This window comes from Crocodylus siamensis, chromosome 6 (assembly GCF_052110815.1).
Source record: "Crocodylus siamensis isolate JL-2025a chromosome 6, ASM5211081v1, whole genome shotgun sequence".
NCBI lineage: Eukaryota > Metazoa > Chordata > Crocodylia > Crocodylidae > Crocodylus > Crocodylus siamensis.
Window position 1 is genome coordinate 63558701 of NC_143400.1, and position 72089 is coordinate 63630789.

Genomic DNA, 72089 nt, shown 5'->3' on the forward strand with positions numbered 1-72089 from the left:
AGGTAAGCGGGCTCGTGGTGGGAAGGGGTTAACTCCTCGCTTGCTCGGAGGAGGCCGCTCCCTGGTGCCGGGCTGGGTCAAGCCCCCACCCGGGCCCCTACTTGGCCCAGCCCCCCAGGGAGCCCCGCAACCGGAGCCGCGCGAACAGGCTGCGTAAACAGGTGCTTGAGTTAGTGCGGAGTTCACGCAGGGGAGGGTGTGGGAGGGCACGAGACCCTGCCTGTGACCCCCCCACAGTAGTCAGCCCCAGCCGTAGCCAGCCTACGAGAGGCAGGACACGGATGGGCATGCGCCGCACCCCTCGGGTCCCCTCGAGCTCTGCGGCCCCTCCACTGGGCACCTCAGAGACGGCCACCCAGACGGAGTCCGTGGTTCCGGGCTCCACGCAGACGGAGCCCCTGGCTCTTGGCTGCGGGGGCTGCCTGTCCCTTTTTCAGGTTCTGGGGCCCGGAAGCATGGCCCCCTCCCCTTGCGGGGTCTGCTCCCTGCTGGGGTCTGTGGCGCGCCAGCTGGAGGAGCTCCAGGCCACAGTCCAGAGACTGCATGCCATCAGGGACTGCGAGCAGGAGATAGACTCCTACTGCCAGGCCCTTCTCCCCCAGGAGCTGCAGGGGAGAGCTCCGTCTCCCTCCGTGACTAAGGAGGACTCTGGGACCTCCCGCTCTGCCCAGTCAGGGGCATGGACCAAGGTGGTCAAGGGCCCCAAGGCCCGCTGCACCAAGGCCCCTGCCCCGCCGGAGCTTAGCAACAGGTTCGCACCTCTTGCAGCCCCAGCAGAGCCCACGCAGTTGCCGGCTCCCGCAGGCAACCCAGGCTCGACCGCAGCTACTGGCCCCGCTCTCTCCAAGACAAAGCATAAGGTGTTTGTTGTGGGAGAGTCCATCCTGCGGGGCACTGAGGGGGCAATCTGCCACCCCGACCCCTTAGCCCGGGAAGTCTGCTGCTTCCCAGGGGCCCGCATCCGAGACATTGCGGAGAGGATCCCGCAGCTCCTCCGGCCTACAGACCACTACCCCATGCTCCTGATTCATGTGGGCACCAATGACACGGCTCGGAGCACCCCCAGCCAGGTCATGAGGCACTACAGGGAGTTGGGAGCGGGGCTTAGGGGTCTGGGAGCTCAGGTGGTGTTTTCATCGATCCTCCCAGTCTCAGGCTATGGGCTGAGGAGGGAGAGGAGGATCCATGTGGTGAACCAAAGACTGCGGCGCTGGTGTTATCGGGAAGGCTTTGGCTTCCATGACCACAGCCCGCTCTTTGGCAAGAGAGGCAGCGAGCTGCTGGGAAGAGATGGCCTCCACCTCTCTCCCCTGGGGAGGAGGCTCTTCTCAGCCAGGCTGGCTGACCTGCTCCACCGGGCTTTAAACTAAGCCCACTGGGGGATGGGGGGACTACTGCCACTGCTGGCCTGCTGAGCGACCCTTGCAAAGCCAGCAGACCAAGGCACTTAAAGGGGCACTTAAGGGAGCCCACCCCTGCCCCAGCCCTGGCACAATCTGTGGGCAAGGCAAGAGCCCCCAAGGGCACACTTGCCTGCCTGTACACTAATGCCAGGAGCCTGGGCAACAAGCAGGATGAGCTCGTCCTCCTGCTCAGTGCAAAGAAATATGATGTCATTGGGATAACGGAGACCTGGTGGGACTCCACACATGACTGGACCACGGGGATAGAGGGCTATACCCTGTACAGGAGGGATCGTGTTGACAAAAGGGGCGGGGGTGTAGCTCTCTATGTGAAGGAAAGCTACATGTCCCTGCAAGCTGATGTTGGTGACCGGCATGGACAGCTAGAGACCCTCTGGGTAAAAATTCGTGGGGAATTCGGCACAGGGGACACAACAGTGGGAGTCTACTACAGACCTCCCACTCAAAGTCCTGAGCTTGACCAGGAGTTCGCCCGGGAACTGACTGAGGCCGCTTGCTCCAGGACCTTGGTTGTCATGGGTGACTTCAATTACCCGGACATCTCGTGGGAAGATCACTCAGCTAAATCTGAGCGGGCGCAAAGCTTTCTCTCGTGCATGGATGACCTCTACCTGACTCAAGAAGTCTATGGGCCAACGAGAGGCAAAGCGCTGCTTGACCTGGTACTGGCTACGGGGGACGACCTAATCGGCGACCTAGTGATTGATGGGAAGTTGGGTGACAGCGACCACGAGCTGATCACCTTCACCATCTGCCATAAAGCTGGCAAGTCAGTCAGCAACACAGAAGTCCTTGACTTCAGAAAAGCCGACTTTGACAAGCTCAAGAGGCTAGTCAGTCAGGCCCTCAGGGACCATGACCACAGGGAGTTGGGAGTTCAAGAAGAGTGGTTGCTTCTCAAGGAAGCGATCCTCAGTGCACAAGCTAAATCTATTCCAATATGGAGGAAAGGCAGCAAGAAGGCACAGCAGGCCCCCTGGCTCTCTAGAGACCTAGTGGACCTACTGTGGCTAAAAAGGAAAGCCTATAAAGGATGGAGGACGGGATTCACCTCCAAGCAGGATTACTCCACGCTGGTCCGGTCCTGCAGGGACCAAACCAGGAAAGCGAAGGCTGCAACTGAACTCCAACTAGCTTCAGGCATCAAGGACAACAAAAAATCCTTTTTCAGATACGTGGGGAGCCGGAGGAAAAGCAAGGGCAATGTTGGACCCCTGCTAAACCAGATGGGGAAACTGACAACTGACGCCCAGGAAAAAGCCAACCTATTAAATAGGTACTTTGCGTCAGTCTTTCATCAGTCACATGGGATGACCATGCCTGCTATGGGACAGGGAAATCTGGGTGAGGGGGATCCCCTACCCTCCATCAATGCTGACCTCGTGAAGGAACACCTTGAGAAGCTGGATACCTTCAAGTCAGCTGGCCCTGACAACCTGCACCCCAGGGTACTCAAGGAGCTGGCGAGTGTCATAGCCCAGCCCCTGGCACGGATCTTTGAAAACTCCTGGCGCTCTGGTGTAGTGCCCGAAGACTGGAAGAAGGCCAATGTGGTGCCGATCTTCAAGAAAGGGAGGAGAGTGGATCCGGCTAACTACAGGCCCATTAGCCTGACTTCTATCCTGGGGAAGATCTTAGAAAAGTTTATTAAGGAGGCCATCCTTGAGGGACTGGCCCAGGCTAACATTCTAAGGGATAGTCAGCACGGGTTTGTTGCGGGTAGGTCTTGTTTGACCAATCTCATTTCCTTCTATGACCAGGTGACCAATCACCTGGACAAGGGAGAAGAGATTGATGTCATATATCTTGACTTCAAAAAAGCTTTTGATCTGGTATCCCATGATCACCTCTTGGCCAAACTGCCCAGTTGTGGCTTTGGCTCCACCACGATCCGCTGGCTGGGAAATTGGCTTTGTGGTGGGACCCAGAGGGTTGTGATTGATGGCAGTCACTCAACGTGGTGCCCTGTGACCAGTGGGGTCCCTCAAGGCTCTGTCCTGGGACCCATACTGTTCAACATATTCATTAACGATGTGGACATTGGAGTCAGGAGTGGACTGGCCAAGTTCGCCGATGACACCAAACTTTGGGGCAAAGCATCCACGCCAGAAGATAGGCGGGTGATCCAGGCTGACCTGGACAAGCTCAGCAAATGGGCAGATGAGAACCTCATGGTGTTTAACACCGAAAAATGCAAGGTTCTCCACCTTGGGAGGAAAAACCTGCAGCATCCTTATAGGCTTGGCAGTGCTACGTTGGATAGCACTACAGAAGAAAAAGACTTGGGGGTCATCATTGACCACAAGATGAACATGAGCCTGCAATGCGATGCTGCGGCTAGTAAAGCGACCAAAATGCTGGCGTGCATCCATAGATGCTTCTCGAGCAAATCCCGGGACGTCATTCTCCCCTTGTACTCGGCCTTGGTGAGGCCGCAGCTGGAGTACTGCGTCCAGTTTTGGGCTCCACAATTCCAAAAGGATGTGGAGAAGCTTGAGAGAGTCCAGAGGAGAGCCACGCGCATGATCAGAGGTCAGGAAAACAGATCTTACGATGACAGGCTGAGAGCCATGGGACTCTTTAGCCTGGAAAAGCGCAGGCTCAGGGGTGATCTGATGGCCACCTACAAGTTTAGCAGGGGTGACCACCAGGATCTGGGGGAACATCTGTTCACCAGAGAGCCCCATGGGATGACGAGGTCGAACGGTCACAAACTCCTGCAAGACCGTTTCAGGCTGGACATAAGGAAGAATTTCTTTACTGTCCGAGCCCCCAAGGTCTGGAACAGTCTGCCATTGGAGGTGGTTCAAGCGCCTACATTGAACACCTTCAATAGTAAATTGGATGCTTATCTTGCTGGGATTGTATGACCCCAGCTGACTTCCTGCCCTTCGGGCAGGGGGCTGGACTCGATCTCCCGAGGTCCCTTCCAGCCCTAATGTCTATGAAATATCTATGAAATATGTAGAACAGGGTGGAGACAATGTCGAAGGCCTTCCGGAAGTCCAGGAAGACTATGTCCACTGCCAGCCCTGCATCTAAGGCTTTGCTGACCTAGCCTTAGAAGGCCACCAGGTTGGTCTGACAGGACCTGCCTCTAATGAACCCATGTTGGTTGCCCCTAAGCATCTCCCCTGCTGACCCCTCGTGGACATGTGCCAGAATAATTTTCTCAAAAAGCTTACCCAGGATCGAAGTAGGACTAACTGGCCTATAATTACCTGGGTCCTCCTTCCTCCCTTTTTTGAAGATGGGAACCAATTGGCCTTCTTCCAGTCCTCTGGCACCACACCAGAGCACCACGAGTGCTTGTAAAGCCATGCCCGGGGTCCCGCAATGACCTCAGCTAATTCCCTCAGCACTCTGGGGTGGAGATCGTCCAGACCAGCTGATTTAAATACATGGAGTCCCTCCAGAAGTTCTCTGACTAGATCCTTACTGACCCTTGGCCTAGGTGCGCCTCCCCTGGGGCCCGAGGGGGGCTTGGTGGGGGGGTTGATCTGGTCCCTGCTCAGGAAAATGGAGGCAAAGAAGTTGTTAAATAGGTTAGTTTTGTCATCTGGTGTGACGACCAAATTTCCTAGCGTGTTTTGCAGAGGCCCCACATTACCTGGTACCTTCTTTTTTCCCCTATGTATTTAAAAAAGGACTTCTTGTTGTCGTTGATCCGAGTAGCTAGTCCCACCCAGTTCCATCTCTGCCTTGGCCTTCCTGACTGCCCCCCTGCATCCCTGAGCAACCACAATATAATCCTCCCTGATTGTGGCTCCTCCCTTCCATTGGGTGTGTGCCTCCCTTTTAGCTAGGAGACATTCCTGGATGTTTTTGGTGAGCCATGGGGGCTTTTGTGCCCTCCTGCTCCCTTTGATACGTGTTTAGATTACCTCCCTTTGGGCTTGGAGGATCATCTCCTTAAGGAGCAACCACTCTTCTTGGACACCTGGCTCCCCTCCCCTCCCATCTGGGACCTCAGTGTTTTCCTGACTATTCTCCTTAGCTCATTGAAGTCTGCCCTCCTGAAATCTAGGGCTTCTGCCTTGCTGCAGGCTTTTGCCACCTTGCATTGGATGGTGAATTCCAGGAGGCGATGATCACTGTCACCCAGGTGGTCGAGCACCCGCAGCCCCCTCACCAGGTTGTCACCCGTGGCCAGCACCAGGTCCAACAAGGTGTCTCCCCTGGTGGGGCTGTGCACCTCCTGAGTTAGATGGAGGTCCTGCATTTGGGCTAGGAACCTACATGAGCGGTCAGACCTGGCTGACTGCTCTTCCTAACAGATGTCTGAAAAGTTCAGCTCACCCATGATGACCACGTCCTTTTACCTAACTACCTCCGTGAGCTGACTTAAGAATTCCTGGTCTAGCTCTTCCCCTTGGTTGGGTGGTATGTAGTAGACACCCACCGTTAAGTCTCTTTCCCCTTGACTGCCTTGCGTTCTAACCCAGAGCACTTCCGTGTGCCCCTCCTCTGACTCTGTGCTACCTGGTGAGAATATGTATTCCTCCTTAATGTAGAGCACCACACCTCCGCCTTTCCTCCCTGTCCTGTCTCTCCTGTACAGCCTGTAGCCCTTGATATTCACCACCCAGTTATGCATTGGGTCCCACCATGTTTCAGTGAGCCCCACTATGTCTGGGTTGGTGTCAGTTAGCAGGAGGGTAAGTTCCTCCTGCTTGCTTCCCATACTATGAGCGTTTGTGTAGAGGCATTTGAGGCCTCCTGTGGATGTGTGCACTGGCCCCTTAATCACAGCATTACCCTGGTCCCTGTTGCTTACCTGCGTATATGTTCCGCTTGTTGGTCTAGACTGGGCTGCACTTGTGAGTGCTTCCTCCTCCCTCGTCTTCCCCTTCCCCCTGATGAGCCTAGTTTAAAGCCCACCAGAAGAGATCCACCAACCTAGAAGAGAACACACACTTACCTTTACGGGAAAGGTGGAGCCCCTCCCACCCAAGCATGTCTTTCATTGTGATGTGCGGGTCATTGTCAAGGAAGCCAAAGCCCACCTCAAGACACCATTCCAAAATGTGTCAGTTGGTCTCTGTGATGCACGTCTCATGCCATCTTCCACATCTGCTCACTGGTAGAACAGAAGCAAATACCACCTGTGCACCTATCTCCTTCAGCATGCCCCCCAGAGCATGGGAGTCTGCCATTAGGTGATCAGGGCTTCTCCTGGCCGCATCATGAGTACCCACATGGATTAGGAAAATGGGGTAGAAATCGGTGGGCTGGATCATGGCCTTGATCATCTCCGTCATGTCATGAATCTTTGCTCCAGTTAGGCAGTAGACCTCGCATGTCAAGGCGTCCTGGCAAGAGATGGGGCCCTCTGTACCTCTCAGGACAGAGTTGCCTATGACGATCACTTGAAGCTTTCTCCTCCAGAACTGCTTAGCTCCTTCAGCCTGTTTCGAGTGTGGAGACTGTGGAGTTGCCTTCTCTCCGTTTGCTAAATGGGTACTTTGGGTAGGTTTTTCACCAGTCCCAAAGGACAACCCTGCCTATTACAGGGTGGGAAGGCCTGGGTGAGGAAGATTTCTTCCCTTCATCAATGCTGACCTTGTGAAGGAACACCTTGAGAGGCTGTACACCTTCAAGGGAGCTGGCCCTGACAGTTTACACCCCAGCATACTCAAGGAGCTGCCTAGCATCATAGTCCAGCCCCTGGCATGGATCTTTGAGAACTCCTGGCACTCTGGTGAAGTGCTTGAAGATTAGAATAAGGCCAATGTGGTGCCTATCTTCAAGAAAGGGAGGAAAGTGGATCTGGAAAACTACAGGCCCATCAGCCTGACCTCTATCCTGGGGAAGGTCTTAGAAAAGATTATCAAAGAGACCATTCTTAAGGGACTGCTGTTGGCAACATCCTGACGGATAGCCAGCATGGGTTTGTTACGGGTTGGTCTTGCTTGACCCATCTTATTTCCTTTTATGACCAGGTGACCTATCACCTGGACAAGGGAGAAGAGATTGATGTCATATATCTTGACTTTAAAAAAGCCTTCAATCTAGTATCCTATGATCACCTCTTAGCAAAACTGGCCAACTGTAGCCTCGGCTTCACCACAATCTGCTGGCTGGGGAATTGGCTCATGGTCAGGCCCAAAGGGTTGTGGTTGATGGAAGTTAATTATTTTGGTGTGCTGCCACCATTGGGGTCCCCCAAAGTTCTGTCCTTGGGCCAACACTATTCAACATCTTCTTTAATGATGTGGACATTGGTATCAGAAGCAGGCTGGACAAATTCACCAATAACAACCACATCTGAGGACAGGAGGGCAATCCAGGCTGACCTTGACAGGCTCAGGTAATGAGCAGATGAGAACCTGATGGTTTTTAACACTGAAAAATGCAACGTTCTCCACCTCGGGAAGAAAAACTGGCAGCATGCTTATAGGCTCAGCAGTGCTACGCTGGCTAGCACTATGGACGAAAGGGACTTGGGGGGTCATGATTGACCATAAGATGAAATGAGCCACCAATGTGATGCTCCAGATAGTAAAGACAGCAAAACGTTGGCTTGTATCCATAGATGCTGCTCAAACAAATCCCAGGACGCCAGTCTCCCATTGTACTTGGCCTTGGTGAGGCTGGAGCTGGAGTTCTGCATCCAGTTTTGGGCTCCACAATTCAAAAAGGATGTGGAGAAGCTTGAGAGAGTCCAGAGGAGAGAGACATGCATGATCAGAGGTCAGGAAAACAGACCTTATGATGAGAGGCTGAGAGCTATGGGACTCTTCAGCCTGGAAAAGCACAGGCTCGGGGGTTATCTGGTGGCTGCCTATAAGTTTATAAGGGGTGCTTACCACTATCTGAGGGAACATCTGTTCACCAGAGCCCCCCAAGGGATGAAAAAAAGGGAAAAAAAGAGGACCCGGGAAATTACAGGCCAGTTAGTCTGACCTCAATCCCGGGTAAGCTCTTTGAAAAAATTATCCTGGCACACATCCAGGAGGGCCTTGCGGGGGAATGCATGCTCAGGGGCAACCAACATGGGTTTATCAGTGGCAGGTCTTGTCAGACCAACCTGGTGGCCTTTTACGATCAGGTCACCAAATCATTAGACGCAGGGGTTGCTGTGGATGTAGTCTTTTTGGACTTCCGGAAGGCTTTCGACACTGTCTCTCACCCTGTCCTCATCAAAAAGCTGGGAGACTGTGGTGTCGATGCCCACACGGTCAAATGGGTCGCCAACTGGTTGGAGGGCCGCACCCAGAGGGTGGTAGTGGATGGGTTCTTCTCGACCTGGAAGGATGTGGGCAGTGGGGTTCCGCAGGGCTCGGTCCTCGGGCCTGCACTGTTCAACATCTTCATCAGTGACTTGGATGAGGGGGTAGAAAGCACCCTGTTCAAGTTTGCTGATGACACTAAGATGTGGGGGGATGTGGGTGCACTAGAAGGGTGCAATAGGCTACAAGCTGACCTTGACAGGTTGCAACGGTGGGCGGATGAGAATAGGATGGGTTTTAACACTGATAAGTGCAAGGTGTTGCACATGGGGAGGAAGAACCGGCACCACACTTACAGGTTGGGGAACTCCCCTCTTGCCAGCACGGAGACGGAAAAGGATCTTGGAGTCGTCATTGACTCCACGATGAACATGGGCCGGCAGTGTGGGGAGGCAGTCAAGAAGGCCAATCGTACCCTGTCATGCATCCACAGATGCATCTCGAGCAGGTCCAGGGAGGTGATCCTCCCCCTCTATGCGGCACTGGTCAGGCCGCAGCTGGAGTACTGCGTCCAGTTCTGGGCGCCACACTTCAAGAGGGACGTGGACAATATGGAAAGAGTTCAGAGGAGGGCCACTCGTATGATCAGGGGTCAGCAGGGCAGGCCTTATGAGGATAGGCTACGGGACCTGAACCTGTTTAGCCTCCACAAGAGAAGGCTAAGGGGGGACCTTGTGGCCTGCTACAAACTGGTCAGGGGGGATCAGCAGGTATTGGGGGAGTCCCTGTTCCCCCGTGCGCTGCCAGGAGTGACCAGGAATAACGGTCACAAACTGGCGGAGGGTAAGTTTAGATTAGATATTAGGAGGCGCTACTTCACAGTCAGGGTGGCTAGGGCCTGGAACCGGCTTCCAGGGGAAGTGGTGCAGGCTCCTAGCCTGGGGATTTTTAAAAGGAAGTTAGATGAGCACCTTGCCGGGGTCATCTGACCCCGGTGCTCTTTCCTGCTAAGGCAGGGGATCGGACTAGATGATCTACCTAGGTCCCTTCCGACTCTAGCTACTATGAAACTATGAAACTATGACAAGCTCAAAAGGTCACAAACTCCTCCATGACTGTTTCAGGCTGGACATAAGGAAGAACTTCTTTACTGTCTGAACCCCCAAGGTCTGGAATAGACTGCCACCGGAGTTGGTTCAAGCACCTACTTTGAACGCCTTCAAGAGAAATGTGGATGTTTATCTTGCAGGGATCCTATGACCCTTGATGACTCCGTGCCCTTGCAGCAGGGGGCTGGACTCAACGATCTTCCAAGGTCCCTTTCAGCCCTAATGTCTATGAAATCTATGAAAATAAAGTCTTACTCGTGTGTGTAGGGAGTGTGGGGTTTGCCGAAGCGGGGGTTGGAATGTGTGTGCATGTGATTTGTAGGGGTGTGTGGTTGGCTGTGGTGTTTGTAGGAGGTTAGGAAGGGATGTGGGGGGCTATGGATATGTAGGTGGGTGGGTGTGGGGGTATGTGGGATCTGTGGGAGGTCTGGGAGTGTGTGTGAGTGTGAGTTTTCTGGGGGTGTGGGGTTTGTAGGGGTATGAGTTTGTGTTTGGGTGGGGGTGACTTTGGGGGGACATGGGGATTGGGGGAATCTATGGGGGAGTGTGCATGAATGGGTTTGGGTTTTTGAGGGAGTGGGGTCTGTCAGGTGGGAGTGTGTTTGGGTGGGGGTAGGGTTTGTGGAGGGTGTGGTTGTGTGTGTGTAGGCTTTGTGGGGGGTTGTGGGGTTTGTGATGGGTGTGGATGTGGGAGTATGTGCAGGTAGCGTGTGGGGTTTGTAGGTGGATATGGGGGTGTGGGAGTGTGTTTTTGGGCAGGGTGTGGGGTTTGTTGGGAGTGTGTGGGGATCTGTATATTTGTGTGGGATTTGTGGGGGGATGGAGTCCCTCTGCCATATGCCCCCTCCCCCACATAGTCCACAGCCCCTACTACTGGCAGCAGCAGCACCAGCAGGTGATAGGCCCTCAGGGTTCTCATGGCTGACAGCAGGCCAACCCCCTGGTAGCATGTGGCTCCAACTGAGTCCTGGGGCTATATGTGGTGGCATGGTGTTGTCTTGGTCTGGCCCGGCCTGCCAGCATGAGCCTCAAAACCAGACTGAGCTGGTTCATGCCAACACGTGGGGCTTGTAGCACTGCAGGTGGGAGCCACATGCCAGTAGGCTGTACTAAGCCAGCTCCATGCTTTCACATGGGGCTTCCAGCACTCCAGTGGGAAGACACATGGTGTCACAGAGCTCATCAGGCCCAATGGTGTATGATTCCCTGCAGCTCTCAGTGTGTGTGCCATCAAGCTTGGTGGTCTCCATGCTGCCATGTGGGGCTCCCAGCACTGCAGCCAGGAGTGCATGCCTCCAGGATGGGGCAGGCTGGTTTCACGTGCAGGTCCCCTTTGGAGTTCTGAAAGCCCCACGTGGAAGCATGGAGCTGGCCTGATCTGGCCTGATGGTCCATGGCTCCTGTCTGCAGTGCCAGGCACCCCATGTGGTGGCATGTAGCCAACATGGTCTGGTGCAAAGATGCACACTAGTGAGCCAGGCCAGCCCCATGCCAGCACATGCAGCCCCTGGAGCTCAGTTGGAGTTTCACACTACTGGGGGGCTCTGTCTACCATGGACCTTGAGTGCTACAAGGGCCTGCCACCTGCTGCTGCTGCTGCCACTGGCACTGGGGGTTGTGCACCATGGCACGGGTGGGGGCCCACACTCCCGCAATAACTCTTCCCACCCAACATCCCCTTCCACACACACACACACACACCAGCAAACCCCCCCGACACACATGCACACCATCAGGCTGGGTGGGCTCCCTGCCACCTGTGAGCCATATTTTGCCCATTCCTGTTTACACATTAATACCTGAAACTAGTTTTAAGCATTTGTTATGCAGCTCAAAATTACATCACTTCAGGCAGGATTATCTCTGATCTTTTATCCAGTTCATGTTATACTAAGGTGTAGCCACTACAGGCTACAACTTAGTATAAACAGCCCTCCTGCTCCTCGTCCCCTGCTGGCCTGGATTGGGCCCACTGCCCCCCTCTCCTCCCACCCTTCTGAGCACCCCAGATTCCCGCTGCTCTCCCACCCCTGCTTACCTGTGGCTGCCTAAGCTGTCTGTCCCTGGGGACCAGGCTGGAAAGGGTTAACCTACTTGCCTGGCTGCCACCACTGCTGCTTTCTGGGCCAGCTCAGCCTGGTGAAGAGCAACAGTTGAGCTGCAGCTCTTCCCTGCCTGCTCCCCTGGAACAGACAACATGGGCAGCCACAATTAAGTGGTGGAAGGTAGGGCAAGGGGTGGGGAACCAGGGGCAAGGGGGTAGAGGGAACTCTGAGAGGAAAGCGTGTGGAGTGAGAAACCAAGGGAGTAGGAGGTAAGCCCAGAAGGGAGGGAGGAGATTCTTACCTTTCAGTCCTCTAGGCCCCTGCTGGCCTCAAGGGTGACTGCTCTAAACTCAAGCTAGCACTAATCAACATTTGTGTGACTCACAGCATAAGGTTTAACAAGGCCCTGAGATCACCATGGTCAGGTAGGATAGGCTGCAGTTTTCTGGCAAGACACTTAAAAAAACAAAATTTTTTTTGCCATTGTGCCCTTTTAGAATTCAAAATTACCTCATGGTTGCAGAACATTGACAGTGTAGGATAGATATCCTCAATAAAAGGAGAGATTTTACAAGGAGACATTTCTTCAAAGTACTTTTTACCAAACTTGCTTCACTATTGCTCTGGACCAGTGTTAGTCAGCTGCTTTTCAGCCAGCTAGTGGATCTATTTTACCATTAAGAAAGCTGGTTATAATCCAGCAACTACTTGTGATCCCACCAGTTCTTCCAATAGCCTCCTAGTGATACCCAGTGTTGCCCTCTGTTTGACATGACTGATCTGTATTCATACTTGAGTTGAAGGGAAGAGGTGAGATAGTGTCTCTAAACCTGGATGGTTGGTACCTCAGATGTGGGTTTGACAAAATAAATCCTCAATAGTGTCACCATAAACAGATCATGCTACACACACGCACATGCATACAGTTCTATCCCACATTCCTAGTACATCCAAGACCCTTTAAAGATGTGTCAGGGGTTCAGAATTGAGATCAAGATAAGGGAAATTTAGTAATAAGTATTCCTCCAGGCAAGATGTACACTGGTCCTGGGACTGCTTTAACAATTTGCATCCCATAGATACTAGAGGAAAACATCTCAATTATGTGACCACCTGGTATATGATGACTCTTCCTTTGAGAGAAAAAGTTGAACACCATTAGTTAAAATGACTGTAAGACACCACTAACCTTTGTTTGTGTTGGTTGTTGTAACAGAGTAAGACCCCTGGCTTAAATTAGACATTTTTTTCCCATAGAGTGGTATCAAGGCTTGCCATTCTCCATGAAAAATTCTTTTGGAGTGGAGTTAAATGTAATCAGATGTTTAAATCATGATCTCTCTAACAATTAATGGGGAACATATTTAATGAAGATATTCAGAAGTATTTCCAAGGGAAAATTCTCACTTTCACCCAAAGACTTACTAGCCATACATGGGACTGCAGAACCATGGTGATTTTGCAAATGTCTGTAAATGTAGATTACATATGATTTACTCCATTTCCTGAGATGTTTAGAATGACTCATGTTATTGTATTAGGCAGTGGCAGGACAAAAACAAACTTTGTTTGTTAGGAGAAATAAACATTGTGGTGAGGGAAAAAAATCTATCTTCAGTATGATAACAGCTAATAAATATTCAATAGTTGTAGAAATATACTTCTTACAGCATGGAAGTTTAAAAACCACACTCACAACTTGGACTTCCATGCTTCATTTTATGGTAACTATGTATCCTTCCGTACTGTACAGTTTAGAAAAATATCAGGCATATGCCTAAATTAGCCCCCATATGTGAATGTCCTCAGTATTCAGATCAGGAGCCAGGTCTCTGATGGACAGAATCCAAACCCTGGATTGGAAAACCGTTTAAATTTTAGGAAAATATGGATCTGGTTTCCATTATCTATAGAAGGGTAATAGATATCAATGTCCACCCAATCCTACTAAGTGTCTTCTGCTGGGTCACTTAATGCCTGGCCACACATTCAATTTAAGGCATGATGGGAACCAACCACAAAGTTATTACACAACCTGTGTAATTACATATTTTGTATGTAATAACTTTGTGTCTTACTCCTTGTTTTATTGCACCACTGATTGCATGAACATGTGTCCATGTTACTACTTGGGCCCCTCTAGGCATTCAGGTAAAATGTGATAGGATCTGATGGGCAATCTACAATCGTGCTTCCTGCCATGCCATACCTGCATGGTAGGAGGCATGACTGTGGGATCCAGCATCAGATCCTATCACGCCTTATTCCTGGTGCAGGGGGAGCCCAGGAACATGATTCCAGGCTCTCCCTGCACCAGCATACTGCCAGCAAGCTTCTGGGACTCCCATCATCTGACAAGACTCCCAGCTGCAACAGTGCCCCATGGCAACTGTGAGGCAGTGCCATGGCTGGAAGTCTTGTCAGCAGCTGGGACTCACATCCGTAACATCTCATGGGACAATGCCATGACTGAGAATCCCATCAGCTTTGGGAATCCCAGGCACCCCGGTGTATGATACAACCCTGCAGCTAGGAGCCCCATCAGCATAGCTATTCTGCATGTGCAAAATAAAGTTCGATAGAAACCAGATGTAAAGTTGCTACATATTTTCCATGTCTAACTTTATAACTAGATGGACCTTTTTATGGCATGATAGTTATTTTGCATGTGAAGATGATCTAAATTAATTACACAATTAATTTAACCTATCTAAATTAATTGCACAATAAGTCCGAGTGTGCTGAGGGAGTTGGCTGATGCAATTGCAGAGCTGCTGGCCATGATCTTTGAAAACTCATGATGATTAAGAGAGGTTCTAGACAAATAGCTGTATTCAGTGGCTGAGAGTCTTGGGTGACCTACAGAAAACCACCAGGTAGTGAGCCTGGTGGGATTCTTGGGGGTGTTCCTGCTTTGAGCTAGATGACCTTCTAAGATCCCTACCAGCCCTAAATTTTAATGATTGAAAAAGGGCAAGCAGTGCCCATATTTAAGGAAGGGAAAAAGGAGGATCTAGGGATCTACAGACCAGTCAGCCTCACACCAGTTCCTGGAAAAATCATGGAACAGATCCTCAAGTAATCCATTTCTAAGCACTTGGACGACAAGAAGGTGATTAGGAACAGTCAGCATGGATTCGCCAAGGGCAAGTCATGCCTGACCAACCTAATTGCCTTCTACAATGAGATGACTGGTTCTATGGATGCAGAGAAATGAATGGATGTAGCATACCTTGATTTAGCAAGACTTTTAATATGGTCTCCCACAACATTCTTGCAGGGAAGCTAAAGAAGTACAGGCTGGATGAAGGGACTGTAAGGTGGATAGAACACTGGCTGCAGCATTGGGCTCAGAGGGATGCCATTGCTTGATTGGCATCCAGTATCAGGTGGAGTGCCCCAGGGGCCAGCCCTGGCAGCAGTTTTATTCATTATCTTCATCAATGACCTGGAAGATGGCATAGAGTGCACCCTTAGCAAATTTGCAGGTGACATCAACTGGGGGGAGTAGTAGATACCCTGGAGGCTAGGGCTAGGATTCAGAATGACCTAGACATATTGGAAGATTGGGTCAAAAGGAATCTCACAATGTTCAACAAGGACAAGTGGAATGTTGTGTATAGTGGCAGTGGCTGCAGCCCCCCTGCTTGCTGCACTGAGCAGTGTTTGCTGCTGTTGCCCACCCAGGGCTTGCAGGGGAGCCACAACTGCTACAGTCGTGTGCAGCCCTGGTGAGCGAGCCTGGAACCAGCACGGGGCCCAAGCTGGGGGTGGAGGTGTGTTACAAGCTGGTGCTGAGTGCCGGGGGGGGGGGCAGCAGACCCTCCCCCACCCCATGGCTGGAGCCCCACACTGCAGCTGCTTGCAGCCCATGTGGGGCTGCCTGTGCCTGCTCAGGACAGCCCCACATGGGCTGCAAGTGGCTGCAATACATGGCACTAGCCATGGGGTGGGGGAGGGCTGCTTTCCCCTCTTGCTCAGCACCAGCTTGTAACTTGACCCCAAGCCAGCTCCGGCCTCACCCGTCAGTGCTGTGCACGGTGGCAGTAGCTGTGCCCCCCCTCCATTTGCCACATTGGGTACTGTTTGCTGCTGCTGCCCACCCAAAGCTCACATGCTGGGCAGCCCAGAGGCGATGGTGGCAAACTACCCAGCACGGCAGGTGGAGGGGGCCACAGCTGCTACCACCATGAACAGCCCCAACAGGGAAGCCCAGAGCCAGTGCGGGGCCCAGGCTGGCAATGGCAAACACTGCCTGGCACAGCAAGCAGAGAGGCCACAACTGCTGTCACTGTGCGCAGCCCCAGTGGGTGAGCCTGGAGCCAGCACAGAGCCCAAGCTGGCAGTGAGGGTGGGTTACAAGCTGGTGCTGAGTGCAGAGGGGGAAAGCAGCCCCTCCCCCACCCTGTGACTGGTGCCCCGCACTGCAGCCACTTGCAGCCCATGTGGGGCTGCCTGTGCCTGCCCAGGACAGCCCCACATGGGCTGCAAGTGGCTGCAGCAAAGAGCGTGGGCCATGGGGTGGGGGAGGGGCTGCTTTTCCCTGAGCTCAGCACCAGCTCCTTCCCTGCTGGTGACTGCAGGGTTGGAGCTACATGCTGCCCTCCTGCCTGTGCCATGAGGCTGTGAGGCACTGGGAGTGAGCGGGAGCATGGGGCCCACACTGGTGTCCCAGGGCCAGTGCCAGTGGAGCCCAGAGCAGGGCGGAAGGGGTAAAGGGTCCTGGCCAGCAGGGACTCTATGGAGCTGGGCCAGCTCCCCCTACTTCCTGCTGGTGCATCCCAGCCTGACTCCACAGACCCCTGCCAGCCCATGCTTCCTCTGGGCCCCACTGGTGCTGGCCTTAGGGCATTGGTCCCAAAACATTTGGACATTGGTCCCAAGGTGGTGACCAAGGGGCAGGACACCTGTCAAGGGGTGGGGCTACCCGTGTGGCCCCCGACAGCTTGCCAAAACTGGGTAAGCGGCACCTCTGCCCAAAATAATTGCCCCCCCGCCCTTGATCCAGACTGTTCTTTGTGGTGACATGTGAGAGAACAAGGAGCAATGGTCTCAAGTTTCAGCATGGGAACTTTAGATTAAATGTTAGAAAGAATTCTCTCACTGGGAGCGTAGTAAAACACTGGAACAGATTACCCAGAGAGATGGTGGACTCTCCACCCTCAGAGGGTTTTGAGACCCGGCTAGACAAAGCCTTGGCTGGGATGAACTAGTTGAGGATGGTCATGCTTTGAGCAGGAGGTTGGACTAGATGACCTCCTGACCTCTCTTCTAAACCCAATTTTCTATGATTCTATGAATTAACCAGGTTAGAGGGGACCCATCTTAAGACATGATTTAATTGGTTAAGTGTAATGTCTGCTGGGGCCTTCAAAAGGTACCTCTATATCCCTTACAGACTTAAGAGTGCTATGCTTGTCCAGAAACAGGATGTTACAGACAAAATATTCTGGAAGGTAACAAAGAGAAACGATGCCTTGGAGAATATTTTGAGCTGAGCCTAATCTGATATTATTAATTTCTTTTTCATTAACCTAAACCCCAAAGGGAAAGGTGACTTTAGACTCTAACATGTGCAACTGCTCATAAGAAAACACTGCAGATGCACTGGAGTAATGATTTTCATTGACAGAAGTACAAACATAGTTTTGAAAATTTGGCTCTCTGTGCAAGAAAGCTGAAGTAGATTTGTACTACAGAGATCATTTGCTCACCCCACTGCCATGAAAAACAGCACAGGAAATCCCTGATTAGAATTTGCCATGAGATAGTTCACCTTGAGATAAGGAAAGAACAACTGTGGAGTTTTCTAAATAATATTGAACAATACTGATGCTTATGAGGTTTCTTGAATTAATATCACATAAATAAAAGCTGAAATAAATCTTCAAACTCATATTACAAAATACTTTAAAAATGTACTGCAGTTACTCTCTATAAATAAATTGGCCAACACTGGATGAATCACAGACATTATTTTGTACTCACATGGGAGTGATTGGGATCAGATAATTATCCCAGGAAAATTCACAGTCTGAAGCAATGCTGTAATCTCAGTCCAGTAAGCCTCCATCTTGATATCTGTACAACATGTCGTAAACAGGCCCTGGTTTTCATCTCTTCTGCTGATGGCTTCTAGACAAGGTCCATAGTTACTGGCCTGCTGCCTTCTGTTTTTCTAGGATCACTTTGGAAATAGAGTGACAAGCACCTCTGACTTCAGGTTCACATGGCTAACTCCCACTGAAGTCAGTAGGATAACCAGTGGCGGTATTTGCATGATCCCCTAAAGTAATGGACCATTACCCAAACAGGGTAACCTTATAAATATATATATAATGCATATTTTATTACAGAGTGCAATAGCAGCTACTGGATATATGCCAGTGGTCTCATTAAATATCAGAAGCGTTGCATTGTAAAGCTACTGTGACCATAATGGAACCAATGGAACCAAATGCCATTAACGTATTCACATACTGAGATTCCATTCTTCCTGCAAGTAGGTCCCACTACATCATCAGATTGGGACTTTATTTATTAGCTGCTATCATTGAGGATCATCCCATTCAAAGTATGATTCAAACTGGAGGACAGACCCCAAGCATCTATTATTATTTTGCACTTCAGTAACAGAAACTGAAAAATTGGACAGGATTGTATTTCTTTATAGTTCTGTTGCTCTTTTTTACTTCCTTTGTATGTATGTTGTTTTAAAAGATCTGTTGGGGTCACAGCTGAAGTATTAATCAGTAGTTTCATGCTAGTGTAAGAGGTTAGACTGATTTTGGTTTCTTGAAAGGAACCTAAACAGAGCAAGTAGAGAGTGGTTCATTTTTGCTTCTGGAGTTCAGTTTATATTTCCTTTTAATGTTTGGCTGTTTCCCTCACAGGTTTGAGAAGGGGCCTCCAGAATACTACACAGCATCTACAGTTATCACATTTTAATTAAAATAATGAATTCTGCATGATGGCCTGTTTATGACAGGACATCATAATAGATTTATACCTCAGGTAATGTAATAGATTACAATACAAGATTAGGCAAGATTTGCTACAACATCTCGGATTATTTTTTTTAAATGCCTGAAGTAAGGAAATTATCACAAGGTATTTTGATGTACAGTGTAACTCTACTGCACTAATGGCTTAAAAATGGTATTTAAAGGTTTGCTTTTTGGGAAGTGGCTTATGGCGGGGGGAGTATGCATATATGTATGCATATGCATGTATATCTGTATGTATATATTAGAATGGCAGCAGGAGTTAATTGATTTCTAAAAGCCTGGGCCTCACACACACAGTTTTCTCAGCCTTCAGAAGCAAACAGGCTGTCTAACACAGCAAGGCCAATGAATACACACACAGCATGGGAAACTGGGGGCATGTACCACACTGCTCCACAACATGAAATAAGGTGACACCAGCTCACAGAGCCGAAAGGGTGGGGCCTGAAATTCCTTCTTTGGGAAGGGTGTGTGTGTGATGAGCTTGGAATATACTGACAAAACAGAGCATGGACAATATAATGACGAGAGAGCGAGACCAATCAGCAATAGCCATAGGTAAACAGTCATTAGGAGTCACCAGGAGGGAAAGAGAATACAAAAGCAGAGACTTGAGAGTAACATAGGGTCCTCCTGTTCCTCATCCTCCCCATCCTCCTCCCAAGAGTGTTCCTGAGAAGGATCCCTGTCCTCATCCATGTCCCCCCAGAGGAGTCCCTGAGGTCACCATGGACAGAGGGCACACCACCAGCCCATCTCATCCACCCCACTGCGGGGGCGTGGGGCTCTGCATTCCACCTCCAGGCTGCGGACATGCTGACATCTGACGCATAAGAGAGAGCCTTCAGAGTGAAACCTGTGCTCATGCCAGATGTATTTTGACTCTGATGACAGCTCATCTTTACATATTTTCCAGCTCTAACTTCAGCGTTGGGAGATATATAGGATTGCTTGATTGCTTGTATTGTTTCTTATCTGTTATCACTGTGTATCAATAATTTTTCCTATTGCTGAATGGAAAGGTCATGGTTGATCTGAGGGTGGGTGTTCCCCACCAGAACAAGGCATCAGGGTTCTAAATCCAGAATCAACATGCACCACATCATGAAATGGAATTGAAGCAATCAAGATATCCTAAAGTGAGGTACATCTTACACTGTTTTGTTTCCAGTCACTATGTCACTATCACTGTACACTGTTTTCCATTGGTTTTAATCTGATGTGAGAACCAGCCTTTCTACCAAAGGCCAATAGTGCAACAACCCTACAGTAAGGAACACATTTAAGAGCTGCTCTCTGCTTTCCAGTTCTATGAGAAGAGGGGAATCAGGACAAGCCAATCTCAGGCTGGGAACAGGGCTGGAGAGTCCTTCACAGCATCACTGAAATAATCTTCCATCAGCATTCCATAGGTCATTAATCTGGGTATTTTGAGCAGAAACAAGGAGGATGCAGTCAGGAAACTGATTTTCTGTGTAGTATGTCCTTCTCCATACTGTGTGGATTTTCTATGCATGGAAAAAGCTAAGCAAAGTGAAATACAAAGGGAACCTGATATCAGATGAGTACTAAACCCAAGAACCTGACTTCAAACCAATACTTTGACCTTGGTATTTAAACATAACTTCCTAATGCTAGTACTCAGAGATGAGTACCTATATCAGTCATCTCATCTTCAGAAATACTGAGCCTTCCATTGCAATCACTGTGAACTCTGTGTGCTCTGCAACCTTGAACAAAACTACAGAACTTTTATTTAGGGATCAAAGTAAAAACTGAAGAGCCTAATCCACCTGCTATTGAAATTATTGGAAGTATGACTAGAGTTGGGTCCTTGGGGTCAGATTTGTAAAGTTATTTAGGTGGCTAAAGATACAGGTAGGTGCATGATGGTAATTTTCTGTCTCCATCATTAGGTGCCTAAGGTTCAACAACCAACTCTTCAAATGTTATTCTGAAATTTGAAAAGCCCCCCCCCTTCCATTTTTAAACTTGATCCAGATTTTCTTGCATTTCAACTTGTAGATTGTCATAGAGGATAATTATATAATCTGTGTGCATGTGTATATCTTTGTGCTGTAAAAATAAATTACACTTTTAAAACTCATTGTGAGGTACTAGAAAAATGCACATCAGTCTATTTTAATGCATATTAGTGAAAGAGCATGATTTTTGTGATGCTTTAATATGCATTAAAATAGCCTAATGCACATTAAATCACACATGTGGACATGCCAGAGTGATTGTACCATTTGATAAAAGGAAACTGATATGTTTCCTGAAATTGTCAAGTAGTCTACACAAGAAAAGACCAGAGGATATTTAAAAAAAGTTTTCCAGAACCTATGGCTACATCAGAATGACACTCTAATACTGCATTAAAGTAAAAGAGATGGTGTGTAGCAAATATGTTTTCCTGTTGTTACTAATGCCTGTTGACTTAGGATACAAACATTTTAAGTATCCTATAAGCTAAACATTATTTGCACTTATGAGATCATTCCAGGCATTCTGAGCAGACATTTAGATGAGGTAGCTTTCATATGTGGACATTACTGACATTACCAAAGACATACAGTAAAGATGACCCATACACAAAAGTAGGTCATTGTCTAGAAACTGCAATCAGACCTGAGGAGGTGGTAGAAATAAACAGTGGACATATAGGACAAGACAGAGTAGATATTTAACAAGACCATGCTTTTGATTGATCAAGCATCATTGGGCTCCATAGACATGTGGGGAGCCTGTTCTGATGCCCTGGAAATCCAGAACATTAGAGCAGGCTCAAGTATGCTGGAGCACAGAAATTGATGTGCTCCGGCAGCCTTCTGCATCACGTGTATCAGCATCCCTGTACATTAGGGCTGTGCAAAAGTTTGCCACCAGTTTTGTTTTGGCACTGTTTCAACCTGTTTCAAGGTCAAAACAGTAAAATTGAAATGAAACCAATATGGTCAAAACAGCCTCAAAATGAAATGAGGCACGTCAAAATGTTTCGCTCTTTCAATGCTGTTTTGATGTTTCGCCCATAGGCTATAATGGGGAAAGTCAAAACAGCCTATAACTTTATCATTTCTAGGCAGATTTGAATAAAACCTACAGAAATGGTAGCCCCTTCTGATGGCATGAAGTGTACCAAGTTTCAAGGAGATCGGTGCAGGGAGTTCAGAGAAACTGCACCCCAAAATCCTGAAAGCAAAACTCATGTCATGTGTATGTGTTAAGCCATAGTAGGGTCAAAACTGCAGGCATGCTAGCCCCTGCTGAGGCCACAAAGCCTGCTAAGTTTCAAGGATATAAGTATAGGGGTTTGGGGGAACCTGCACCTCCAGCTGTGGACAAGCAAAACTCGTGACATGGGTGACACTGTGTGTGTTAAGGCACAGCAGGGTGAAAGCTGCAGGGATGGTAGCCCCTGCTGCAGCCAGAAAACCTGCCAGCTGTTGAGGAGATAGGTGCAGGGGAAGTATGGGGCTCTTCACCCCTAGCTGCTGACAGGCAAAATTCGTGACATGGGTCCTTGTGCAACTGACTGTCTCTGTCTTGGGGCAGTTGATTGCCTGTATTGATTCTTTCTTCTCCTTAGTCCTGATTTTGTAGGTGTTAATCCATGCTCATTAAGTCATTATGTAGTACTTAGGTACTGTGTATTGATCTGGTCCCTGAGTGAATCATGATTAATTAGTAACTGGTAACACAGTAGCTTAGCAGCCAGGCCTGCAGTAGTTTCCCCACCCCGCCCCACCCGCCCGCCCTCACCGGTGTCCCAAGACAGACACAGTTGCACAAGCACCCATCTCACAAGTTTTGCCTGTCAGCAGGTTGAGATGCAGTTCCCCCCAAACCCTTGTACCTATCACCTTGAAATTTGGCAGGCTTTATGGCCTCACCAGGGGATATCATCCCTGCAGTTTTGATCCCACTGTGGCTTAACATATATACATGACATGAACTTTGCTTTCAAGATATTATCCCTGAATTTGGGGTGCAGTTTTCCCAACCCCCCTGCACCTATATCCTTAAAACTTAATAAGATTTCTGGCCTCAGCAGGGGCTAGTACCCCAGAAGTTTTGACCCCACTGTGTCTTAACACATACACGTGACACAAGTTTTGCTTTCATGATTTTGGGGTACAATTCCTCCCAACCCCCTGCACCTATCTCCTTGAAACAAGGCAGGCTTTGTGGCCTCATAAGGGGCTAACATTCCTGCAGTTTTGACCCCACTGTGGCTTAACACATACATGTGACATGAGTTTTGCTCTCGAGATTTGGGGTACAGTTTCTCCAAAACCCCTATATCTATTGTCTTGAAACTTGGTATGTATTGTGCCATCAGAAGCAGCTACAATTTCTGTAAATTTCATCCAATTCTTGCCATAAATGGCAAAGTTATAGCCTGTTTCATCCTTCCCCATTACATCTTATGGGCAAAACATCAAAACAGGGTTGAAACGGCAAAATGTTTTGACAGAACGAAACAGAACAGCCATTTCAACTCAGAACAAAAATCAAAATAAAACACTATTCTGTCAAAATGCTGGTTGAAATGAAATGCTTCCATTTTGCACAGCCCTATTGTGCATCCCTGTGCTGAAAGAATGGTGGCGGGGTACTTTGAAGTAAAACACATTTGATGAGCTTTAGTTCAAAGTGCCCCGCTGCTATTTTTTCAGCATGGAGACATGCAGGGATGCTGATACATGTGACATGGCTCTCAAATTAAAGTGCCTGGCACTATGTCCCAGAGTATATGTAAAAAAGGCCCACTGATAGCATTAGAACAAGGGTACCAAAGATATAGCCTACAGACCAGATCCAGTCTGCAGACCCCTATTATCCCACCCACAGTGCTGCATGTAGAGCACAGGGCTGGTGCAGGGCATACAGACTGCATGTGGTGCCCATGCCAGACCAGTCCTGTGCCATTCATTTGGCCCATGGACCAGCCCCCACCATTCATTCCGCCTTTGGATTATCATGGTGCTATTCAGCTAGCCCATAGGCCCTCTGAGTTTGACACCCCTGCATTACAGAAACTGGAGCTTTCAATTCATAGTCTGGTGTTTAATGAAGATTCATTTTTAGTATGTGGAACAAAAGTGATTTGAAAGAAAAATGTTTGCATTAATAAATGTGTTCAAATTTAAAACAGCACAAAGCTACTAGGCCTTCCAAAAAGAAAAAAAAAACTTCAAAAGGCAATGTACATGAACACACTATAGTATTTGGAGCTGCAAATCCCTTTTCAGTTATACTTTCAATGAATTTTTTTTGGTTTGGTTGATTATTACTATGGGAACAAATACTTTTATATATTTCTCCTTTTTGTTGGATGAGTCAAAGCTTATAATTTCCTAATAATATCACAGGGATGAAACAGAATATTTGTGGATCTAGCTGCAATTTTACTATTGTTTGCCAAAAGCTAGAATTATGGAGCTAAATCCTTTGCTAAGGATCTAATCCCTAATAAATAAAAATAATAAACTTACTTATTTTTCCACTCACCCCACCTCCCAGGAGGAAAAAATATGCCTGCAACTGAGACCCCATAAAGTATCTTTTGATTTTTTTTTTATTAATTAAGCTTCATTTAGGTGTTACCTGAAGGGAATGTATAAACACCACCAGATGGACTATCATAAAGGTATTATTTTTTAACTTGGCAGGAACCAATATTTTTAACATACACTAATTAAAGCTTAAAATCTAAAAAAAATTGACAAAGAGGACACACACCTTATAAGCACTTCTTCTTGTCAAATATGTTAAAGTACATTACAAATAAAATTCTAACTGCATCTCTTAACTCTTTGGAGATTTATCTAGCACTACATTGATGTAGTGTATCCTGTCTGCAGTGCACTGAAGTGTTGGATTCATATTTTAGTCTCCTGAAGACAGAAGCTGAGGGTTTTTCTGTTTGCAAATTGCTGAAGATGGTGATAGCCTTCAGCAAATAATAAATAAACTAATTATGGCAGGAGACAGATTCTTTTGTCTGTAGATTGCTACCTCTAACAAAGCAATTACTATGGCTACAGCAAATGCCTCAAAAAGACAAAACAAAAGATTTTTTTTCAAATGAGATTTGACCTTAACATGTTCTTGTGCAGCTTTCTCAGCACAGTAAACTCTGTTTTAAAATCAGAATATCATGGTAGAATATATGCCAATCTATTTTATTTTATGGAACCACCTGTGTTTGCTATGGTGCTTCTAGCCAGCCCAAGGACAGCAGAGAAAGCAACAGTGGCAGGCAGAGGAAATGAGAAAAGAAGAGAAGGGAGATTTTCACTTCTATAAGGACTTAAAGTCCCCAGAGGCTCCTACAGTGTGGTCTAATCCAAAAGCAGGCTGCAGTCTTGCCACTGCACCCGCCCTCTGTATCTACTCCTATGTCCATGCATATGTGTGTGCATACATGCATAGGTGACACGTAGGTGGAAACACTGAGGGGGTACATGCCCCCCTCAACAGGACTGTCACCACCACTGATGGCAGTGCCTACAAGAGCTTACTAGCTCTGGCCCCACCACCGATGCCACCAGCTGTGCCTGTGGGTGCTCCCCAGACTCAAGAAGCACCAGTCACCCATGTGTACATGTATGCGTGTGTGTGTGTGTGTGTAATAGCACAAGCTTTCATGAACTGTATCACATTTCATCAGAATAATACCACAAGCTTTTGTGAGTTATAGCTTACTTTATCAGATGCTGTGAAAACTTGTGAGATAGAGAGATAGCTAGATAATTCAGTTAGTTTAAAAGGTGCAAATCTATTCTGCCTTCTACTTGATTTCTGACTAACACAATTAACTATGTCTCTCTTCTTATGTGTTATGCCTATGTAGTGAGAATAGATCCAGAGAAAATATTGGGCAGATATTGAACAGTAACAATGCTGTATACTTAGGTTATGCCAGAACATTGCTTCTGCTGAGAGAGCAGCAATTCTTCCAGTAGAAATAACGAGCATATAACCATTGATTCTGTTTCTCCTGGAGGAAACATAACCCCCTGGGATAAAAATTTCTGAGTGTTAACTTGCAATATCTCTCTTGAGAGGAACTTTCTGAATGATAGTGTTTCTGAACACCTGTACTGCTCCCTCTCCTGGAAAGATTTCCAGCAGTGGAAATTTCTCAAAAAATTTGGAGAAATTTCCACTTCTAGAAATGAAAATCTTCTTGAGGTTACAGCGACACCTTGTGCTGTCTCTTGTCCTACTAATGGAGCATACATTTTGTGGTGACAGACCTCTTCTCCCTTCACTGTACCACAGCCAGGCTGGAAGTGACTGTTTGTGCATTTATATAATATTTTTCATATTACAGAATACATGCATCATTTAAGTAACTTTTCTGATTACTGTTCATGGAATGTCATGCTGTGCCCAGTTGTATATATTCTTCCCTTAAGAAAAACATGCCTCTATGTGTTATAAGATGCTTATAAGAATTAACTGTACAATCATTTTTAGTAATAATATACTTCTTCCTAAATTTCCAAATGTGTGCATTCTCAAACTGGACTGTAGAAAGAGAATTTATCCTCATACCTGAGCTCCATAAACAAAAAGCAATTCTTGATATCAGCATTTCTTGATAATTGTCAGATATCTTTGTGCATCCCGCCACACACTTGGATTTTTTCACTAGTTGTAAGTTCTTTAATATTTAGCCTTGAAGCCACCTTGGCCCATGAGAAAGCCTTCTGGATTTATACCAGAACAGGAAGCATACCTAGGTTTAGATATCATCCAGCTTTTCCTTGCACAAAAGTCTTTTCTTAACGAGATTAATTTTGAAAGCATTTTCCTAATGTTAAAAAGTAGTATAATGGTAAATGAACTGATTACATTAAAGTAGGTCATTCTCTGTAAGTAACATGAATTGAGATGAAATTAAAGAAAACATAAGAGACAACAATCACTCTCATACCTCATAGTTTCATAATTTCTAGGGTTGGAAGGGACCTGAGTAGATCATCTAGTCCTACCCCCTACCGTGGCAGGAAAGATTACTGGGGTCAAATGACCCCAGGAAGGTGTTCATCTAACCTCCTCTTAAACACCCCAGGGTAGGAGCCTGCACCACTTCTCTTGGAAGTTGGTTCCAGATCCTACCTGCCCTGACTGTAAAGTAGTGCCTCCTGCTACGTAGCTTAAATCTACCCTCTACCAGCTTGCGACCGTTATTCATGGTCACTCCTAGACGTGCTCGGGGGAACAGGGACTTCCCCAGTGCCTGCTGATCCCCCCTAACTAGTTTGTAACAGGCCACTAGATCCCCCCTCAGCCTTCTCTTGTGGAGGCTGAACAGGTTCAGGTCCCATAGCCTCTCCTCATAGGGCCTGCCCTGTTGTCCCCTGATCATATGAGTGGCCCTCCTCTGGACCCTCTCCATGTTGTCCACATCCCTCTTGAACTGCGGCACCCAGAACTGGACGCAGTACTCCAGTTGCGGCCTGACCAGTGCTGCCTAGAGTGGGAGGATCACCTCCTTGGACCTCCTCGAGATGCATCTGTGGATACATGACAAGGTACAGTTGGCCTTCCTGACTGCATCCCCACACTGCCGGCCCATGTTCATCTTGGCTAACACAATTAACTATGTCTCTCTTCTTATGTGTATTGCCTATGTAGTGAGACTAGATCAAGAGAAAATATTGGTCAGATACTGAGCAGTAACAATGCTGTACACTTAGGTTATGCCAGAACATTGCTTCTCCATGTTCATCTTGGAGTCAATGATGACTCCAAGATCCTTTTCTGCCTCTGTACTGACAAGAAGGGCGTTCCCCAGCCTGTAGGTATGGTGCTGGTTGTTCCTCCCCAGGTGCATCACTTTGTACTTGTCAGTGTTGAATCCCATCCTGTTCTCATCTGCCCACCCTTGTAACCTGTCTAGGTCTGATTGTAGCCTGTTGCATCCTTCTAGTGTGCTCACATCCCCCCACATCTTAGTGTCATCAGCAAATTTAAACAGGGTGCTTTTTACTCCCCTGTCCAAGTCGCTGATGAAGATGTTGAACAGTGCGGGCCCGAGGACCAAGCCCTGCGGAACCCCACTGCCCACATCCCTCCAGGCTGAAAATGACCCATCCACCACCACTCTCTGGGTGCGGCCCTCCAGCCAGTTGGCAACCCCATTGACTGTGTGGGTGTCGACACCACAGTCCCCCAGTTTCTTAGTGAGAACAGGGTGAGAGACAGTGTCAAAGGCCTTCCGAAAGTCCAGAAAGACTATGTCCACTGCTACCCCTGCATCTAATGATTTGGTTATCTGATCATAGAAGGCCACCAGGTTGGTCTGCCACTTATGAACCCGTGTTGGTTGCCCCTAAGCATGAAATCCCCTGCTGGATGTGTGCCAGCATAATTTTCTCGAACAGCTTGCCTAGGATCGAAGTAAGACTAACTGGCCTATAGTTTCCCAGGTCCTCCTTCTTCCCCTTTTTCAAGATGGAAACCATGTTGGCCCTCTTCCAGTCCTCTGGCATGACACCAGACCACCACGAGTGCTTGTAAAGCTGCACCAGGGGTCTTGCAATGACTTCAGCCAATTCCTTTAATACTCTAAGTTGGAGATTGTCTGGACCGGCTGACTTGAATATGTCCAGTCTCTCCAGAAGCTCCCTAACTAGTTCCTGACTAACCCTTGGCCAGGTGTGCCACCCCTGGGGCTTGAGGGAGGCCCAGCGGGGGGTGTGTGGCTGTTCTGGTCCCTACTTAGGAAGACGGAGGCAAAGAAATCATTAAATATGTCGGCTTTGTCGTCTGGTGTGACGACCAAATTTCCTAACGTGTCCTGTAGGGGCCCCACATTACCCAGAACCTTCTTTTTACCCGCTATGTATTTAAAGAAAGACTTCTTATTGTCCTTAATTCAGGAAGCTAGTCCCAGTTCCATCTCTGCCTTGGCCTTCCTGACTTTCCCCCTACATTCCCGAGCAACTGCAGGATAGTCCTCCCTGGTGATGGCCCCTCCTTTCCATTGGGTGTACACCTCCCTTTTAGCTAGGAGACATTCCCGGACATTTTGGTGACCATGGGGGCTTGTGTGCCCTCCTGCTCCCTTTGATCCTCATTGGGATTACCTCTGTTTGGGCTTGGAGGATCGTCTCCTTGAGGAGCGACCCCTCTCCTTGGACACCTGGCTCCCCTCCTCTCTGGGACCTCAGTGCTTCCTTGACTATTCTCCTTAGCTCGCTGAAGTTTGCCCTCCTGAAATCTAGGGTTGCTGCCTTACTGTAGGCCTTTGCCACCTTGTGCTGGATGGTGAATTCCAGCAGGCGATGATCACTGTCACCCAGGTGGTCGAGCACCTGCAGCCCCCTCACCAGGTCATCTCCCATGGCCAGCACAAGTTCCAACAAGGCATCTCCCCTGGTGGGGCTGTGCACCTCCTGGGTTAGATGGAGGTCCTGCATTCTGGCTAAGAACCTACGTGAGCGGTCAGACCTGGTTGACTGCTCTTCCCAGCAGATGTCCGGGAAGTTCAAGTCCCCCATGACTGCCACATCCTTAGACTTCACTACCTCTGTGAGCTGACCTAAGAATTCCTGGTAGAGCTGTTCCCCTTGGTTGGGAGGTCTGTAGTAGACTCCCACTGTTAAGTCTCTTTCCCCTCGACTGCCTTGTAATCTAACCCAAAGCACTTCAGAGTGCCCTTCCTCTGATTCTTTATTAATTGATGAGGATGTGTATTCCTCCTTAATGTAGAATGCCATGGCCCCACCTTTCCTCCCTGTCCTGTCCCTCCTGTACAGCCTATAGCCCTTGACATTAACCACCCAGTCATGTGTTGAGTCCCACCATGTTTCAGTGATCCCTGCTATGTCTGGGTTGGTGTCAGCCAGCAGGAGGGTGAGTTTCTCCTGGTTGTTTGCCATACTATGAGCATTTGTGTAGAGGCATTTGAGGCCTCCTGTGGATGTGTATACTGGCCCCCTAATCACAGCATTGCCCTGGCCCTTGTCACTTACCTTTGTATACGTTTCACTCGTTGGTCTCAACTGATGTTTGTGGTTGTAACTCATTCTGATGCAATCTGTTTTCTTAGATTTATTATGTTTTTGTTGAAACATTTGCTATATCAACATTAGCAAATATTTGGGAATTTTACACTATTAATAATTATTCATTAAGGCATGAATTTAAAATTAGTTTGATGACAATGGATTAAGTAGCAGTTTTTCAGGGTTGGGGATTGTACATAAGGTTCAATTCTTGGATGACTAATTTAATGTTGGTACTACTAGTAATATAGATTTATTTAAGTTGTCATTGTTGAGAATATGCATATTTGGAGAACATTAAGCATCCAAAGACAATTAGCAGCATATTACCTAGAGTAGTAAGGTAAAATAGTTTTTGGATAGCTGAACACTATGTCAGAATCAGTCAGTATATAATATATTAGAAAAATGAGTCAACTACAGTGTACTTCATTTCACTGTTAGGACCTCAAATATGATTAACCAGAGTGGAAACACTATCAGAAACTGTAATAGCAGCTTATAATGATTCAATAGAGTAGCAATATTTTTAATATAAGGAAAAATGAAAATTTAAAAATGCATTATAATAAACTTTAGGAATTTAATGGAAAATCTCTTCTCTTCTTTCAGACAAGTAAGCGAAGCAGATATCAGCTGATCAAGGAAAATGGCATTACCCTGTCTATAAAGGTAATGGTTGACAATTATTTCATCTCTGGTCTTCTTTAGTTAGACAGGCTTTCTGGTAATCACAGTTTTAATTCTTTGTATTTAACCATAATCATAGGATCTAATGCCGCTAGTTAAGTTCACTATGGTTTAATTTTTCTATGTTAATAGTATCTTAATGTTCACAGTGATCACTGGTATCTGATCACCAGTTTACTATTGTTACTACATCATGGACCTAGTTATTTCCTTATATGGTTTCTACAAGGAAAACCCTGGCATTCAAAATGCTACAATGCAGTATCTGCTGGAAACTCTGACTTCTGCATAGCAACCAGTGTCTTGCTTTCATCATATTTTAGCATAAATAAATCCATGCTGGATTGTTCTTGATATAATGTTTCTTAGCTTTTTCATGCCAGCATCTGTAAAAACACAAACAAACACAAACACAGTAATGCCTTTCTGAAATCAAGTGATTAAATAGTACTGCTCCTAAGCAAGCAGCATTTTTAAAAAGTCCTGTTCATGTCTAACATATATGGCAGATAATAGAGATCTCCAGTAGAGATGTAATGGACGTTAAAGATATTTGACTGTGAGCTTCACATTGGAGATGCCAGTCACAAATCCAGGGCATAGCATACCAGGATAAATCTAGGCAGACACATTTGTTCTACAGACTGATAGCTTCAATGAGTGCCTGTGATGATGCATATGGATACTGTAATATCTGATAAATGCAATCTAAAACTTTAAATATATAACTAACACTAAGTTTCTTAGACCTGGTGCATGATAGAGTGTGACTTATTTTTAAATCAAATTCTTTATGGGTTACAACATAACTAGGAAACTTCCCAGAAAACTTCAGTTCTTTGACTGAAGGTAGATGAATCTAAACAGATAAAACTACAAAGGAGACATAAATAAAGGAATATCATTCTGATTACGATGATCTAGAAGCAAACTAGATGAGCCAATCATACTCCATGAAGATTCTGTTTTCAGGGTCAGATAGTTAAGTTCTAGAAATTCAGAGAGGTGCTCAGTCAGATCTTTTGAGATTGTCAGAACCTGTTGATTGGTTTAAAATTTTTTACTAATCTTTTATCTGTATCTGTAGTAGGCCTGGACTAAGTGGCTAGTATTCACTTAGGACTTGAATTCGGCCGATTCAGGGGACAGTGTTTCGATTCAGTGATTCAAATTACTGTTCTGAATTGATTCAGCTGAATCTGATTTGGACATTCAGCTCCCGCCCACCTACTTACCAGCTCTGAGTCTGGCTGCAGCTCCCTGCTGCAGCCACCAGAGACTGTCAAAATCATCAAAGCTCTCCAAACCTTTTCCAAAGATTTAGAGAGCTTTGAATAGATTTGGACCTTTTAATTGTTCACCTGATTTGATTTGGATTCAGCCACCGAATCTAGCTGAATCTCCTCCAAATCAAATCACCACCTGAAGCTTTGCACAGCCCTAATCATCAGATGCCTAAATGCTTTAAAAATTCTGATCTTGGCCTTTAGGGGCATGTCCACATGAGCACGCACGTGCCTCTTGCCCCACCACAAACCCCTCTGAGGTGGGACAACAGGCATGTGAGGGAACAAAAAAATGTTCCCCACGCTGTAAACTTGCAGCGTGGGGAGAAAATTTGACCCCTGGATATCGAGGGGTCTAAAAAAAGCAAAGTATAAAAAAGCGGGGGAGGGCAACCAGAGGCTGTGTCCTCCATAGAGATGCTCTGGCTCTGTTTGGCCCCTAGCCCTGGTGCTGAAACAAACTGCCGCCCAGGCTGCATGTTTCAGCACCAGGGCTCTGGTGCCAGTAAATAAGGGGCTGGGGGCCTGGAGGAGGGGGGAAGGGACTGTGGGGGGAACCTCCGCCAGCCTCCCCAGGCCCCCGAACACTGACACGGCTGGCCCCTCCCTGCGCAGCCCCCAACTGCTGTCGGGGCTAGCCCCTCCCCTGCCAGTCCCCCCAAGCCCTCTGGCCCCTTCTGGGGATGGCCCCTCCCCCTGCCAGCCCCCCCCCGAGGCCCCTGACTCCTGCCACAGCTGGCCCCTCCCCCCACTAGCCCTGGCCTAGGCCCTCTTGCCCCTCCACTGCCCTGTGCTGCCCTGGGGGGCTCTGCCAGGAGGCCCTGGAGCTCCCCCCACCCCTGCTTCTAAGGTAAGCAGAGGCTTATTTTTCCATTTATTTTTCTGTACTTTTTCTGTTTTTTTTTTTTTAAGTGATGGTGCCTGGGGTTGTGGAGGTAGCCTTGGGGCCTGGGGGTGCAAGTTGGGGGTGGGTCTGGGTGGGGCACCCATTGGGGAGTCTGGGGGAGCAGGGGGTGGGGCTGGGTGGGGCAGCCATTGGGGGGGCTGCAGCAGCTCATGGGGGATGGGGCATGTGGGCCTTGTGTGGGGGGTAGCCCTTGTGGGGGCCATTTGGCCCCCCTGTGTGGTGGCAGCAAAATATGTATTCATGAAACCTGTACTTAGAGTTCACTTTATTATTATGATAAGAGACTTGCTTTAGCACTGTCAATATATCAATAAAAACATCGTCCAACTGATTGCTGTCTCTGTCTCACTCTCTCTCTGTCTTTATAGTGTTCTTTTGTTTTACTTGTGGAGGAACATAGATTTGGGGGTATTTTATAGAGTGACTTTGGGATTTATTTAATCAGGGATTTTTCCGTTTTTCCAATAGGGAACACCAGAATTCCATCTGAGTCTGGCAGGTGCACAGCAGGTCACAGCCAGGTAGCATCCCCCACTACCAGACCACTGCAGTGGGTAGAGGGTGCAGGGAATTCTCAGGGCTGCTTCAGCAGTCCAGCTGGCACAAGGGGTAGTGTCCGCAGGTACCAATTGGCTGGGGCCCAGAAGCTCCTGAGAGCTAGTAGCCCTGAGCTACTTGTCAGGGCGGCTTTTTATACTGCTGGGTCCAGGACAGGGCAACTGTTTATACTGCTGGGGACAGCATATGTGCTGGCCCTGGGCTCTAGCTCCCTCTGGCTGAATATCCAAGAGGAGCCAGGCAGGGTTATTTTGCCCCAAGTGGCACAATTTTCCCCACACCAAAGTGCATATTTGGGCACATGAGCCAAGGCAAAAAGTCCCAGCTCAAATTTGCACCACTTCTATTTGAGCTGCTGCAAGCGCACATGCTTGCATGCATGGACGTGCCCTAGGAGTGTATCAATCAGCTGCTTTCTGGCATGTCTTACTGTTTAGTTATTAAACATGCATTGCATCCTCAGAGTAAACCCTGCTATTATTATGAGTATTTGATTCTGAACATGGTTTCAATGCCCTTCAGTGAAGGCAGGATAAAACTTATTGATGGGAGGAAAATTGTATAAATTAAGAAATGGATACAAAGCACCAAGAAATTCAACTGGAAAGCTGGGAGTCTATTTAAAATATGCTTTTTTGGGGGTGGCGGGGGGGGGGGAGGGAGGAAGTTAAGGGAAATCCAGACCTGAAAGTCAGCACTCTTCAGCTAAAGCACATGCTTTTTAACATTTGTTTTTTCAATTGTGTTGTTTTACCCTGACTGAGTTATTAACACACCTCTATGCGAATTATAAAAATACAAACCCTAATAGACAGTAGCAAAGTACGTGGATTTTCAAATTGCTTGGCTGAGATCATGATTTGACTTATTAGATAAATTATATATTCTAGATGTATCATTATCACCTTCACCCTAGCATAACCCATGATACCTTGGACTGTTTTACTTAGCCATTAAGCAATATCGTATATGAAGGGAACACTTTTTTGCCTCGTGGTCACATCATAGATTCATAGATGTTAGGGTCAGAAGGGACCTCAATAGGTCATTGAGTCTGACCCCCTGCATAGGCAGGAAAGAGTGCTGGGTTCAGATGACCCCAGCCAGATGCCTATCCAACCTCCTCTTGAAGACCCCTAGGGTAGGGGAGAGCACCACCTCCCTTGGGAGACCATTCCTGACCTTGGCCACTCTAACTGTGAAGAATTCCTCCTAATGTCCAGTCTAAATCAGCTCCCTGCTAGCTTATGTACATTATTTCTTGTGACCCCCAGGGGTGCCTTGGTGAGTAAAGCCTCACCAATTCCCTTCTGCACCCCCATGATGAATTTATAGGCAGCCAAAAGGTTGCCTCTCAACCTCTCTTGCAGAGGCTGAAGAGGTCCAGGTGCCTTAGCCTCTCCTCGTAACGCTTGGCCTGCAAGCCCTTAACCATACGAGTGGCCCTTCTCTGGACCCTTTCCAGGTTATTCACATCCCTCTTGAAGTGTGGCACCCAAAACTGCACACAGTATTCCAACTGCAGTCTGACCAGCACCCAATAGAGGGGAAGTATCACCTCCTTGGTTCTGTTTGTCATGCATCTGCTGATTCATGATAAAGTGCAGTTGGCTTCTCTGATGACTTCATCACACTGACAACTCATGTTCATCTTGGAGTCCACTAGGACTCCAAGATCCTTTTCCATTTCTGTGCTACTGGGCAGGTCATTTCCTAGGCAGTAAGTGTGCTGGACATTTTTCCCCCCTAGGTGCAGCACTTTGCATTTCTCCTTGTTAAATTGCATTCTCTTGTTTTCTGCCCATTTGTCCAACCTGTCCAGGTCTGCCTGTAGTTGTTCCCTGCCCTCTGGTGTGTTCACTTCTCCCCACAGTTTTGTATCATCTGCAAACTTGGACAGAGTACACTTCACTCCCTCGTCCAAGTCACTGAAGAAGACATTGAAGAGTATTGGTCAAGGACCGAGCCCTGTGGGACCTCACTGTCCACTCCCTTCCAGGTTGATACCGACCCATCCACAACCACTCTCTGGGTAAAACCCTGGGTACAATTTGCCACCCACCGGACTATGTAATCATTCAAGTCACAGCCTCTTAACTTGTTCACCAGTATGGGGTGGGATATCGTATTGAAGGCCTTCCTGAAGTCCAAGTAAATGATATCAACCCCTACTCCTGTGTCGAGGTGTTTTGTAACCTGGTCATAGAAAGAGACCAGATTAGTCAGGCATGATCTACCTTCTACGAACCCGTGCTGGTTTCCCCTCAGCATAATTTTTCCTGCTGGGCTGTCACATATATGAGCCTTAATAATCTTTTCAAAGACTTTGCCAATGATGGAGGTGAGACTGACTGGCCTATAATTGCCTGGATCCTCCTTTCTCCCCTTCTTGAAAATAAGGACCACATTGGCCCTTTTCCAGTTCTCTGGGACGTTTCCCGTGCACCATGAGTGCTCAAATATTCTTGCCAGTGGCTGTGCAATGATATCGGCCCGTGCCTTCAGTACCCTCAGATGGAGCTCATCCAGGCCTGCTGACTAAAATACATCCAGTCCTCCAAGTGACTCCGCAACATCTCAGGGTCAACGCTTGGTAGTCTGGCACCCAGCTGTTGCCTCTCTACAATGTGAGACTTGTCTTGCCCTTCATTTAGGAAGACTGAGGCAAAGAACTCATCACTGTAGTATGATTTCTGAGAGGTTTTTGAACATCGTTCACTATAATATGATTTTTGAGAGATGTCTGCACCCGGCGGGCTTCAAACATCCAGTCCCATGCTGCCTGGCTTTGGGTGTGTACAATTGCTCATCACTCCGTCCCTGTGGTTGTCTAATCCAGATGTATCGCCCTGGGGTAGCCTTCACCCCAATCTTTCCTGCCATGACTTTGTTTGTTCCTTCAGTGGTGGGGGTCAACTACTAGGGCATATCCAGAGTCGGGAATCCTGGGGTGGTGATCTTCTGCAAGGCTCCAACCTCCCCTACACCTCACCCTGATACCCAGCCTCACCGAGTTGCTGACGACTCCGGGCCTGACCCTTGCCTCTTGATGTAATGGGCACTCTGATACAGATATAAAGATATAGCCTGACCCTGAATCGAGCCCATTGTAGACCCACTGCGGTCTTCCTTCCTACCCCTCCAAAAGTGGGAAACTAAACAATGAAATTAAGGAAAACACTACCAGTAAAATCCCAGGCCTCATGCCAAATGGTCTTCCTAGCCCTGAGAATTCCTCTCCCAATTAACCCTATCCTAGGCACCCCCTGCCTGGCTGATATTCCTCCTGAGTGCCGAACGGGACTACTACTGGTCCTTCCAGTTCAGCCTACTCTGTCCCTCGCCGAGCAGCTCCGACAGTTAGGAGTTTGTTTCCTGCAGCCCCTCCTGCTGCTTAGGCTCTCTGGCCCCATCAGGGTAGACTCTGGGAGCCTTCCTAGACCCGTGCCGATCCCACCTGGATTGCTGAGTCAACTTCCGTCACCCTCTCTTCGGGGCCATCTCTGCTGTCGGCTTCTTCATTCGAAGTCCTTGGATCTTCTCCCTTGACTCCGTCGCCAAGAAGAGGGGCATCAGGCAACTCGCTGCTGGTGTCCTCCCTCCGACAGCTTTGGATGCAGCCTCTTGCCTTGTGGAGAGTCATCCAGATTCTCCTCACCCCCGGTTGGGGTTCCAAAGGCACCTTCTCTGGCAGCTCTGCTCTGGCTCTCCCCTCTTCTTCATCCAGACTATCTTTTATTTTCTCACGCCGGCTCCGTTCGTTACTCCCTGCAGCTGGCCGCAGTTTCAAAAAGACGCCGCTAATCAGCCGCGCAGGTCCCACCACCATTTCTGGTCTCACTATGGCGTCAGCTGCAGGTAAGGGAATCTTTGTCTCTCTTTTCCTTCCTCACCTTCCCTGTTGTGATTTGGGTCCCAGGATTCCCCCTTGACCCCTCGGGGTCTTTTCTCTGTAGTGCCCCGGTGACAATGTCAATATGCACAATTGTATGCTGGCCCTCATGGTTATCAGCATATAGAACCATTATACTTTACATGAGTATGCTTAAAAAAAAAAATAGAGACATATTTTTTACAGATTGCTTTGTCCAACCAGGGAAAGAACTGTGGAGGACTGTGGGAAGAATTTAATTTGTGTCCAGTAATGGCAGAAAAGCAACACTTCCTATCAGCCACACAGCTATACTTACAACAAACATAAGTCATCCTTGGTTTGCTTTGGCTAGCTACCAAAGAAAGCAGGCACAGGTGTGAAACTGGCATTCCAAAGGAATGAATGCAATGCTGTATTTCCCCCTCATTTCAAGCATGCACCCTTTTTTCTTCTCACATTTCACTTGGTTCCTTTTAATTTTTCATTTATCTTTGTAGCCTTTGCATACAGCAGAGGGCTGCCCAGAGTGAGGCAGCTGAGTGAAGTCCATTGAATACTCTGAGGAATTCATGTTACTTCAGTAAGTTACACACACTTCTATGGCACACAATCCGGGGACTTTAAGCTCACAGCAAGTGACAGTAAGTGACTGTGTTTATAAGCCTTCAACTATTCATAGAATAGTGAATGATTTTATTGTCTCTTACCAAAGGCATCAGTTATGAAATTATAAGGTAGGAATAATATCAAACCACAAATAAAAAAACACACATCTGTTTACTAGATTTCAAATCTATTATTTACTAACATCTTTATAGTTCCTTTCTTGTCAGGTTTGGAGTTTTTCCAGATTCAATATCATTCCTTAGGCTGAAATGTCTATGGTTTGGGTAGAAGCCAGACTAAAAATGAATCAGAAATTCAAATATTTCTGGAATATGCATATTGGAAAAGTAGGAAAAAAATAGAAAATTACAGGTATTTCCAAAACTCATCAAACTTATTTTCAGAGGCAGGGGCCCAGGAGGCAAATCAGTACCAGAGCATAATCATACAAAACATGGAAAAGGCTACAGAGGCAAACTAACTTCACCTTTTCCTAAAGAAGTCCTCACTCTACCACATGCACAGTGATATCCTCAGTCAGATCTAGTATTTTGACTGGTGAAGTTAAATCCATGAGACTGAGTGACAACTGATTTTTAATTTAGGGAGTAATTTACACAGAGTGAATGTGACATACCCCGAATTTAAATAGAGGGACAAGGTTTTTTGGGTAAATCTAATATATTTTATTAGACCAACTAAATAATTGTAAAAATTGTTCTTTGCAAGCTTCTGGGCACAAACTCCCTTCTTCAGGTATAGGGAAATGCTGCTGGTGTGTTATGTGTTCTCCATCATAGAAGAGAAGCCAATATGCAACATTCAGATGTTTGGCAGTGAGGATCAGAGGGTAGGACCTTATAACATGTGTTTGTTTATAAGTATAGCTGTGCAGCTGGTAGGAATTATTTCTTTTCTGCCATTACTGGACACAAAATAAATCTTTCTCACAGTCCTCCATGATTCATTCCCCCTTCCCCCCCCCACCTACCTGTCTCAAACCTATTGTCTCCCATTCCTTCTGATCCTCACTGCTATGCATTTGTATTTTCACAGACCTGCTTTTTGCATATTAGCTTCTCTTCCACCACAGTAATAAAAGATATCCCATTTGCCCAAAAAAACCTTGTCTACCTATGTCCTTAGAGCAATACGGCTACAACCAACAACCCCACATTTAAATAGTATCATTTTACACTTATTTTTTCAGAGCAGAGAGTTTGCTGACCCTGCACAGCTAGGATGCCCCTGTGCAAACATCTCTGTATTCTGCAAGCTCCCTCAGTTTGCCTAGAGATAGATGGCAGCAGTGCACAGGGCAGCCCAGACTACCTGTGTCTCCCTGCAGGACACTGTGGGAATTGCGAAGGAATTAAATTAGATTGCCCAGTATTCCTACACCATGGTGCAAAAATAAATAGAGTTGAGAGAAGAAAAGTGATAGGGAAATGGACCAACGGGACATATTCATCATCCCATGGAATGTTTTCTTGCCAGTTTTATGATATTTTATACACAATGGGTTTAAACATCACATTCATCACAAAATAGGGAAAATGTTCTGAGGTGTGTAAATCGACCAAAATGACAATTAATCAGTGGGATTCCTGGATGTTCAGCATTTCTGAAAAAGCCACTTATAATGTAGGTGGTCAAAACTAAATTAAAGATTCCAAATTTAAGTGTCCAGGTTTGAAAACATTGTCTTAGATAAATTACATATTATATAAGATCAGTGTCAAAAGTGGATGAAATCATGTACCAGCCCCAGGGGGTCCTAGCCATACAACATAGTTTAATAATTCATAATATAAACCCTGAGACTTCAAATAGGAATTTACAGTATTAAAACCAGTTTGACCTGTTGTGTTCTTTCTGAGTTCTTTGCAAAAATTAGTGAAAACTAAGAGCTGGCATTTTCCAAGGGGTGCTTTAAGTAAGGAAGGGAGCTTCAAATATAAGGAGGGGTGTCTTAGAGTACATAAGGCTCTTTTAAACTGTATTGAGGTGTAATTGGATCCATCACACCTACCTTTCTATAATACAGTCACAGAAATTACTTCATGTAGTGTGGAGGTGTCCAAGATGGTTTTAAAGCAGCTAGTGCAGGTACCAACAGTAGTCTAGCTACAGCAGTAAAGGGCTGTGCCCAGACTGAATTACTCTGTGACCGCAATTTAGGCATAAAGTTAAAGCTTCACAAGATATAGCTACTGATTACCCACCCCACACAGAAACACAGGTCCCAGCTACAGTAGTCTATCAATCCCAAATATGCCTCATCAGCTATCTTCAGACACACAGATAAGAAAATCATGGAAGACAATCATCCTCAACTATGATGGATTGCTGAAGAGCTACTAATTAGCTGGAGTAGTCTCATGAGCGTTGGAAAACTTCTAGCCCTTCACACATCATGGTTTGTGAATTCAAGTATCTATCAATAACATATTCCAAGTGGTATTTAATTCATGAATTAGGAGTATTCAAGCTGTTTGGTAAAGTCGCTTTTTGATTTGCTTGATATGAGTTACATAATTGGTATGTACAAAAGTACTGATTATACCTGATATTTGTTAATTTAGTAAGACATAGGAGTACGTGGGCTTGCTCTTTCTGTTCTTACACTCTTTGCCTCTATGGATGTCCTGGCTAGGTGACAAAGGTTATTAAAAATCAGACTAAAACAGCTGCAAAATTTCAGCACAGACAAACGTTGCCAGTGCTCTTTTTCCTCTGTTTAACTGCAGGATGCATAGTTGTGTGGTGAGAAATTGGGATCTTAATCCAGCTACTTTGCAAAGATCTGATAGTTTTGTTTGAGATTAACTCTTCAATAACATCTCCAGACATTAACAAGTACCACAGAACACTTCTTTTCCCATCATCAGCCAAACCAAAGCAGTTGTTTCTTTATGATACTGGTTGACATGAGGGCTGTTAAATATTTTATAATAAATACTGTATCTTCATAGTCCTTCTGTAACAGAAATTATGTTTTACTAGTTCCTTTAGAACCGTAGACAACATCAGGAAACACAGATCACAACCATACAAGAAGACTCTGTAGTACTGTACCTCCTGGGCACGACAGAAAGATGCATGGACTGTGATTGAGAGGTTATATAGAATACAGTGGTTGAACTGTAATTTATTATCCATGCAGTGTGTATTATGGTGGTGCCTAAAAGCCTCCACCAGGGTTGGGGGCCCAAAATGCTAGACATTGTACAAACAAGTAGTAGGGACAGTCACTGTCCTCAAGGTTTTTCAATCTATACAGACAAAATGAAAAGTGTGAGAATGAAGTACCATCTGAGGAACCTGGGCACAGATCAATTAACACCAAGCTTTTCAAGGGCCCCCTTGTTCCACACTCTTCAAAGCCCAAGCAAAGCAAGTAGCCCAAGATCACTGAGGAAAACTCTGTGAGATGTGGGAATGATATCCTGAGCAACCAAGTTCAGGATCATCCAAATTCACAAAACAAGATAAAAAAATGATAGAAACCACAACTCTCTGTTTAGAAGATTCTATCCTGAATGGCTTAGAGTAGATCATATTTTAAATTAAACTGACAATTTTTTTTTATATTCACACTATTTATATTTATGACTTTTTAAATTTCAAACAGAATTTTTATTAAACAGAAATTTATAGTTAGCTTTTGTTGTTATTAGACTGCCATGCTCAATTAAGCTGGCTTAGATCTAGGGCAACTCAGTTAATTTCAAGGTAATTTAAAGATGATTTCATTTCTACGGATGTTCTACAAGTCAGTGATTTTACAGTATTGATTTTGTTACTGTTGACAATGCATGTATATCGGGGTGGGCAAAATATGGCCCACAGGCTGGATCCAGTCTGCCAGGCCATTGAATCTGGCCTGTGGGGTCCCTATAAAAAATTTAGAAAATTAATATTTATTTGCTCCTGGTTGCCTATCAAAGATGAGAGGAGCCAGGGGCAGTAAGGCTCAGGGGAAGCCAGCAGGACCCAGGAGCAAGGCCAGCCTGGCCCTGCCCCATCCCAAGCCCCCTCCCACTCCAGCTCCCCATGACTGGAAGCCTCAGCCTGCTGCTGCTTTCACTGCCTCCCTGCAGCTTGCCGGCCACTCCAGCACCACGTGGCCCCCAGTTTCATCTCCAGACTGCAGGAGCATATGACCTGTGCCAGTACCTCAGGGCCAGTAGCAGGAGAGGGTGTGTATGTATTTGCCCATGCAATGAGGGAGGGAGAGTGTGTCTGTGTGTGTGTGTGTCCATGCAATGGGGGGGGGGGAGAGAGAGAGCGATGAGGGAGAGAGGGAGGGAGTATGCATGTGTGTGTGTGCAATGAGAGAGGGACAGAGAGAGTGTGTCTATGTGTGTGCGGTGAGGGAGGCACAGACTGTGTGTGTGCAATGAGGGAGGGAGGGAGAGAGAGAGTGCATGTGTGCGTTTATAGGGCAAGTCCTACACTCATACACCACCCTGCACATGCACCCCACCCTCACACTGCCATACATGCACACCCCCACACCGCCTCACACACCTGAGCCACCCTCTGCACCACACACAGGCCCCCACAAACCCCATACCCACCCAAATCCACATATCCACACACAAACCCACATGCTTCCTCACCCACACACCAAACCACCCCCACACACCCCACATTCATACATACCCATACCCCCACAACAAACCTATTCCCACCCCCCATTCCCGCACCCCCCCACAATATACAAGAGTCAGACTTCATTTTAAGCTATTGTGCAATCACCTCTATGTACAACACACAAACTCATGTAAATCAGGACAAAAATATTTTTGAATTCGAATTAAAGAACGTTGTAGATTTTGATTTTTAGAATATAATCTGGTGTTTTTCTGGTTCTGACATGGCAAAACACCTTGCCAAAAGGAGTATTTCCAGAGGCAATGGAGTGACTTTTGGTGGCAAATGTCCAGGGTTAGTGGGCTTGACTTCCGGTCCCAAGGTGGTGACCAGGGGCAGGGCACCTGCCAAGGGGCGGGGCTACCCATGCAGCCCTTGACAGTTTGCAAAAATGCAGTAAACTGAAGTAATTGCTCCACCTGAAGTAATTACCTGCCCCGATATATATATTCTGACTGGAATTTTTATCCCATTTAAACTGGAATAGATGTGGCTTTAAGTCAGACTTTGACTTGCATCTGAATATAAGGGAAGATGACTGGACCATACATGATATGTAGTAGCAATGAAAGACATCTTTCATTATCTATTACTTTTATTTTTTTAAATTATCCTGGATCCTTAGTCCTTTATTTATGTGAGACACTGCATAAAGTTTCCTAAATCTCCTTTCACTGATTTAACTCCACTGCTTTAAAGGAAGTTAATCCAAATATAAGCAAATATAAATGAGTGGAGAATCAGGTTCAGTCTTCTGGCTTTGCATCAGAAGTTAACTAACACAGCTTTATTCCCTGAGCTCCACTAACATAGTTGATGATAGTAATGCACAAACAAAGATGCTTTCACATGCAAAGAGCTGTATAAATTGTTATTGTTAAACATTGCCATGTTAATTTCAGCCTCATTAAAAATACAGGAGACACATTAATCTTAGACCCCCAAAAAGACAGTCATTACAAAAGAGTGTGTTCTTTACCTTCTAAAAAAGCACTGCAAACCAAGGAAGGTAAATACTAAAAATTACAAGCCATGAAAAAGAAGTGATGCTTTCTGCATCCTGGCAAGAACATCTTGAATACTGGATAAAAGAATTTAACGTTCCTTTTACTCTATCTACTTTTAATAGGAAAATCCAGATGCAGATGTGGGCTCCAGTCCAGTGCCAAGCTGCCTGCTCTGTTTAATAAGGAGTTTAATACAATTTAAAACGAAGAAGCAAAGAGCCCTAAGATACAAGCACTAGAGATTCAGAATCCTAATTAATTTTCTGTTGGTCACAGTTGTCACAGAGATTCTCCTCCTTATGCCTCAGCTACTGTAGTAAAAAAATGCAATAAATTCAGCTCCTGCACTAAGTCAAAACTACTGAAGAGCTTATTGATATTCATATGAGAACATAAAATATCACACTAGAATTATTCAGTGATGTCCCCCTTGTGATTTCTATGTCTGTAATGAAGGATAAGTGTAAATGTATGTAAATACCATTAGCTGATTCTGCCTTATCTGATGTTGGGAAGAACCTTTTTTCTCCCTGTCTCTGCCGATGCACCTGCAGTGAACCAATGAGGGTATGGGTAAGGGCCTCAAGGGCACACCGAGCACTATTCCACAATGCTGGAGGTAGTGGGGGAGCTTATCACTGATTTGAGGAATAGACTATGCCCCTGAATTCCCTGGGGACATAGTGCCATTTTGCAACAAGCTTTGGAACTGGAAATCACTGCACATGCTTTGCCAAGACAGGTTTCTGGTCGCTGATAGAAGAAACGTAAATTACTGTACATACAGCAAGTGATCTTGCATTAGAAATATCTCTTTCCTCCACGCTACCCAACACACCATAGACAGGTGCTGAGACAGACAGCCATAATGGTGAAAGGTAAATAGCTGAAAAGACAGCTAACAGTTGAGAGATCGCAGTGAGAGTATACAGACACCACATAAGAAAACCTCGCAAGTGAACAGTTTCATAGTGAGCACAGCAACAGAGAGGCAAATAGCTATGTGACAGAGGAAGCAAATGCATTAGATGGTAGGTACCTTTTTAAATAGGAAAGTATTTAAATTAGAGAGTATAGTAATTTTTGCAAGGCTGGAAAGGCTGCTTTAGGCAGAATACATACTGAACACAGTAGGACACAGGCTTGGTTTTTTCCTTCCTATAAAGGCAGTGGAGCTGTAGTCATTTACACAAGAGGAGAATCTGCCCTGGAGAGCTTCAGCTGAGAAGAATTGTGGAGGTGGCACTATGTGAACTTTGCAGGAAGTGGGGAAAAAGGGCTGTGATTAGAAACAGGATTATAACATAGCTCTAATTAAGTCAAAAGACCAATTTTCCCCATTGCAGCCCAAGCTGTTAACCAGTACATACAGCTCATCAGGTTATATCCTTTGAGAAATGAAATTGATGATTGTTAGGGATTTCTTTGGTGCTGTCCTGTTTATCTAAAATGGAAAACACAGAAACCCATTTCCTGAACAGAACAAGAATCAATCAGGAAGGAGTTTACTAGCTCGCATTTCAAGCATCTTTCTGGCCAGGACTATGCCCAAAAACCTTACTGTCTTGGTTTTGTCCCAAGCTCATGTGCTTCTCTTGCTGTCCTTGGTTTCTTATGATTCAGACAGTTATATCAGTTCAGTGACTGAGCTTACACACAGCTTCATATTTGAGCCCTGGCTTCTGCTGTTTTGTCTATCACTAAGAAGGAGCATATAATGGTTGTCTTATTTAGCCTGTATGGAAGGCAGCCGGGGGCCCAGTAGCTGCAATGAGGTTTGCAATGTTCATAGATTAAAGCCCTATATGTTGCAAGCCACTCTGCCAGCAGCCTAGCAGTAACCGTGAGCCTGATGATGATCATCCCTTCCACAAGAACAGACAACAGGTGATGGAATCTGAAACCAGGACATTTCCATTTACACTAATACTTGATTGTAGGGGTTGTGGAAGAAGTCAATGTGGAGTGAATATAAAAGTCATAATGGAAATCTCTGGGATGACTGCCGGAAAAAAAGAAACTCAAAACCATCTCAGGGAATGTGCCTAATTCCTAAGGAATTTAAGAAAGCTACAGAGGGCACTTTCAACTGTGAGCTGTGGAAAAAAATAAGTAGCAGACGGGATGGAGCTAAATGCTTGTGTGTTTTGGACTCTACCAGTGGATTTTGCAAAATACCTGTGAATGAGGAATGGTCTGGTCCTTTATATTGACTTTGCCTCATGAAGGACACTATGGTTACTTTTCTTACCGTTATGTTTTTGTAGCTCTACTTATAGAAAAGTAACAATAAGTAGGCCTGTGCAAAGTGGCTAGTATTTGCTTTGGATTCAGATTCAGCCAATTCGGGGGACAGTGATTCGATTCAGTGATTCAAATCATTGTCTCAAATCGATTCGGCCAAATCTGATTCAGAGATTTGGCCGCAGCCAAATTGGCCAAATGGCCAAATTGGCTCCATCCACTGCCTGCTGTCAATGGCTGCCCTGCCCACTCTCCCAGTTCCTAACTATTTGGAAAAAAGCCCACCCTCACCAGTTGCTGCCAGGATGGGGGGACAGGGGATGATCCCCACTGGCTCCCACTGCCACATGCCATGTGGGGGGGCTCTGCAATGATCCCCCAACCCCTGCTCACTCTCCCAGCCTCTCCCATGGCTGCCCTACTCGCCCCAGTTCTCTGCCCTTTAAAAAGAAAAAAAGCAAAAAGGCCCTGACTTACCAGCTCCTGCCAGGTGGAGGGTGATCTCTGCTGCCACCCACTGGCCTGAACTGCATGGGGAGCTCTGCCATGAGCTCCCAAAAGTCCTGAGGCCACTGCAGCAGCCAGTAAGTCGAGGCTTTTTGTTTAAAGAGCCAGGAGCTGGGGTGGGTGGGGCAGCCATGGGGCGGGCTGGGGGAGCAGGCAGGCAATGGGGCCTGGCAGGGTTCCCTCCATGGTACCCTCCCCCCTCTTCCAGTCCTCCCTCCCCCACCCCCTACTTACCAGCATGGAGTACATGTCCAGCTCCCTGCTGCAGTGAGCAGGGACTGCCCTAATCGCCAAAACTCTCTGAATCTTTTCCAAATTGATTTGGATAACTTCAAATCAATTTGGATCCTTTAAATGGTCTCCTGATTCAATTCGGATTTGGAGATTCAGCCACTGAATCAGGCCGAATTTCCTCCAAATTGAATTGAATCAGCACAGCCCTAACCGTAAGAACAAATCATACCCTTTCTGGAATGTTTGTGAATTAATGGAAAACTGGTATGATTTGAAAAGGTAATTATACTGAGCTTGATCAAAACAGACAAAGGAACCTTTTTCCATGAATGGGAGAAAAGGTAGCAGAATTACATTCCAAAGATTTTAATTCAGGAATGTCTCTTCTTAAGCACAAAAACAGGCTCACTGACTTTAATCAGATCAGTCATGTAATAGGTGCTTCTTTAAGAAGCTTATTGAATCATCATCCAAGTATCTAAACAAACTTAATCTAGTCTCTACACTGTGTTTATGTCCCTGTCACCTTTAGGAATTCCTGTGATATGTATAGAACAAGTGAGCACTGGGTCATAAAACAAATGCACATATCTGCTTTGTTGAGACTTGAAAAGCCTTCTCTAGCTTTCATGATCACATGGAGGAGCTGGTTATCAGAGGAAGCAGATTAATATGAAATGTCAGCTTAACAGAGCATCACACACCCAGAGCAGTGCTATACATAACATGCTCAGAAAAGACCATGTGTCTGGAAGCATTGCACAATCATTTGCCATCAGAAGTTTTAAAAAGTAGTATATTTTTAAGCCTATATTATAAACATTCATTTTTTAGTGAAATTGTTATGTAATTCCAAACTCCAATGAAGGAAGGGCATGGTGATATTCACATAAGTAATGTAACCATGGATTTGATATAATCAATACCATCTAAACAAATAACAAAGTTGTAACTTGTAACATGTCTCTCTGGTAACTTGTTCATAACTTACCATGTTATTTTACTTCCTCCCGCTGTCCTCCTGACTTACCAGCCAAATGATATGTACTGAAAGCCAATTTTTTTCACTTAATAAGAGATCACTCTTCTGTAGAAGAAAAGTATAAACATTTGATAATTTAAACAAGATGAAGCCTGATGAAACCCTTCATAGCTGAAATAGACTACCTCATTTTTTTCTAGAATAATAAACATAAAAAAACCTGATACAAAATAGAACACCTTATTCCAGGTATTTTTTTTGCAGACTATGAAAAAAATACCTAGATGTTGACTGTTCACTAAAAATATTGTCTCTGTATTAATAGATCTTGTCTGTATTTAAATACAGTTATTACAAATGAGGACACAAATACTGTTAGATTACATCTGTTCTTAATCTGCAGTGATGGATTTGTGCTTTACATCCACTCTCCAGACTAAATTTTAGACCCATGCACACAAAGCCAGAGTACACAGATCTTGCACAGGGGACTTCTTAGGAGAAAAGGCCAACACATGGCTTGGAATTTTCTCTCTTCTTGGGCTGAAACCACTGTTTTTTCCTGTTCTACAAAATTTTGGCAGCTGGGCCATTGGATCCTACAGAAAGCTGCTCTACAAGTAGGGATCCACTAAAGCAGTCTTACGGTCCTGCACAGCCTCCTGACATGGTTCCTGTAAAGGAAAATATCTAAGCCTTATTTTTTAAAAACAGGTTTTTTATAGCCCTTTTCCCATGAGACTACGGTTACAAAAACATAACTTTAGTGTAAACCTGTCACTGGGGGAGAAAGACACAAGCAGAGTCAACCCAAGCAAGGTACAGGGCCCGGGGCAAATCAGCCCATGTGGGGCCCCACCTCCGCTCTGATCCCAGACCCAAAGAAGTGAGAGAGGGGAGGTAGTGAGCGGCTGGGTGCCGAGCTGCTGCTACACCCAGCTCTGCACCACCGCTGCTCTGCCCAGCTCCACAGGGCCCCCCATAGTGCAGGGCCCAGGGCAGTTGCCCCAATTTTTTGCCGTCCCCTCCCCCCCCCCCGGGATGGCCCTGGACACAAGCAACTGAATTCTAATTCTGCAGCAGGTATTTGGTCAGAGGAGAAGGTAAAAAGGGTTTTTACCCATCCATACACATTCTATGTATAATAAAATAAGTAGAATGGTCAACTGCATAATTCATTTGAGCAATATAATATTGTTGATATTTGTTAAATAACTGATGCAATAGTGCATAGAGAGCTATAGGATTGGTCAAATATTGAACCATAATTATTTCTTCAATTACTTAATAAAAATTGGCAATATTCACCAAATAATATACCTAGAGACTATCAGTCAACCAAGTGAAAATAAGTCTTGTCTGCTTGAGCTGCTTAATAAAAATGATTCTATTTAACCACCTTGAAATTCTTAGGGTTGTGAATATGTAATGGTGGGCAGATACTGGCTTTGGCTGGGTAGAGGGCAGAAAAAGTTGGTGTAGACTGTGTTAGAGCACCCCAAAGCAAGTATTAGTAAGCAGAAAATGTTGATGCCAGTACTGGGGTTTAAAATCCTTCATTTTTTTCTTTCTTGTCTTTCTTGAACAAACAACTATCACAGTTCCACTGCATTTAGCGTCTTTTGTAACAGCGAATTGAGAGAATTAAGGGGAATACACATGATTTAACCCACTAACAGGAGCACCATTTAATAAACTCCACTAATATTAACTTCTGGGATCTGAATCTGCTCATTATAAAATAATAAAGAGGGTCTTCCATATGCCTTGGTGAATTACTTAATCTGTCTATGCACTTCTGATATTTAATTTTACTGTAAAACTCATATTTCCCACCAGCAAAAATTAACATTATGCAAAACTTCCCTTTCACTATAGATTGTACTATTTTAATCAAGTCACCATTAAACATGGAGTTAATCTTTGTAATACTCTTCTGGAAATAGTGCCTATGCAAGAATTCAGTGAATTTGGCTTATCCCCACATAATCCATCTAGTCTCAACTGATGAAAACTGAAACTCCACCCACACATACTCACCTCCTCCAGCCAGATGAGTGTTAGAAACATCAGTGTGCTTTTCCCTCCAGCAGTCCACATGAAGCACTCCCCCTTTCATCAGTCCCCATCGTCTGTGTGCGTCTCCGTCATGATTCCAACAGTGATTCCTCAGTCGTTCAAACCAAAGTTCTCAGAAACCAGCCAATGTGCCAGACACAAATGCCATTCCTGGAAAAAAAATCTCAGTCTGGCAGCCTCACAACAGACTAGAATTCCCTCTGTGTGGCCACAGTTGTTCTTGGCTTGTGTTTGCCAAAGGAGGTAGAAAAGAATAGACAGAAAAGGGAACAGCATCCAGGCAGTTAGTAAGAGCTACAGGCTGGACTCATTGGGTTGCACTGAAATCACCTTTAACGTGTCAGAGCTTACCTCAGACTCCTTTTCTGTTGAAAAGGAAGAGCCTGGTGAATCTGCATAATTTACATGAGATCAGACCTAGAATTTCAAAATCTTGCCATTTAAAAGTAATCTGCAAATATGAACTAACTGCTGGAGTTGGAAGTCTGTCATGGTGAATTTTTCCTAACAACCATGGGTTGTTTATGGTCCTGTTAACATTTACTAGGAACTGCCCTTTAATCTTAATCTGGGCTATAAATCAGTGTGTCCCAAAGCATCAATGGAGACCTCGATGAATCACCTCAATGGTGCCCCAAAAATTCTAAGGACTGTCTTGTTCTGACTAAGGTACTACTGCTCATACCATAAACAGCTTTACCTATGATTATGTACCAACAAGACTAATTATCTTAGTGCCTGGACAGATAATGTGTAATCAGTATTACATGAGTATAAAAATGCAGTGGATAAATGACACAAAACTCCTAAACGCGCATAACTTTATTCCATCTATTGGAGACTTATCCCTGAAATAAGAAGTATAAGGAAAATCGGCTAGGTATCATCTGTCTGCAGTATATCCAGAGGTAGTCATTTGATCAAGACAAACAGTTTCTTGCTCTTCTATCATCTAGTAGTAAGGAACAATAACAATGACCTTTAGTCTGAGCTGTCACAGAATAAGCTACTCATATGACTTTTTTATGTGCAAAATAGATATAGATGGAACTGGGACATTAGAGAAACAGGCAGCAGTGCAGGCTCCCTGGGGACCCTTCCTGGTGCCCTGTTGTCTCCCTGCTTCAGCCCCTAGATGCAGCAATGTGTCTCCAATAGACACAATGTGCCAATGTGCCTTTTGGGTCAGCAGGTAGTGTCTTTCCACCCCTTGCCCCCTAGATACACTGTTGAGTCCAGTGTTGCATCTACACTACTGGAAAATGGGGTAATGAAACAAGGATGTATGCAGTTTTCAATCAGTCAGGAGCACTCATCACAACACTTCACCTGCCTGGCTATTTTCATCTCATGGTTTTCTGCATCCTTTATGGAAAGAGTAAGATAATATGACTAATATAGCTACTTCATTAAAGTAAGGATCCAACAGCTCTTCATCCCTTTTAAGCTGTTATTTTAAATTTCAGTATAATTGTACTTGAATCTAAAAATATATTTTCCTTCCAAAATCTCAGTATTTCATCTGGCAGTCACTACTAATTTCTTGTTTTCCCTAAAATATTAGATGCAATTTGATATTATTGTACATATAGCACCTGATTCTTTTCTTTTGAAGTCAACAGCTACATCCCCTGAATTCAATAGGAGCAGGAGTAGGCTCTGAGAGGAATGCATTTTCCTATTCATGATTCTGTGGTAAGCTAATATCCTGTTACATAAGGTTGGCAAAAGATGACTGCTTTAATCATAAGATATATTGTTATGTGTTCTTTGTAGCCAGTCTGGCATATTGGAACATATCTTCAGATAAAGATTACTGGAAAAATTAATTGAATCTCTCAGAGCCAGATCATTAAATTCTTTAAGAGCTGGCAGGATAAGGAGGTGGTTGTGAACATGTATAGGAGTTCAGAGCCTTGATTTTATGCAACAGAAAATGGAATTGAACACCTGGAAGTGGGGCTTTCTGTGCCTAAAGAAATGCACCAGAAATCAGGCAATGGGAGAGTTTAATGAAGCATCCTTAAAACTAAGGGAACAATCCAGTGACCAAGGAGCCACCAAACAGGGGCTGTAAACAGGGTAAGCAGTTTGCAGGGAGTTTGCTGGGAGCAAGAGGAGGAAAGGGAAGAGAAGCCAGGCACCAGGCACCAGATCCTGTCCAGGGAAGGTAAGTGATCCAGAGCTGCCTGTGCCTTTGGTTTGCTGAATGTTTGTTTGGTGGGCTGTGTGTGTTTGGGAAGTGTGCTCTGAGAAGCTGGGAGGCTTGCTGGCTGAGTGACTGCTGATTGCTGAATGATTGCTGCCTGGACCTGACAGAAGCACTAATGAGGAGGCGGAGCCAGTCCAGGCACAGCAGGGTATAAATAGGAGACTCCTTAAGCAACCAGGGGCTGCGAACAGGGGAAGCAGTTTTCAGGACAGTTTGTGGGTCAGTTTGCTCCCTGCCTTTTGAGAGGAGAGGCTTTCAGTATGGTATGAGGAAGCAGGAAAAAAGAACATCTTGGGGCCAGCAAGGCATAAACAGGCCAGCTTCCAGGCAAGTTCACTAGGGAAGGTGTGCTTGGAAGAAGGGCGGTAAGAGAGAAGCGGCAGAGTCAAAGACCCAGGGAAATGGCTGGAGGTTATTGGAATGCCAGAGTCACTGCCACTGCCTCTGCTTACACCTGTAAGGTTTCTGTCCAGGCAGGATTGTTCACCACTAAGGCTTCCCCCCAGGTCCAGGTTTGGTGCTGTGGAGACTGTGGCTTGCAGGTTCCTTCCAGTGATGGCCAGGTGGAAGATGCCTGCAGTGTCAGAGATACATCCTGGTGATGTTTCTCAGGGAACAGGTGAGGGAGATACAGGAGGAGGTGGTGAGGCTCTGAAGTATCCTCTGCCATGAGGAGTTCATCAATTTGATGCTGGAGAAAACAGCTAGAACTGTGCAGGAAAAACTGCTAGAGGCAGCACTAGAAAAGAGAGAAGACATGGACTCCCAGGAGGGTGGAAGCTGGAAGCCTGTGACCTTTGTAAGCAAGCAGAAACCTTTACCTCCACCTGAAGCAGTTCATCTGGAAAACAGATATGCAGCCATGTCAGCAGAGAGGGAGAAACATGCTCCATTGGTGGAAAAGAATAAACCAGGCCTCCCCTAGGTAGGAAGTATCAAGAAAACTGCCACCACGAAAAAGCAATGGGTGGTGATAGTTGGAGACTCGCTTCTGTAGGGGACAGAGGGAGCCATCTGCTGACCTGACCTGTTGTCTGACTACTACAGTTCTAGCGGTTTTCTCCAGCATTAAATTGATGAACTCCTCATGGCAGAGGATACTTCAGAGCCTCACCACCTCCTCCTGTATCTCCCTCACCTGTTCCCTGAGAAACACCACCAGGAGGTATCTCTGACACTGCAGGCATCTTCCACCTGTTGTCTGACTACTACCTCATGCTACTTATCCATGTGGGCACCAACGATACTCCCAGGGGAGACCCACAGTAGATCAAAAGTGACTACAGGGCTTTGGGTGCAAGGGTGAAGGGGTGTGGGGCTCAGTTCATGTTCTCTTTGATCTTTCTGGTCAAGGCAAAGGGCCTGGGCAGGAAGGACTGGAAGTCCTTGCACAGTCACAGAACTATGACATGACTGGAATAACAGAGACTTGGTGGGAGCTCGCATGACTGGAGCACTGGCATTCATGGGTATAAACTGTTCAGGAAGGATGGGTAGTGGAAAAGAGGAGGAGGGGTTGCACTTTATGTAAAAGAGCTATATGATTGCTCAGAGCTCCAGTATGAAACTGAAGATAGGTCTGTTGAAAATGTCTAGGTTAAGGTTACAGGAGAGAGCAACAAAGGTGACATTGTAATAGGTGCCTGCTATGGACCACCAGACTAGGAGGAAGTGGCAGATGAGGTTTTCTTAAAACTGCTAACGGAAGTTTTCCAACAATAAGCCCTAGTTCTCATAGGGGACTTCAATCACCCTGACGTCTGCAGGGAGGGCAATACAGCAGTGCACAGGCAATCCAGGAAATTTTTGGAGTGCTGGGGACAACTTCCTGGTGTAAGTGCTGGAGCAGCCAATTAGGGGCCATGCTCTTCTTGACCTGCTGCTCACAAAAAAGGAAAAATTGGTAGGGAATGTAGTAGTGGATGGCAACTTGGGCAGCAGTGACCATGAGATGATTGAGTTCAGGATCCTGAGGAAAGGAAGGATGGAGAACATCAGAGTAAGGGCCCTAGACTTCAGAAAAGCAGACTTCAACTTGCTTAGGGAACTCAAGGGCAGGATCCCTTGGGAAGCCAGTCTGAGAAGGAGAGGAGTTCAGGAGAGCAGGCTGTACTTTAAATGAGCCTTACTGAGAGTGCAGGAACAAACCATCCTGATGTGCAAGAAGACAAGCAAGTATGGCAGAAGACCAGCTTGACTTAGCAGGGAACTTGTCAGTAAACTAATTCACAAAAAGGAAGCTTATAAGAAGTGGAAACTTGGACAAATAACTAGGGAAGAATATAAGAGCATTGCTTGGGCATGCAGAGATGAAGTCAGGGGCATCCACACATGCAAGCACATGACCTTGCAGCAGCTCAAAAAGAAGCAGTACAAATTTGAACTGGAGATTTTTTGCCTTGGTGCATGTGCCCAGATATGCACTTTGGTGTGGGGAAAATTGTGCCACTTGGGGCAAAATAACCCTGTCTGACTCCTCCCAGATCTTCAGCCAGGGGGAGCTAGAGCCCAGAGCCAGCACCTGTGCTGTCCCCTTCAGTATGAAAAACTGCCCTGTCCTGGCCTCATCAGTACAAAAAGCTGCCCTGGCAGGTACCTCAGGGCTACTTGCTCTCAGGAGCTTCTGGGCCCAGCCAGTTGGTACCTGGGGACACTACGCCTTGGGCCAGCTGGACTGCTGAAGCAGCCCTGAAAATTCCCTGCACCCTCTACCCACTGCAGTAGTCTGGCTGTGACCTGCTGCGCACCTGCCAGACCCGGATGGGGACTGCAGAGCCAGTAAAGGCATCTGCCTCTCTGGGCCAGCTGCCAGTGGGCTGTGGCTGCAGAGTTGGCCTTTGTGCAGCACTACTGCTGTGTGGGCCCCATGCCCAGCCACCTAGGCAGCTATCTTTCAGAAGGTGTTCCCAGTGTGATGGCCTGCTTTGAACTGTGAAAGCATGTCTTCCTGGACCCAACTGGCCAGGAGGTCAGCCACCTCCAGCTGGGTCCAAGATGCTAGCTCTGAGCAGGCAGGGTCCTGCTACTGGCCTCCCTAGCAGGAATTCTGGTGTCTGAAAACTGAAAAATCCCTAATTTAAAAAAAAAAAATCCCAAAGTCACTCCAGAAAATACTTCAAAATCCATGTTCTTCCACAACAAAAATAAAAGACCACTATATATATACAGACAGAGTGAGAGACAGTGATCACTTGGGCAATGTGATATTTATATATCTACAGTGTTAAACCAATTTGGAAGCCTACCAGAGTGTTCTTCATAATAAAATGAATTCTAAGTTCCTATACATTTTGCTGTTTGTCTTTAGTTTTCTTACCATAGAGCAGTTAGAGCTCCCTGTGACCCCTTCATTAACCAGGATGTGGGGACAGCTGTCCCTGCAGCCACTGCTCCTGCCAGCAGGTCTCATCCTGTCTGGCAGCTGAGCATGCAGGGTGTGTGCTGGGGGATGTAGAGTTTGTAGGAGGAGGGTGGGAAGGGGGGTTTGGGGATGTGGGTGTCTCTGGAGGGATGTGGGGGACTATGGGGTGTGTGGGTAGGTGCAGTTGGATTATGGAGGGACACTGTGAGGGGGGAGAGGCTGCTCAGGAGGGGTGGGTCTCCTGCTTCCTGAAGTCTCCCTCTGCACAATTCACAGACTTCCCCCTACAGGGGCCACATCCCAACACAGGATACAGCCCCCTAACAGGAGATACAGCCACCCAGAAGGGCCTACATGACCCCCACAGGGGCTACCACCACCCCTGCAGAGTCCACATGCCCCACCCCCACTTGTTCCCCCAGCCCCCTAGATTGCTGCCCTGCCTGGCCCCATTCCCTGCTGGCTCCTTCATCGCCCCACCCCTGATGGCTGCCCCACCTAGCCCCCAGCCTCCTGAAACTTTAAAAAAAAGAATAAAAGATATAAAAAACCTCATACTCACCAGCAGCAGCAGGGGTTCTACGGCCTCATGGCAGAGCCCCACTGCACAGCACAGCACAGGGCAGCAGGGTCTGGCCCCAGTCACCTGGCACCTACACTGCCACTGCCCCATGGAGTGGGTACAGCTGGGGTCAGCAGGGCATCGTGTAGCTCTGCACACTGTTGGGCAGCTGAGGCCACTGTGGCTGTCACCTGTGTCCTGCACTGCCAGGGGGCTTTGGCACAGGCCCCAGTGACCCTGACAGCAGCTGCTACTGCCGGGGAGTGCGGGGTTTTTTTTTTAATTGCTGGGATGCTGGGGGTGGGCAGGGCAGTGATCAGGGGGAGGTGTTCACGGGGCAGGCAGGGGATGGGGATGGGCAGGTCAGCAATTGGGGGAGTTCAGGCAAGCACTGTGCTTCAGCATCGGGGTGAGAGCCAAACAGAGATTCTCTGGCTGGCTACCAGAGCACCTCTGTGGAGGACTGAGCCGCCAGCTGCCTCAAGGCATAAGCCGGGACTGTGCCCTGCCCTACTTTTTTCCTCTAGTTTTTTTTACCCCTGGATCTCCGGGAGTCTAATTTTGCCCCCCCACTGCAAATTTCCAGTGCAGGGAACATTTTTTCATTCCCACACATGTCCCTTGCACTATCTCAAAGGGCTTTGAGACGTTGCAAGACGCACATACATGCTCATCTGGACACACCCAGGGAGCACAATTGGAGTTGCAGCTAGCAAAGGATGTGAAGGGGAATAAGAAGGCTTTCTACAATATGTCAGTAGCAAGAGCAGAATCAGGGAAAGTGTGGGTCTCCTACTGAAGCAGGGAGGCAACCTTGTGACAGAGGATGCAGACAAGGCTGAAGTGCTCAATGCCTTCTTTTTCTCAGCGTTCACAGGCAAGGTCAGCTCCCAGACTACTGCACCTGGCAGCACATTTTGGGGAGGAGGTGAGAAGCCAACAATGGTGGAAGAACAGGTTAGGGACTATTTAGAAAAGCTGGACATATACAAGGGACCAGACAGGAGGCACTCAAGGGGGCTGAGGGAGCTGACCAGTGAGATTGCAGAGCCATTGGCCATCATCTTTGAAAACTCATGGCGATCAGGAGAGGTCCTGGATGACAGGAGAAGGGCAAACATGGTGCCCATATTTAAAAAAGAGAAAAAGGAGGATCCAGGAAACCACAGAGCAGTCAGCCTCACCTCAGTCCTTGGAAAAAAAAAATCATGGAGCAGATCCTCAAGGAATCCATTTCTAAGCACTTGAAGGACAACAAGGCAATTAGGAACAGTCAGCACAGATTCACCAGGGGCAGGTCATGCCTAACCAACCTGATTGTCTTCTGTGATGAGGTGACTGGCTCTGTGGATGGGGGGAGACCAGTGGATGTGGTATACCTTGATTTTAGCAAGGTTTTGATACTGACTCCTGAAACACTTTCACAGGAAAACTAAGGAAGTAGGGGATGGATTAAAGGACCGTGAGATGTATAGAAAACTGGATGGAGCTTTAGGCTTAGGGGGTAGTAATCAATTGCTCAATGTCTAGTTGGCAGCCGGTATCAAGTGGAATGCCCCAGAGGTCAGTCCTGGGGCTGATTTTGTTCAATGTCTTTATCAATGACCTGGAAGATGGCATAGAGTACACCCTCAGCAAGTTTGCAGGTGACACTAAGCTGGGGGGAGCAGTAAATATGCTGGAGGGTAGAGCTAGGATTCAGAGTGACCTAGACAAATTGGAGGATTGGTCCAAAAGATTCTCATGAGGTTCAACACAGACAAGTGCAAAGTCCTGCACTGTAGGATGGGACAATCTCATGTACCAGTACAGGCTGGGGGCTGACTGGCTGGACAGCAGCTCTGCGGAAAAGGACCTGGGTGTTACAGTGGACAATACGCCAAATATGAACCAGCAGTGTTCCCTTGTTTCAAAGAAGGCTAGTGGCATACTAGGCTACATCGATAGGAGTACTGCTAGCATCTCAAGGGACGTGATACTTCCCCTCTATTCAGCACTGGTGCAGCCACATCTGGAGTACTGTGTTCAGTTTTGGGACCCCTACTACAGAAAGTATGTGGACAAATTGGAGATGGTCCAGCAGAGGGCAACAAGAATGGTGAGGGGTCTGGGAGACCCATGAATTATGAGAAAAGACTGAGGGAACTGGGCATATTTAGTCTAGACAAGAGAAGACTGAGGGGGGATTTAATAGCAGCCTTCAGCTACCTGAAGGGGAGTTCTAAAGAGGATGGAGCTAGACTGCTCTTAGTGGTGGCAGATAACAGAATAAGGAGCAATGGTCTCAAATTGAAGGAAAGGAAGTTTAAGTTAGACATTAGGAACAATTTTCTTACTAACAGGATAGTAAAACACTGGAAAAAGTTACCCAGAGGGGTGGTGGAATCTCCATCTTCAGAAGTTTTTAAGACCTGGCTAGACAAATCTTTGGGTTGGATGATCTAGTTGGGGATGGTTCTGCCCTGAGTAGGTGGTAAGACTAGGTGACCTCCTGAGGTCCCTTCCAACCTGAAGTTTCTATGCTTCTATGAAAACTAAGGCCAACCTTCCTTTCTATGATGACTTTTTTTGTGAACACCGTATGCTTTTCAAAGAAACTAAAATACAGGTAACAACACCTTTTTCTTCAGGTAGGTTTCCCATCACAGATTTATTGCTCATTTTGTTTTATCCTTTATCCACATAATAATGAAAAGACCTGATTGTTCAAAATCTTTGACAAGCTTCTATTGTTTGAAAGGTTAATAGGGGCTGAACAGATCATTTGTGACTCTCATTGACATTCACATTGATTTTATGAACCCAAGGCAAAATGCATGAAGTAAAATCTGTATCCTGACTTCGACTGTGGCAAGCTTGAAATACCTCTTATCATCCTGCCACAACATTCTATGCAACATTTGGGGCACTGAAACCAGAACATGTGGCTCTCATGGCCTGCCTTCTGGATTTTGCTGACAAGGTGCAAAGACCGCTTTGTTATTTCTGGCCAAACTTCAGATTTACCATCAAATTCCCCATTAATTTATTTGAGGTAGTAGCTCTTGTATGTGTGTGTATGTGCACGTGTGTATCTATATGTAGATATAGATATAAATGCACACACACTATATGTAGATATAGATATAAATACACATACACCCTTTTTGTTAGTTTGTTCTCTTCCTTTGCTATTTTATGAAATGGTTACACATCCTTCCTACTCAAACTAAACAATACTTACACATTTGTTTGGAAATAATTGACTGTAAGATATCCATTTGCTTACTAGTAACAAACCTTTTAATCCAAAACTGAGATAGGCAGACAATAGTGGGAAGGCAAATTGGCTTTGTTGAGAAGAGGCCCTCTGTCACAGAGGTTTGTGTCAACCTGCTTGGCCTCCTCTAAAAAATCCAAACTTTGCATGTATTTGAATAGAGTACATGGCGGGGATAGTTACAAAATATAGGAAAAATGACTTTGTTACATTGATGTAAATAGCAAATTCCCTCTGAGTTTGGTACCCTTTCTGTCAGAAGCTAGAGGTTGACCTCCTTCTGCAAAGAACTAAAAATGCTTTTCTCATATTGATTTCACTACTGCAAAATATTTTCACCAAAACCATGCACTGAATTTTAGTGGGAAACTTCTTTTTTCCCAAAATGATATGTAAACTATAACTTAACACTAATCAGGTACTGACATGAAAGATTTTTGAACATTGATCTTTGGAAGCAGAGACTATGTACCCCCCTTTTGAGCCATACAACACTTGCAACCACTGGAATATCAAAACCTCTGGCTTCAGTTTATTCCACCAAGAGGACATCGTTTTATTGCAACAGAGACCTGGCCTCATTTTTCTGAGGACCCGCAAAGAACTGAGAACCCATCAGTGGTCAAGCCCTAAGATAAGCTAATGCCAGTTAAGTAATGTCACTCTTTTCTGATCATAACATATCTTCTTGAAATTAGACTTAGTCATTCAGCCATAGTAAATAGCCCTGGGGCTTCCAGAGAAGGGATGGCTACTTTCCCAAACACTGGAAAAATAGAGAACAGTACAAAGATGCAGGCAAGGAGGATGCTGATGCCCTATGGAAACAAAACAGAATGAAAAGTATCCCTTATCTCTTGCTTCAATTGATTATGTCCACATATATTTTTGGGTTTTTTCTGCCACCTCAGTTTTCACATCCATGGAATGGGGACAGTAGTTCTGACCCTCTGGGGACATTGTAACATTCTGGGCCTGATCCTCAGCTAAGTAGTGCTACTGAAGTCTGAAAGTTAAAGGGTCAGCCCTTTTACTAATGGTTATAAATTGTCTTCAGACCCTTAATTAGGAAACGCTAGCAGGAAACTTTTGTGGAGGTATGTCGTGGTGGGATCCAGGAAGACTTGATACAATGTTTTCCATAATCACACACTTCAGCTTAGAAATATTCTAAGACATCTGCCAAGATTTTATCCTCCTGTTTGTACTTTATAATAATATGATACCTTTGGTTCCTACAGAGCCAAATAATAAGGCCTTTTTTATTTGAGCATTACTAGGGCAAATTTCCATGGAAATTGGTAAATTAAAAAGGGTTAGGGACTTGTGGATTTGGTCCTAGAAGAGTAAAAAAGTACTATATTACAAGGTAGAAAGAGAAAAATCTGACATTATGCTGTGGTATAGGGCTTACAAAGTTAAAGAGGCCAATAAGTTTTCTTATTGTAGTTAATATAATGAAGGCTCTTGAAAGGCCTATTGATAATGGCAGTTTTGACTATGTAGAATCTTAATTCCGTGCTGTTTTTGTTTCCCCTACTTGTCCAGCTTATTCTGCATCTTTCAATCTCTGATATTTTCAAACATGTCTCACTGCAAAACACCCAAACTTTTTTGTGAAATTTTCTTGTGCAGTGTTCCTTGTCATGGTTTTTTTTTTTTAATTAGGTCATTTGGCTGTAGAATATGCTGGAAAATCCAAATTTTTGAACATTTTCTCCTCCTTCTCAGTTATATTTGTTCAAGATGAAAGCCAGATGTTATATTAATATGAGAAGTGCCTTTCCTAAAGGGAAACATTCATCAACACAGAAGCAGACATTGTAGCTTTGTGGTGAATTACTGAAATTCCTCTTTTTTTCCTTTTGAGCAGGAAATCCAAGAAGATGTATTGAAAGCAATGGTATTGCAACTGCACAATAATTCCCAATTACCATGATCCCCTTAAGTGTTGACAATAGGTATTAGGACTTTATGCACTCAAGTTAAAAAGAAAAGTTTAAATCTGAAGAGAGGAGAAAGGGCAACATAAAATATCTTAAGATAGGTAAAAGGTTGAATACATTGCTTCATATTTTTAAGTTCAAGTATAACACAGATGATTATCATCAAACTGGTTAGAAGTTTTATGTTCTGTTCTATTGCTTTATTTTCCTTTGGAACCCAGACACATAAAGCTGGGACCCTCTAATAAAGAAAAAAAATATAACAAATGCATTTTAATGGAAAAATATCTTCTTGATAGTTTGTCACTATTTTTAATAATATATTTTAATATATAACATGGTACAATTGTTTCAATGGTTTGTATGTGACAAGTGCTGGAGATGAGTAATATCATTCAGTTAAAAAAAATCCAGCATGATTTTCACCTCTCACAGTCCAGCTGAAAATTAAGGAGGATTTTTAAAAAAGGTGCAGCAGTGACACTGCTTTTAATAGAAGTAGAGATACTCCAACACTGAATGTTTGCAGTCATTGGTTTCCAAAAGCTGCAGAAGGTGAAAGTGGCAGATGTGTGTTCCAGTGGAGTCTCGGTGCAGGTTGGAGTAAAATGGGATTTTCTCCAATAGTTGATGATTACACTTGATTTTTTTTGTTTTCAGAATAAATTCTGAGTTAAAAAAACTGAAAAATGAACATTGGAATGTTGTTTTTATTTATTAATTTATTCAAGTTGTCATGTTTTATTGTATTGTACTTTCCTCTTCCTACTTCAACCCCATCATGTCCCCCCCCCCACTGATTTCAGTGGCCAAAAAAGAAAGGGGGGTTGGGGGAGGGAGGTGGAAGGGACAAAGCAAAAAAAAAAGAAAGGACATAAACCAGTACATTTTAAGAAATGAAACATTTTCAATAAAAATAATTTGAAAATGTTTCAAATAAATGCAGAATCACTGCCTCTCAAAATGTAGTCAGAAAATTATAAATTCAAATTTGCAATATTTTTCATAAAAAGTTTTCATTTTTTCAACCAGCTGTACATATTGTCAAATGCAAAATCCCAAATCATTCCTTGCTGATACGTCCATGCAGCTTCTTGCCAGCATTTGCACTTGTGAATTTAGATGCCAGATAATAGGCACATGTTCTTTTAAATCTTGCTGTGAACCTTCAAGCAGCTTACACACATCTATTTGGAAATATCTGGATCATTCTTAAACTATAATCTGTAATATTTAAGAAAATAAACAGCAACAGAGAAACAATGTTATATGATCATAAAATTATAATAATACAATATAAATATAGCACTCAACTGTTTTAGAAAACTTGTTAAAGGTTTAATACAATTATTTGTTTAGATAATATATTTAATATGGCTTTAAAATGCTATGTCAGTGATGGTATATTTTAAAAATTAATGTATTCTGCTACAATTTTAAGAAGGAGCCAAGCATCACCATTTTATTCAAAATATATTTCAGTTGAATGAGCTAATTAACTTTTAAAAATGAGCCTTAGCTAGTAGATTTAAAAAGCAAGCTCCTGAAGCTTAATGATTCAAAAAAGCCATCACATTTACAAGTTAATGTAGCTTAAATTATTGATGGCCATCTTATAAATAAGTGTAATAGGATATTTACAGTACTGGTGATGCCCCATGATGTTCTTCTGAAAAGTGACTTTAGAAAAAAAGCACTGTGAAATTCCACTTTATTGCGTCTCAGTGAGCGCATCTACATGTGCATTTAGTCGCAAGTAGATTTACTGCGCAGTAAGCTTCCTTTCCTCTGCAGCACCCTGCTCTATATAGATATACCCTCAGGCACAGATCCTCAAAGCAAGTTTGCCATCTGTGCATAAAAAGGCTAAAAACCCCTGACTATAAAGTCCATAAAAATGGAACTATCTTTTAAAACAAACAAACAAACAAAAACCTAAGCAACCATCAGCTTGATTGAAGTTTTGTTGAAGTACAGACAGGGCAGAGAAGCACTACCTGGCATCTGAGTGGAAGCACAGCACTCTACAGGGAGCTTTTTCTGGGCTTTGTGGACCTTCCACAGTCCTCATCTCTCAGCCATGTGCTGATGCTGCTGTATCCCATCTCTTGCCTGTATCACTGCTAGGTTGTAAGTAGGCAGGGCTGCATGATCCTAGGCAGGACGGAGAGGGCATGGTCTGGCTGGAATAGTAGGGCTGTGGGCCCGGAAGTTGGGGGGAAGGTCAGATGGACCTGTATAGGACAGGGGAAGAGGGCCAAGGCTGGAGGCGGGGGGTATCAGGCAAGCTGGAACCCCTGAGGTGGAGGCAGCATGATATAAAATCATTGCTGCAGTCAAGCAAGGTTGCCAACCCAAGATTATTATTATTTTTTTTTTTTTTACTGACAATCCTTAAACCTTTATGGGCAACCAAACTCTTTTACTGTGGTTGGTTTTAAACCCCTACATCTGAACTTGGCCATTTTAACTTCTACCTAGGGCCTGGAAGAAGGGTTGTATTTACATTACTGACATCTATCTGTTTTTCTGTAAAAAAGTTTTGTTGTCAGTAAAAAGTTTGCAGATGGTCAGTAAAACAATTTTCTTGGGTGAGCAATCTTACTTCAAAGGCATTAAGGTACTTAACTAATTGATTTTAATAAGAATTAGGTATCTAAATACCTTTATTGATCTTCTCCTGACAGTATGTTTATGTAGTCCATGTCACTATAGAATACAGATACTGTAGCTGGAAGAAAACAGAGTTATGCAGGGAAAAGTGATGTGGCAGAGAGGGAGGATGCAATCGGTAAGACAGAGAAAAAAATGGAGAGATAATATTGCTTTGTAAACTGAAAAAGAAATGCTGATGAAGCTGCTTTGTTGTTGCTTTTTGGGGTGGGGTTGGGGTTTTTTGTTTGTTTTGGGGGTTTTGGGGGGGGTTGTTTGTTTTTTTTATGCACACCTTAGGCGACTTGTATAAAGTGAAGAAAGAAGGTAAGTTTATGATTCAGTATTGAACCTGAGTGATCACACATTCATTTCAGGTGGTCACCTTCACTCTAAATGTGAAAAAAAATTTAAACAAAAACCTGGTTTAATGCTTATTTAATTTTCATGAGATTGGGTTGAAAAATCAAGTTTTGGGGAGTTCTGACTTAACCTAGTACTTTTGTTACCAATGTTTAGATGCATTATTATTCACATTACAATCCATGAAATTTTGGAGATTTGTGAACATTTTCCCATGGTGATCTGAACAGTTATACTCTGACTCCTCATAGTCAATGGATCTCAGTGCTCTTCTTTATGAATGTGTTTCAAAACCAAGTTTTTTTAATTCTGAATGAGCTTTGTTACATCAGCCTTTATGGGAAAATGCAGACCTCTACATTTATTTTACATACTGTACAGAAGTCTATAAGACTCAGATCTTCTTTAAAACTGCCAAATAATCATACAATAACATTCAGCTTGGAAAAGCATGCATACTAAGTGACTTCTCCTTCATTAAATTTACCTGTGAGGTCCACAGTTTGGTGAAATACAAGATTGTTTGTTTTTTAGGAATGCTATTTGAGGTATTTCCTCCATTTTGGTATTTTTCCTACCACTATGACAAGCTTAGATCATTAAGAAAATATCAGACTTTTCCTGCAGTGCTGAGTGGCCTTGGGAGAAAAAAAAAAAAAACTTTTCCATTCAGCTGACAATATTTACAGCTGTTTTTATTTCACTAGGTTTACAAGGGGTTTGAGGTCACAGAAAGATTTCTGCATTCCTTGGAAGTAATTATGTGGTCCTCCTAGAATTCTGGTTTGAAAAATTAGATACAAATGGGATTAATAAGGGTACAGGGGACAATTGATTTTATAACTGTTGGATGATGACCAAAGAGAGTATATTTTTATCTGCTGACAGTGAGATTTAGCAAGATTTATTTATATTTTAAGAAGATGGAAGAAAAATAAATGTTCTTCATAAGCCACATACTTTGGATTCATTTGTTACGAAGGGAAGCAGTTCAGCATAAATTTAAATGAGGAGTTATAAATATTAAATGTATTATTTCCAGCCTTAAAAATAACAGCTCCAACATTATCAATGTTCATTTGCTTAATAGTACAAATTCTAGCACATAAAAGATGTATGAATGCATTTTCCACCATCATCACTGGCAGTCCCTCACAGTCAAGAATGACTGTCTTTCACAATGTCCTTATCTGTGGGCCCGAAGATGGCTGACAAGGCTAACTGGGAATCAACAAGTTCTATTGCAACACGGGCATGTACTTTTCTGTAGATTGAGTGGCTGCAGCCTCTTGATTCAGTCTTCAACATGCTGTTTCTGCTGCTCCCACTTTTCCAAGGTGGGTTTCTGCATACCCTGGCAGGATGCAGGGTACTGTGGGTTAGGAGTGAGGGGCAGCAGCAGGGCTAGAAAGGCTGTGGCTTGGGAGTGAGGAGCTTACATAGACACAGACACACACCTCCCAGCAGGTAAGTGCATGGGGGTAAGGGGAGAAGGGGCAGATCAGGGCCTCCACAGTGCGGGAGGGAGTGGGGCAGAGGAAGGGGCTGGGATGAATGGTGTCCTGGGACAGGTTGTGGGATGGAGCCACAGCCTGGGCTGCTCATCCAGGGGTGTGGGGGGGCTCCCACCCTGGAGGAGGCCTGGCAGACATGTGCTCCCCAGTTTTGTGCCCAGACCAGAGATAGGCTTCTGATGTGGGCTGAGCTCTGTGCCTGGCTACTGCTGCCCTAAGAAACATGCACCGCCATGTGCCTGCCATGCATTGATGGTGCTGCTGCTGCATCCCCTGCCCCCACCTACCATGTGGCAGGCACGTGGTATCATGTAGTTCTCAGGGCAGCAGCAGCAGGGTGTAGAGCCCAGCCCACAGTAGCAGCACACCTCTGCCCCAGACATAAATCTGGGGGACACGTGCCCCCTGGCCTTCTCTGGGCTGCGTGTAGCAGTGAGAACCACCCCACACCCCTGGACAAGATGCCTAGGCCACGGCTCCATCCCACAACCTGTCCCATGACCCCATCCACCCCAGCCCCTGCCTCTGCCCCACTGCCTCCCTCACCATGGGGCCTTGATCTGCTCCCCCTACCACCTCTTCCCTTTTACTTGCCTGCTGTTCTGGGCAGTACTCTGCATACCAGGCTGCGATCCTGGCCAGGTGCAAGCTGCAGCTGCATGTCTCTTTCTGTGCACCCCCCTCACCCCTCTGCTGCAGCCATTTGCAGCCTGTACTTAGGCTGCCCTGTGGGTGGCCCTCTCCACTGCTACCACAGCTCCCCCAAACGTGGGGCAAAGCCCCATTATCCCCAGCCTTCTTCCACCTTTAGGTCATTGTGAGGTTTCAAAGTAATGAGATCCTTGCAGCAGACTTCTTCCATTTGGGCAGTCCTAGGTGATAGTCACAGTCTTTGAACATCCATTTCCTCAGGCATCCAAAGGCTGCACTTGCAAATATGAGGTGATGTTGAATTTTTCCGTTGATGTCAGCCTTCTGCAAGACATAGCTTTCAAAGTATGGGAAATACTGAATCTGAATTACTGGAACTGAGGACTGCTCATTAAGAGCTTGTTAATCGAGAACCTTAGTTTTCTGAATGTTAAGCATCCCTTTTCTTGCATGCCTTGGTACAGATGTCAACAATTGCCTAACAGTCAAGTTCCAAGTGAACATACACTATAGTATCATCAGTGCACTGGAGCTCAATGATCGAGCTTGGTGTAGTCTTAGTTTTGTCTTGGAGTTGCCTGAAATTAAACAGTTTACCATCCATTCAGTAGTTTACCTCCACTCTGACTGGAAGCTTGTGGGTGGTCAGATGTAGCATTGTTGTAAGAAATATCAAAAGGAGCACTGGAACAATGATGCAGTCTTTATCAACTCCAACCTTTACCTCAAAGGGAACTGTGATAGTTCTATTACTGAGAACCACCATTTGCATACCGTCATGGAGCAAGTGAAAAATGGTGATAGTATAACACTGGAACAGGTTACCCAAAGAGGTGGAAGCTCTATTCTTGGAAGTTTTCAAAACTCAGCTACGCAAAGCTTTGACTGAGATAATCTAGTTGGGCCTGGTACTGCTTTGAACAGGGGGTTGGACTAGCTGATCTCCTGAAGTCTTTTCCTACCCTAGCTTTCTATGATATTTAATGTTTCATAGATTTCAGAGAAATTAGGGCTGGAAGGGACCTTGGAAGATCATCGAGTCCAGCCCCCTGCCAGAGGGGCAGGAAGTCAGCTGGGGTCATAGGATCCCAGCAAAATAAGCATCCAAATTTCTCTTAAAGGCGTTCAGAGCAGGTGCTTGAACCACCTCTGGTGGCAGGCCATTCCAGACCTTGGGGGCTCAGACAGTGAAGAAATTCTTCCTTATGTCCAGCCTGAAACAGTCTTGCAGAAGTTTATAACCGTTCGACCTTGTCATCCCTTGGGGTGCTCTGGTGAACAATCATTCCCCCAGATCCTGGTAAACACCCCGATAACCATATAGGTGGCCATCAGATCACCCCTGAGCCTGCGCTTTTTTAGGCTAAAGAGCCCCATGGCTCTCAGCCTGTCATCGTAAGGTCTGTTTTCCTGACCTCTGATCATGTGTGTGGCTCTTCTCTGGACTCTCTCAAGCTTCTCCACATCCTTTTTGAATTGTGGAGCCCAAAACTGGATGCAGTACTCCAGCTGCAACTTCACCAAGGCCGAGTACAAGGGGAGAATGACGTCCCCGGATTTGCTTGAGAAGCAACTATGGATGCAACCAGCGTTTTGCTCACTTTACTAGCTGGAGCATCACATTGGTGGCTCATTTCATCTTGTGGTCAATCATGACCCCCAAGTCCCTTCCACCTTTAGTGCTAACCAGCACAGCACTGCCAAGCCCATAAGGATGCTGTAGGTTTTTCTTCTCAAGGTGGAGAACCTTGCATTTTTCAGTGTTAAACACCATCAGGTTCTTGTCCGCCCATTTGCTGAGCCTTTCAAGGACAGCCTGGATCACTCTCCTGTCCTCAGGTGTGGATGCTTTACCCCAGAGTTTGGCATCATCGGTGACCTTGACCAATCCACTTCTGACTCCAGTGTCCACATCATTAATGAAGATGTTGAACAATATAGGTCCAAGGACAGAGCCTTGGGGGACCCCACTGGTCACAAGGCACCACGACGATTGACTTCCATCAACCTCTGGGTCTGACCATGAAGCCAATTCCCCAGCCAGCGGATCGTGGTGGACCTGAGGCTGCATTTATACAGTTTTGCCAAGAGGTGATCATGGGATACCAGATCAAAGGCTTTTTTGAAGTCAAGATATGACATCAATCTCCTCTCCCTTGTCCAGGTGATAGGCCACCTGGTCATAAAAGGAAATAAGATTGGTCAAGCAAGACCTACCTGCAACAAACCCATGCTGGCAATCCCTCAGGATGTTGCCATTGGCCAGTCCATTAAGAATGGCCTTTTTAATAATATTTTCTATCCGCAGGATAGAAGTCAGGCTGATGGGCCTGTAGTAAGCCAGATCCACTTTCCTCCCTTTCTTGAAGATTTTGTACCACATTGGCCTTATTCCAATCTTCAAGCATTTAACCAGAGCACCAGGAGTTCTCAAAAATCCATGCCAGGGGCTGGGCTATGATGCTAGCCAGCTCCTTGAGTACCCTGGGGTGTAGATTGTCAGGGCCCACTGTCTTGAAGGTCCAGCCTCTTGAGGTGTTCCTTCATGAGGTCAGCATTGATGGAGGGCAGGGAATCTCCTTCACCCAGGCCTCCCTTTCCCGTAATGGGCAGGGGCGTCCTGTGGGACTGATGAAAGACCGAGCAAAGTACCCATTTAATAGGTTGGCTTTTTTCTGGGCGTCAGTCATCAGTTCTCCCTTCTGGTTTAGCAGGGGTCCAATGTTTCCCTTGCTTTTCTTCTGGCTCCTCACATATCTAAAAAAGGACTTTTTATTGTCCTTGATACTTGTAGCTAGTTGGAGTTCTGTCGCAGCCTTGCCTTTCCTGGTTCGCTCCCTGCAGGACCAGACCAATGTGGAATATTCCTCCTTGGAGGTGGATCTCGTCCTCCATCCTTTGTAGGCCTTTCTTTTTAGCTGCAGGAGGTCCGCTAGTTTCCTGGAGAGCCAAAGGGGCTGCTGTGCCCTTTTGCTGCCTTTCCTCTTAGATGGAATAGCATTAGCTTGTACATCAAGGATTACTCCCTTAAGGAGCAACCACTCTTCCTGAACTCCCCTCCCCTTGGGGTCATGGTTCCTTAGGGCCTCACCAACCAGACTCTTGAGCTTGTCAAAGTCAGCTTTCCTGAAGTCAAGGACTTCTGTATTGCTGACTGACTTGCCAGTTTTACGGCAGATGGTGAAGGTCATCAGCTTGTGGTTGCTGTCACCCAGCTTCCCATCGATCATTAGATCACTGATTAGGTCATTTGTTCTTCATTTGAATGAATGTTATAGTTTGTTTAGGCTGGTAGAACTTAATGCCTTAAACATGTTAAATAACTATAATAGTCTGGGTCCCCAATGTTATATTAGACCAAAATTTATAAACATCTGCACTGATGGGCTTTTTTCCAGCATTCATCCATGGCGGGTTTTTCCAGCATTTCACCCATTGCAGTGAGGGATGGAGGGAATGAGGCTGGGACTAGGGCAGGGGCTGGGGGAGGGGTGTGGTGCAGCCCATCGGCAGTTCCTGCAGCTGCAGTAGGGAGCAAAGTGGCAGGAACTGTGAGTGGGTGCAGGGTGCAGAACGGGGGGGGGGCAGTTCTTGCTGCTATGCACCCCCCAGGAGTGTTATACTATCCTCCTAGTCAGAAAATTCTTCCTAATATCTAACCCAAGCTTCCCTTGCTGCACCTTGGGACTATTGCTCCTTATTCTGTTATCTACCACCACTGAGAACAGTTTAACTCGATCCCCTTTAGAACCCCATTCAGGTAGCTGAAGGCTGCTATTAAATCCACTCTCAGTGTCCTCTTCTCTAGACTAAATAAGCCCAGTTCCCTCAGTCTTTCCTCATAACCCATGCCCCCCCAGACCTCTCACCATTTTTGTCACCCACCACTGGACTCTCTCCAACTTGTCCACATCCTTTCTGTAGTGGGAAGCCCAAAACTGAACATAGTACTCCAGATGTGACCTCACCAGTGCTGAAGAGAGGGAAATAATTACTTACTTTGACCTACTGACAACACCCCTACCAATGCAGCCCAGTATACCATTAGCCTTCTTGGCAACAAGGGCACACTACTGACTCATATTCAACTTATTGTCTGCTGTAACTCCCAGGTCCTTTTCTGCAGACCTGCTCCCCAGCCAGTCAGCCCCCAGCTTGTACTGGTGCATGGGATTGTTCTGTTCTAAGTGCAGGACTTTGCACTTGTCCTTGTTTATCTTCAGGAGATTCCTTTTGGCCCAATCCTCCAATTGGTCTAGGTCACTCCAAATCTTTGACCTGCTCTCTAGCACAGGGGTGGCCAGAGCTACTCGCCCTAGGAGGTGCATCTGTTCCTCCCCCGAAGGTCAAGAGCCAGAGAGCTTCACCCGCTTCTCCAGTTTAGTGTTCAAGAGCCAGGCAATGGGCACAGGATTGGGCTCTAAAGATTGAGGGAGAAAAACATTTTTCTCCTCAAAACATTTCTGAAAAGCCCTCAACTGCTGGTCGTCTTTCTCAAAGGGATTTATAATTATGTTTTCTCTCTTGAATTTGTAATTTATTAAAACTCTCCTCTTATTTATACATTTGGAATTGGAGATGGTTATCACTTTGCTGCTTTGATTTTACTTTGATATGGTAATCACTTTCTAATTATTATCAACAACAATGCACAGAGACAGCCTGAATGCCAAGGCTGTAATCTGAGGAAGGATTTGTGCTGCCACTTGTCAGTTGCTTGAACATCAAGCTCACCATGTAGGAAATCTGCATAACCTCTTCGATGAATTATACCCTTGTACGCAATGGAAGGCCATGCTTTGTTTGATAACGCAAATTCTAAGTCATCATATATAAACTATGTTTGCAGCAAATATAGGAAGGGATTGTAACATAGGACTTATTTATAGACCTAAATGCCTAATGTGCCTGAATTTATCAAGGAACTGTGTGACAGGGGCAACTCCCTGGCCCAGTCACAGAACCAGTCCACCCGCCTGTCTAGGCCAGTTTACCCAGTCTCACCCGCGATGCCTTGTTGTTATGATAATAGAGTGGGAGGCTGCCCATTTAAGACCCCAATACCCAGGGGAGTGCACATGACTCTGACCTCTCCTTATCATGTCCTATGCCTTGCAGATGTCATCCTTGAGTTGCTCTATGGTCTGGCTCGAGACTGAACAACATTCAGCCCCTTGCTAGGCCTCATACATTCGTCCTTTCTTTCTGCTGTAATGGGCCTCATTCACACCACCCACTCTCACTGGGCCTCTTACACTCTGCCCACTATCACTAGACCTCTTACATGCTGCTCCACTCTGGCCCCCACTCAGCCTGCTCTGCTCCCCTGAGTGGCTCCTGTAGGCCATCAGGCTTGCCTACTCATGCTCCTTGGCTAGCTGGCATGCAGCCTCTCGAGGCCTCATCTGTACAGTGACCAGCCAATTCACCCAGCCCTGAACAGATTTCTGATCCAAGCTCCTCACTGGGTAACTCATCAATCTCATTTCCTGACTAGGACCAATTACTCACCTACTCAGCCTCAGGCTCACTTGTGGCCTTAGGCATCCGAGGACTTACCTGGGCCTAACTGCCCCCCCTTCCTGGGGCTTCCCTCCACACTGTTATGACTGCGTCTTCACTAGGGCCAACTCCACTACTGCACCCTCTCTGGGGTCAACAGTACTACAGCTCCCCTTGCTGGGTACACCGTCTTGCACCCCTTGGATTCAGGTACCTCCTCGCAGGTATATACTCTTAATTGATTCCTTTGCTGGGATCCACAACACTACTACTGCCCCTACTTGGGGCCACTGGGGTCTTGCAACCCCATATGGGGCTTAGGTGCTTCTTGACAAGCATACCTGGCCCCCACACTACTCACACTGGGCTCAGGTGCCTTCCCTGGGCATGCCTGGCCCCACTACTCTCTGGTCTTAACAATCCACTGGATGGTTGGGACTGGAACTATCCCTCTTTAGGCCTCACCATAGAGCCAGCACCCTAATCTGGGCTGTTCTAGTGCCCCTAGCAAGGTTGCATGGGGCCTATTTCTACTGAATTCACTTGAGCCCCCTGCCTCCACCCCTGCCTAATTTAATCAAGGTTTACCTGGCCCCTTTGTAGGCCTACAAGCTATTAGTCCCCTTGCTAGGCTGGGCCTAGCTTTCTCC

General features: G+C 45.8%; 1 long non-coding RNA gene across 1 annotated transcript; it reads right to left on the reverse strand.

The window, feature by feature from the left end:
• Positions 1 to 29824: 29824 nt before the first annotated feature.
• LOC149862910 (uncharacterized) lies at positions 29825 to 49753 on the reverse strand. Its single transcript, XR_016443239.1, has 3 exons — positions 49379 to 49753; positions 47348 to 47443; positions 29825 to 30860 (listed from the first exon to the last, which is right to left on the reverse strand). It is a non-coding gene; the product is annotated as an uncharacterized LOC149862910 (long non-coding RNA).
• Between the last annotated feature and the right edge of the window lie 22336 nt (positions 49754 to 72089).